This window comes from Cololabis saira, chromosome 13, assembly GCF_033807715.1.
Source record: "Cololabis saira isolate AMF1-May2022 chromosome 13, fColSai1.1, whole genome shotgun sequence".
Classification (NCBI taxonomy): domain Eukaryota; kingdom Metazoa; phylum Chordata; class Actinopteri; order Beloniformes; family Belonidae; genus Cololabis; species Cololabis saira.
Genome location: NC_084599.1, coordinates 36,190,716 through 36,262,804, shown reverse-complemented (window position 1 = coordinate 36,262,804; position 72,089 = coordinate 36,190,716). Strand labels below are relative to the sequence as shown.

Sequence of the window (72,089 nt, the reverse complement as noted above, 5' to 3'; positions counted from 1 at the left end):
CCAAAAGTTCACACACACACACTGCTAATTACCGAGCAGGGAAGTTACCAGACTTCCTCAATTCTGTTCAGAGGAAACGGACTAAAAATGAAAAAGACTTGCATGATATCAAGTTCTCGGTACGCGAGCCAGTCCGGCCAAATCAAAACGGGTGGAACAAAAGAGTAAGACAGAGAGGTTTAGAGATAAACAAAGTGTGAGACCCTGGAGTCCTCGCAGGAGTGCGAGCGAAGGAGCCGGGCCTCTCTAATGACCAATCAACACCCTCCTTGCTGCCATGGCATGTGCTCGTACTCCTGTGGCCCCACGTCTGAGTGTGAACCCACTGTGAACTCAGCACACAACTGGCATCCAATCAGAGTTCAGAGCCGAACACGCTCGGGTCAAAAAGCAGGGTTTTTTTTGACATTTTGCAGAGTGCCCTCACTTTTTAAAGCCTTTATAAAAAAAACTAAAAAAAAAAAACAAGCGGTTTTGCTTCACAGATAAGACAAGTGGAAAAGGAAAGAGGTGAAAGCCAAAGAAATGGAGAAAAAAATAAATATATCACAGAACCGCTTCAGGGCGCCGCAGCTCAGACGGAAGCAGACTTAACAAACGAGCGAGCAGAAGGTGACATTGCAAAACCACTGGGTCTCGACAAGAATATACCGAGGATTCAAGAGAAAATTAACTTTTTATAGCTGGAAAAAAGTATGCAGCATGGAACAAAAAGTGAACTATGTCTCCTCGTACTTCTGCGTGCTTGTAGAGGCAATTTCGCTGTTAACCCGTGCAGCTCATGGAGTTAGGTCCGTGCAAATTAAGCGAAAGAGCCTAGATTTATAGTCAAGACCACCTAAACCGAGACCAAAACCAAGACTAGTTCAGCTCGAGACCGAGACCAAAAGAACCTAGTTATTTCCTGATCCTGCGTGATTGTAGAACATCAGCTCCATCCTGGTTCAGCTAGTTTCCATATGAGCTTGTATTCAACTGCAGCTCAATAACACAGAGAAGTGGATGATGATGTTGAACTCACTAGAAATGTTTTCATCCATCAGCTGAGATCAGATATGTGTGGCGACTGCACTACCGCTATTTCTACACTATTGGAGGATTGACTCAAGTACTTTTGAGGATTGACACGACTACTAACTAGTCCCAAAGTCCTCTAGCAGAATAACCAGCTCCAACACCCCCCTCCACCTCAGAAAAGGAATGAATAGTAAATGTTACTGATTTAAATTTGACTTAATTTGGAGATGAAATGAGAATTTTAAATGTTAAAGAAGATACAATTATCAACTTGAAATTGCATTACTTACCATTATAGTAATCAGATTACACCGTATATCAGCATCACTGAAATGGATCTAATGCTTAATCAATCACAACGATATGCAAATATTATTCAAAGGACAATGATGCCATATATTTGTTCAAACAAGACCGTTATAACCACAAAACTGTAATTAAATGTGTGTAATACACACATGCAGATGCAACAAAACATTAAATCAAATGCAAAATACAAATAGTTTACAAAACTGTACATTAACAAGAGGAAGAACTGCTGATCACCAGATTCTGTCACCTTGGTGTGCAACGGCATCTCAATGACGCGAGTCCAAGACCAAGACCACAAAAAGTGGTCCCAAGTCCAAGACCGGTCTTGAGAACTACAAATCTACAAGAGCCACGGCCCAGATAAACCCAGTGGTGGCTGTAACTCAGGAGGATTTAAAGTTAGACCATGCTGCAAATTCCTTCCCCATCTGCACTGTGGACGCTTTTGCTGATGGAGCTTATTGCTTTGTTAGCGGGGGACAATGTGGCTGTAGGAAGTGAGCGAGGACAGGTAGCATCTGTCCCCACCTCCTGCCTTGGCAGCGTCAGCGTCATCTGCGAGCTTTGGCAGCATCTTGGAAGCACATCAATATGACTTCATGTAGCCGGGGCCGCTAGTGGCTAGCATGCCAGTCACGCTCTCGGGCAACGCGCTCGCAGCCCCAGCATCCGCCGAGCACCGAGCCAACAGAGCTAAGTGGAACTGAGCGCAGGCTGAACAGGGAGGCCAGGTCTCCATGGACCTGCAGGGGAGGGGGGGGGGGGGTGTCTGTCATCTATCCACACATCCATGGTTAGAAGTGTGGGGCCAAAACATGAACACAGCCACAATTGTAGCTGCAAGCTTTATTTTCTTGTTATTTCCCTCCCTCTCGAATCCCTCGTGTTGAGGAATGCTGATCCTCGTTAAAATTACAGGAACATTTTTCTTTTAAAACGGACCACAACATGGAGAAGTCCAGTAGAAACAGACTTTAAAATATCATTTTAACCCCCCCCCCCTCCCTGCTTCATGTATGTGTTTCAATCTGTGGACTTCCTCCAACACTGAGGTGAAGCTTTGTTTGCCAGAAAAATAAATGAATAAAAATAGTCCCCCACCCCCACGGGAGCAGGACTGGAGCTCTTCCAGCGGGAACGCTGGCAGAGATGTTGGATGAGATGCGTTTACCTTCACTGCTCAGCTACAGCAGAACACCGACTTGATCTGGGGTCCAGGTCCAAGTTGATTTCAGATAAAAGGCAATCAAGGTAAGCTAGAACAACCAGGGTGTCTACAACTCTGACCAAGTTAAATTTAAGACTTTTTAATACCGTTTTCAAACAAAATTTAAGACCAAAAAGACAGTCACACACTTTGAACCCAAATTTACATTTATCCATATTTGCTTGCGTCGTCTCGAGACTACGCCGACTAATAAATCCATTGCTGAGGTCAAGGTTGCCAGATCTGGCTGACAGTTTCCAGCCCAAACACGACGTAAAACCCGCCAAAATAATGAAAAACCATCTCAAATCATACATTCTTTATGTTAAAACTGTCAATTATTAAATGCGTAATAGATTTCAAGTCATAAGCAAATGAAGCTTCACAACACCACTAAAAGTTCAGACTCCAAACAAAGACTACAATTAAATTGAGTAGATTAAAGCAAATAAAATATCAGTGAGTTTATTGTGTAAGTTTCTACCTTTCTTTGCCATAACGGAAACTTTTTCGTTAATAATTTCTCCTAAATATTTTGTAAAAACCAGGAAAAGCAGCCCAAATTTTATCAACCCGCCCAGTCCTATATCTTTCAGCCCAATTGGGCGGGAAACCAGCTCAACCTGGCAACACTGACTGAGGCGTCTAACAACCGGTAAAAAGATTTAGAACCTCTGCAGGAGATTCTCCTCAAAACGATTAAATAAACTTTTCCTCTTCAAAGTGTAAGAAAACTTTTTAATGATGACCGGATAAATTCCCTCAAAAATTAAGATTCAAAAGTTAAGACCCTTGGATTGAGATTTAAGACAAATTAAGACATTTAAAGGCTTTATTTTAGGAAAATGGGATTTAAAACTTTTTAAGACTTTTTAAGGACCCACGGTCACCCTGACAACAGACCCGATCCTGCTCGTCACCATGGATAAAGTGTCAATCAATCATCATTTACACAGTGTGGTCACTCGTTACTCGCTGATTAGTTCAAGCTTGTCACATTTAGAAGTATTGAATAATTAATTAAATCACTTAAGAGACACCTTCTCCAATTCACGAAGGTCAACCTGAATACAGGTCTGTTTCTGAACATGTGTGGGGGGGGAAGTCTGCACACTGAAGGTGTGAAAACACAGGAAATCAAGGGGCTAACCATCAACTAAGGCCTGAGCTATTTTTGTTTGAGTCGAAGTTTCAGTTACTTGAAGTTTAATCATAACGGGCGTACAGGACAGGAACAGCGGGTCTGAGCTGCAGTAGTATCACTTCAGGATGGACCTAGTTTCCAGTGTGCAGGACCCGGATGTGGTGAGAGAGTGGCAAACAACCCTGCACACACCCAGCTCTGTCTGCAGTCACACAAAAGACGATGCCTCTTAAATCACTAAAAAGCTTTTTCAGGGCAAACCTCCGTCACGGCTGGCGAGAGGTGTGCATGACAACTGCGACGCAGCCAAAGTCAATATAAAAAAAATAGTTAAACTCTCATTCCCCTTAACACTCTGAAAGAGGAGAAGCGAGAATCACGAGCGCAAAAGGGCTCCCACCACTTCTCCAATTGCTGCAAAATGTCCTAAATCGCGTTGCCGTGACAACGTAATTACAGACATCCACGGCTGCCTTATCATTTGTTTACCTCTCTTGAGGTGACGGGAAGATGGATGTGAAAAAATGTTAAGTTGCAGCTTTTGGCAAAGAAAGTACACGTCTGACGGCGTAGTGAGCCACTCTGTTGAGGCTTCATAGTATGTTTACAAACACACACATATGCATGTATACGTTTGTGTATATACATACATACACACACATTTATATAATATACATGCACGCACGCACGCACACACACACACAAATATATATATATATACACATACATACACACATATATATATATATATATATATATATATATATATATATATATATATATATACACACACACACACACATATATACTGTACATACACACACACACACGCGCATACATACATATACACACACACATAAATATATATATATATATATATATATATATATATATACACACACACACACACACATATACTGATATATATATATATATATATATATATATATATATATATATACACACACACATATATACTGTACATACACACACACACACACACGCATACATACATATACACACACATATATATATATATATATATATATATATATATATATATATATATATATACACACACACACACACACACATACATACATACATATATATGTGTATGTGTATGTATATATATATATATATATATATATATACACACACACACACACACACACACACACACACACACACACACACACACACACACACACACACACACACACACACACACACACACACACACACACACATATATATATATATGTATATATATATATATATATACATACACACACACACACACACACACACACACACACATATATATATATATATATATATACACACACACACACACACACACACACACATACATATATATACACACACACATACATACATATATATACACATACACACACATACACACATACATATATATATATATATATATATATATATATACATATACACACACACACACACACACACACATACATACACACTGAAGATGCATTTCATTTCAAAGAGACTTCCGCTGAAGCCAAGTAAACAGAAAGGGAACTGATCCGATTCAGGGAGAAGTGATTCATTCCTGATTGGACTAAATGAAACTGCTTCTTTGAAAAACAGCCCACCAAGACCGTAAGCAGAGCGAGCGTCTCCCGTATATGACATCAGCTTCCTCAACAGCGGGTTTTTAAATCAAACGAGAGCTCTGGACAGACTGGAGCACTTTGAGCAGAACACGTATGTTCCACCTGACCGGGGGCGTGCAAACATCGCCTGCAGCCTCACTCCGGGGACCGGCCGGCCGGATATGAGTCTGACCCCGGATCATACGCCGAGGAAGTCAGTTATTACTGTGCAAGCCGGCAGCTTATGAGTTTAGTTTGAATTCCAGTACGAGAACTCGGTTCAAGGACGACCTTCGGTCTGCTCCCGACATCCCAGCAGCTGCACCGAGCAGCGAGCCCTCAGACGGCACCTCTTTACACTCACCACCGAATGCACCAAATAAGACCCCAGTCTCATATGCAGGGAATGCTTTTGCCCGATATCTGATTTATGGGAAACGCTGGTTACATTATTGCCCGTGTTCACAGAAGTTAAGAGCAGGTTGTTGCACAATCGAGGCAGTTACCACCACGAGAATGTTGGACCGCTGAAAACAGTGCAGTAACTAATGCAGCGCTCTGACCCCAGCAGGACCTTTCAGAAACAATCTCAGTGGAGTCGCAGTTACAATATTAAAAAAATGCACACATTGGTGGACTTCTAGTCGGGCAAATCTGTCAAAAAGATCAAGAATATACGTAGCGTGTAGTGCAAACAATGAGATCTTAGAGCAGCTAACTTGGGTGAAATTGAAATGTTACCGCTGAACTCGGAGTCGACTTATCTTTACGGATATTTACAGAGTAAAAGCTGAATCACGTATTAATAAAGACACACCATAGTGACTGATGACTGTGCAAGACTGGCTGAGTCGTGCAACGCGTATCTGTGACACTCACTGACTTTAAGTAACGTGCATGAATGCTCAGAGCAACGATGAGCAGGATTACAGGACTCGGGAGGAACAACATTTGTCGTTAAAGACAACAGGCGACAGAACATGAATATCTCCATCAAATTACATGTATAGACTATAAATAGTGGCTATTATGTTACCATTTATACCTTAATCAAGTTACTGTTTAAAACTGTAAATAGAATAAATTGCTAAATGGACTGAGACCTTTATTACAATTTAATTAGTCTGCCATGAAATGTAATTAACTGATATTAACAGGTGTTGAGGCAAATTAATCTACAGGGAGTGGTAAAGGAAGTATTTATGTCCTAAACTTACAAAAAAGCATCAATGAAGCAAAGTTAAAATAAAATTTCTTTGAAAAAAAGCTACTCAACTAAAGGCAGGCCTACATTTCTGATCTTAAATTGGGGCTATCACTATTATGACAAGTAAATGTAAATATGTTCACCCTCGTTCACATGTACACACTGGAAGCGAACTCAACGTCTGTCCATGGACTTTGAATGCTGGGGTGGGGGGGCATCAAACTAAAGTGAATTGCAAGCTCTGTGAAGCATTTTTTTTCCAGTATAAAGTTGGAAAATATTTAACTTTTCATGCCTTATGAGCATCAGCCAATCAAACTACAGCTCAGACCTGGTCCCTGCCTATAAAACCACACTGGGACTGTTCCAATGTTTCAAAGCGCTCAGCTTACTTAAGTAAAACAGGAATAAATGGGATTGATTGTTCACATCATGACAACGTAAACAGTGCCCTGACACAGAAGCGTTGCAGTACTGATTAAAAGCCTGATTTGACCTCACTACACATGTACACAGGTAAGCCCAGTGCTCCGACACAGCCTCGTAAAGGCACCAACTACCCAAGCAGAACCACTGGATGACATCTTAATCAGTTTGAGCTACACGTTTTCATCCAAGTGAGAGAAAAAACAAAAAAAAACAATCATTATAGTTGATGCATACAAGTCAAAAAGCAATTTTTAGTTGATCAAAAAGTTATCAGCTTCATCACCCTCGATGCGTCACTGAGAGGCATCGCAGGTCCTTCCTCCCCGCTGCAATAACAACAAGATGTGCAATATCTCCCTACCTCCAGCACATTCTATCTGCTTTTTTTCATTTTTTCATTTTCATTTAATTATTTATTCAAACAGGTTAAAACAAAAACAAAAAAACAATCAGTATACATAATATGTATATACCGAAAAAACAAAACAAAAACATAAGCAAAACAAAGGAAATTCGAGAGACAAATCTATATATAGATAAATATTTCCTGTTTGAAAGGGTGTAGGATGAAGTTTCAAAAAACTTTTCTAGTCCTACCCCTTCTAATGTTCTGTTTTTACAATTTCTTCATTTCACAGAACTTCTAAAAGAAAAGCATAAAAGAACTGTTTCTCTTTCTTTCTGATACTGCACTACTTTTATTTTCATTCCAATGTATATACTGTTTATATTTTGTAATTATATATTTTTTACTTTTTTACCCTTTCGCTATATGTGTGTTTTGTGTGTGTTGATGCTGCACAAAGCGAATTTCCCCACTGAGGGAGGAATAAAGGACAATCTAATCTAATGTTATCAGGTGGGGAAATATCGGAAATGTGACATCCCCCATTTTTTTAAGACATTAGGAGTATGACATAAAATAAAAAAAATAGTATAATATTGTGGAAGTCGTGAAAATAGATGAGCCGACAATTTATCACGGTGCAGACGCAGAAGCGTTTGTCCCTTTATTAAATCCACCAGTTAACTAAAACTAAACGTTAAGAAGCTTGCGCTTCCCATCACAGAACTAACTGACTCCAAAAACGTCACCGTACTTAGAGGGACCGTAACACATTAAACACATAGACCAAAACACTAGTAACAACATAAATTATAACCTGAATAAACGCTGTATGGTAATGCTGTGACTAACATCTCTATGCAGGTAAATTATGTACACATCACTAATAATGATAAAGGCACTACAATATCCACCATTGTGTGACCCATACCACCATCCAAATATAATATATATATATATATATATATATATATATATATATATATATATATATATATATATATATATAAATATAAACTAAGCAGTCCAGCACTAAACGTGACAGACAGAAATAGCACCTACCTGCATGTTCGGACGTGGGGCATGCCACCTGGACCACCAGATCAAATGATCTTTCTGGATTCTCCCTGAAAACAACCAGACACTGTTTACACGTGGGAAGAAGCTGCAGGTGTCGTTACAGGAGCACAGGAAAGCTTTCAGCATTAGGAAACACGGATAAGCTCCTGTTTAGGTGCGTTTATGCATGTAAATAAAGTGTTATCTGGTCCTACTTTACAGCTCAGACTCTGTCAAACATCAGAGGTGTCACTGATACCTGGAGTGAACATTCAGGGGGAAGTTTTCTCATCTTGGACGTGGGGTTATTGGAGTAACTGGGGTCACCCACGCTGGGTATTTGCGGCCGCCTGCAGCGAGCTGGTGGGCAGCTCAGCTCCAGACTGAAGGCTGATTCATGGTCCCGCGTTACACCGACGCAGAGCCTACGCCGTAGGGTACGGCGTAAGGTACGAGGCGACGCACGCCGTGTAACGCGGAACCATAAATCCGCCTTGACCCGAGCCAGCTGGTCAGGCGGCTCGACCCGCTGCTGCTGCAGGCGGCTCCAGTTACAGCACCGCATTCCTTCACGTTTCACACCCCAAAAACCAAAAACACCACCAGAAATCCCCTTACTTTATCCTGGTGTCCATGGTGTAGTCACCGCATCGCTCCAGCTCCGTCCCAGCAGCTTTTTCCCCTCGTCCTCGCTCGGTGTCGGCGTCACGTCTCCCGTCTCATCTGATCCCGCTTCAAAGCTGCCGCGACCACGTGACTGCAGGAGCTCTCGCTCGTCTTTGCTCCTCGTCTTCTCTGTTTTTTTTATTTTATTATTTTTATTATTTATTTTATTTTCTAATTCCTCCGCTCGGCTGCTCGAGACTATTTCCCGCAACAAAACGGCAGTCCAGGAAGTGCTGTCAAAAGATTTGGTGACGTCAGCGCGTCAGACGAGCACCTTTTTCTGGACCTGGAGCACGTGACCCGCGCTGGTGATGGAGGGGAGTTTGTCTGCTGCAGGGGCTCCTGAAAATGCGTTTAGAGGCAGATAAAGAGTGCATTTTGGGGAAATGATGAACAGACCTCTACGATGGAGTATTAGGGCCAAACTAAGACAAAAAAAAGGAAATTACGAGAATAAAGTTGTAATATTACGACTTTAATCTCACAACATTATGACTTTATTCTCGTAATTTCCAATTTTTTTTATTCTCGCAACATTATGACTTTATTTTTGTAATTTTACGACTTTATTCTCATATTATTATGACTTTATTCTCGTAATTTCCTTTTCCCTAATACTAAATGTTGAGAAAAAAGTTGAAATGTCGAGAAAAAAGACGAAATGTCGAGAAAAAAGTTGAAATGTCGATATTAATGTTGAAGTACAATTACGAGAAAAAAGTCGAAATGTCGAGAAAAAAGTCGAAATGTCGAGAAAAGAGTCGAAATGTCGAGATTAATGTTGAAGTACAATTTCGAGAAAAAACTCGAAATGTCCAGAAAAAAGTCGAAATGTCCAGAAAAAAGTTGAAATGACGAGAATAATGTTGAAGTACAATTTCGAGAAAAAACTCGAAATGTCGAGAAAAAAGTTGAAATGACGAGACTAATGTTGAAGTACAATTTCGAGAAAAAACTGGAAATATCGAGAAAACACTTGAAATGTTGATAAAAAACTCGAAATGTCGAGAAAAAAGTCGAAATATCAAGATTAATGTTGAAGTACAATTTCGAGAAAAAAGTCGAAATGTCGAGAAAAAAGTCGAAATGTTGAGAAAAAAGTCGAAATATCAAGATTAATGTTGAAGTACAATTTCGAGAAAAAAGTCGAAATGTCGCTCGGCTGCTCGAGACTATTTCCCGCAACAAAACGGCAGTCCAGGAAGTGCTGTCAAAAGATTTGGTGACGTCAGCGCGTCAGACGAGCACCTTTTTCTGGACCTGGAGCACGTGACCCGCGCTGGTGATGGAGGGGTGTTTGTCTGCTGCAGGGGCTCCTGAAAATGCTTTTGGAGGCAGATGAAGAGTGCATTTTGGTGAAATGATGAACAAACCTCTACGATGGAGTATTAGGGCCAAACTAAGACAAAAAAAATGGAAATTGTGAGGATAAAGTCATAATGTTGTGAGAATAAAGTCGTAATATTACCACTAAAGTCGTATTATTACGACTTTATTCTCACAAAATTATGACTTTATTCTCGTAATTTCCAATTTTTGTATTCTCGCAACATTATGACTTTTTTGTAGTTTTATGACTTTATTGTCATATTATTATGACTTTATTCTCGTAATTTCCGATTTTTTTTCGTCTTAGTTTGGCCCTAATACTAAATGTCAAGAAAAAAGTCGAAATGTCGAGAAAAAAGTCGAAACGTCGAGAAGAAAGTCGAAATGTCGAGAAAAAAGTTGAAATGACGATAAAAAAGTTGAAATATCGAGAATAATGTTGAAGTACAATTTCAAGAAAAAAGTCGAAATGTCCAGAAAAAAGTCGAAATGTCCAGAAAAAAGTTGAAATGACGAGAATAATGTTGAAGTACAATTTCGAGAAAAAACTCGAAATGTCGAGAAAAAAGTTGAAATGACGAGACTAATGTTGAAGTACAATTTCGAGAAAAAACTGGAAATATCGAGAAAACACTTGAAATGTTGATAAAAAACTCGAAATGTCGAGAAAAAAGTCGAAATATCAAGATTAATGTTGAAGTACAATTTCGAGAAAAAAGTCGAAATGTCGAGAAAAAAGTCGAAATGTTGAGAAAAAAGTCGAAATATCAAGATTAATGTTGAAGTACAATTTCGAGAAAAAAATCGAAATGTCGAGAAAAAAGTTGAAATGACGAGATTAATGTTGAAGTACAATTTCGAGAAAAAAGTCGAAATGTCGCTCGGCTGCTCGAGACTATTTCCCGCAACAAAACGGCAGTCCAGGAAGTGCTGTCAAAAGATTTGGTGACGTCAGCGCGTCAGACGAGCACCTTTTTCTGGACCTGGAGCACGTGACCCGCGCTGGTGATGGAGGGGTGTTTGTCTGCTGCAGGGGCTCCTAAACATGCGTTTAGAGGCAGATAAAGAGTGCATTTTGGTGAAATGATGAACAAACCTCTACGATGGAGTATTAGGGCCAAACTAAGACAAAAAAAATGGAAATTGTGAGGATAAAGTCATAATGTTGTGAGAATAAAGTCGTAATATTACCACTAAAGTCGTATTATTACGACTTTATTCTCACAAAATTATGACTTTATTCTCGTAATTTCCAATTTTTGTATTCTCGCAACATTATGACTTTTTTGTAGTTTTATGACTTTATTGTCATATTATTATGACTTTATTCTCGTAATTTCCGATTTTTTTTCGTCTTAGTTTGGCCCTAATACTAAATGTCAAGAAAAAAGTCGAAATGTCGAGAAAAAAGTCGAAACGTCGAGAAAAAAGTCGAAATGTCGAGAAAAAAGTTGAAATGACGATAAAAAAGTTGAAATATCGAGAATAATGTTGAAGTACAATTTCAAGAAAAAAGTCGAAATGTATTTCAACTTTATCCTTGAAATTGTATTTCAACATTAATCTCGACATTTCAACTTTTTTCTCAAAGTGCACAATAAAAAAAAATCTTCCCCTGTCAAATATTTTTTCTCCTGCATGGCCCTAATACTCTTCCTTAAAACTCCACAGCTGTGGTCGAATTCCTGTTATAATTACAATTTTAGTACTTGTGTACCTTTAACTTTCAATTTCCCTACCTGTCAGAGGAAGATACTGCAGTATTTAAAACGTTATGGCAGTCAAGAGCTTGGATTCATCCACCTACTGAGTTTGAATGAACAGCTGAGGTGTTTTTGTTTGGCAGTGATTATATAATGTATAAAGAACCAATGAAATATGCAAGTAGTTGATGTTTTATGTCCTCCATGAAACATTAGTTTAACCAATACTACGTTCATTTTTAAAAAACTGAGCAAAATCTCCTCAGTAATAGTTTTTAGGAGTAGGCTGGAGGGTTTTATGCGCTTTCTCACAGGAGATCGTACCACAGTGATAATCTGAGCTCATCAGCCACGCTCTTTTGTATTTATTTATTTATTTATTTATTCATAAATTATATAAACATTTACTCTGTACTTTAATCTGTATCTATATATATTTCAGATGTCAATAAAAGCAGAATGCTATGATTTGCAAATCACATAAACCTTTACTTTATTCACAATAGGAAACATACAACATACCAGATGGTGAAACTGAGACTATTTGCCATTTCATGGAGAATATTGCATCATTTTAAATTATATGGAACAGATCTAAAAAAGTTGGAACTGGGGCAACGGAAGACTGGAAAAGTAATTGGCACAAATTAAAGATGGTAAAATAGAGGACTGTCCCTCTCCTATGAGCACTTAGTTCCAAAGCCTGCACCCCTGATGGTTTAGCGATGCATTAGTGTCTATGGCATGGGCATCATCCAGTATTCGAGTTGTAAAAAAAAATCAGGGGGGATGGTGGATTTTATCATATGGGGACAGATAATTTGTGCTGATTACAAATAATATAATATATTACAAATAGTAGTACTGACCAAAACACCTGCAGAAATACTGCAGGAATGACATAGCAGCAGTTAAATGCAGCCTTCTGTAAGCTTTAAATATCCACTGGGCTTACATTTCACCTGTTTCAAGTAGATTTTCACTCGAAATAAGTAGAAAAATCTGCCAGTGGAACAAGATTATTTTGCTTGTAATAAGAAGATAAATCTTGTCCCAATGGCAGATTTTCCTACTTATTACAAATGAAAATTTACTTGAAACAGGTGAAAATTGTCAAATAAGTTATTTTTCTGGTGATGACTCTAAATGTTGAAATAGCAGTAAAACCACATTCATTGATGAAATGACATAAGGGATGGAAAGGGGGGATGGCAGTTTTACAGGGGGGATGATTTGGACCGTTTTTATTTCAGGGGGGATGCCATCCCCCCTCATCCCCCCTCAACTCGAGTACTGGCATCATCACATCTGGAAAGGCACCATCAATACCGAAAAAGTATACAGAGGTTCTTACAGCAACTTATTCTCAGACAGTGTCTCTTTCAGGCCAAAGAATCAAATGTCCTGGTTGAGTCTCATGGCAGAACTAAGAGATTGACTGCAGTTTCTCGACTGGCTGCTGGAGGCTGGCTCCAAAAAACAGTCAATGACCTTTGACTCCAGTGTTAAAATGTCAAACTTTGGAGCAGAAATAACCACATTTACAGCATGGTTAAATATAAAAAAAAAAAAAAAAAAATATATATATATATATATATAGATATATATATATATATATATAGATATATATATATATATATATATATATATATATATATATATATATATATATATATATATATATATATATATATATATATATACTATAGCACCAGGTCAGGAGAGTGAGAACATAAGACAATTCCAGTCACTGAATCACAGTTTCACAGTTAACATTTTTCTGTTAAACCTATACAAAACTTCAAATACAAAAAAGCAAGTATAATAGTAAATAATACAGTTAAATTGTAAAAAAATTAACAACAAATAAACTACCTTCCCTCCCACCCGCCCACCCACCACTCCCATTCCTCCCGCCCCCCACGGCTCAAGATGACAACAGATAATAGTGGTTACTCATACATTCCAAAGTACAACAACAACAGACACACACTCAGTTGGGCAGTACCTCTACATTTGTAAAATAAGAAATAAAGGGTTGCCATTTGTGAAAAAACTTCTCCGTACATCCTCTCAATGTATACTTGATTTTCTCCAGTTTTAAGAAGAACATGGTGTCTTTAAGCCACCGGGTGATTGAAGGATATTTAACAGATTTCCAGTGCAACAGTAAACAACGTCTTGCTAGTAAGGATGTATAAGATATAATGTCCTTTTGTAAAGAATTTAGTGCAAGTGAGGCATCAGGAATTCCAAAAATAGCAATCAACGGGCAAGGCTGCAGATTTACTTGAAGAACAGCGGACATAATGGAAAAATAGCCAGTCCAAAAACGATTCAGTTCAGGGCAAAGAAAAAACATATGGCTGAGGTGACAGGGAGAGCCATGGCACTTATCACACGTTTCTTCCACTTCCGGATATATTTCAGAGAGTCTTGACTTGGAAAAAATGCACCCTGTGTAGAACTTTGAATTGGATAAGTCCAAGACGAGCACAAGAAGTCGTAGACTGTATCGTACCTACAGCGCATTCCCAAACCTCCTCCGTCAGTAGAATCCCCAGTTCCCTTTCCCATGCATTCTTAATCCTTTCATTTGACTGACTGTTCAGTACCAGAATGAAGTTATATACAATTATATATAATATATATATTGATTTTGAGTACGTGAAAGCGAGCTTTCCCAAGGTTGCTCTGGAGGTACAGAGGGAAAATTAGGGAAAGACTTGGAGGCAAAATTACGAATCTGAAAATAGCGAAACAAATGAGTAACAGGGAGGCCATAATTAGATGACAAATTGGCAAAACTATCAAAGACACCATCTACATATAAATGTTTGAATTGTTTGATACCCTTGTCATACCATACCGAGAATGTTGAGTCCAAAAGTGAAGAAGGAAACAAGTGGTTATTGATTAAAGGACCCAAAGAAGATAAAGCTATGAATTTAAAGTGCCGTCTAAATTGATACCAGATCTTTAATGTACTAAGAACCACTTGGTTATCAGTGTATGAAGAGAGTTTTGTAGGTAAAGAAGAATAAAGTAAAGCCGCCATCGCCGACTTTGACCGACGTACAGTGGGCGTGTTCCCAGTTTTGGGATGAAAGGATGGATGGATGGATGGATGGATGGATGGATGGATGGATGGATGGATGGATGGATGGATGGATGATGGATGGATGGATGGATGGATGGATGGATGGATGGATGGATGGATGGATGGATGGATGGAGGATGGATGGATGGATGGATGGATGGATGGAGGATGGATGGATGGATGGATGGATGGATGGATGGATGGATGGATGGATGGATGGATGGATGGATGGATGGATGGATGGATGGATGGATGGCCGATGACACTCAGATTTATATCTCCTCCAACCCCACCGCTGCCATTCCTCCCGCTTCCCTCACCACCTGCCTACACGACATCAATACCTGGATGAGCAATAACTTCCTAAAACTCAACGGCAATAAAACTGAGGCTCTTCTCATCGGCTCCAAATCCACCCTCACCAAGTCACAACCCTCTCCCGCCCCTCCCATCATCATCGACGGCTTCCCAGTACCCTTTTCCCCCCACGTCAAGAGCCTCGGCGTCATTCTGGACAATACACTCTCATTTGCACCTCACATCCACAACATCACCCGGACTGCATTCTTCCACCTCCGCAACATCTCCAGACTCCGTCCAGCACTGTCCCAATCCAGCACCGAAATCCTGGTCCACTCATTCGTCACATCCCGTATCGATTACTGTAATGCTCTCCTCACTGGCCTCCCAACCAAACTCACCAACAAACTACAACTCATTCAGAACTCGGCCGCCCGGATCATCACCCGCATCAAGTCATCTGACCACATCACCCCCGTTCGTATCCAACTCCACTGGCTCCCAGTCCAATACCGCATCATCTACAAAATCCTCCTCCTCACCCACAAAGCCCTTCATAACCTAGCCCCCACTTACCTCTGTGACCTACTGAAAGAATACACCCCCTCCCGTACCCTCCGCTCAACCTCTGCTGGACTTCTTTTCACTCCCACCTCACACCTTAGCAGCATGGGTGCCCGAGCATTCAGTTGCACGGCACCAAGACTCTGGAACTCCCTCCCCCCACACATAAGACAAATAGACTCCATCACCACCTTCAAAACGCAACTCAAGACTCACCTGTTTAAACTTGCCCATTCACTTTGACCGGTCACCACACACTACCTCCCACCATACTGTTATCTGTACTGTTGCTCCTTGGTTGTCTATTCAATTGTATGTATTGTGTATGTGTGTATGTATTTTATTTTCTATTGTATTTCTATTGTATTTTCCGGATTTGTATTGTTTTGTTTTTATTCTGTAAGGTGACCTTGGGTGACGTGAAAGGCGCCGCTAAATAAAATGAATTATTATTATTATTATTATGGATGGATGGATGGATGGATGGATGGATGGATGGATGGATGGATGGATGGATGGATGGATGGACGGACGGACGGACGGACGGATGATGGATGGATGGATGGATGGATGGATGGATGGATGGATGGATGGATGATGGATGGATGGATGGATGGATGGATGGATGGATGGATGGATGGATGGATGGATGGATGGATGGATGGATGGATGGATGGAAGCATGCACACACATAAAGATTTTTTTCTAAAAAAAGTTAATTAAACCATTATTTTTTCTTGCGTTGAGCTTTAAAATCCCTCAAACCTACTGGTTTTACAAGTTCAACGCTGACTAGAAGACAACAATTATTTCTGGTCATTTTGAACAACAAAAAGTTAAATTTGTTCCATTAGAAGTCAATATGACTAAATCTGCCTCCTCCACTCACCAATTTAGCCCATAATTTCTCTTAATAATCTCAAGATCCGTGGCGTTTAATATCACGCTGTGCGCTTTAATGTCGGCCGTGAACATTAAAATACAGACGATGCCATAAACTTCCACACAACAAACCTCCGAAACAGGCCAGCCCTAATTCTTTCAGCATAGTGCTCAAGCTTCGTGTCAAAGAGGCCAAAGCACGTTGCGCGTAGACAAAAACCCAGAGAACTGCAGGTGGGATCGCAGCTGATTGGAGGCAAACTGCAGATTTATGGTGATAGCGGGTCAGTCCAAATAAAACCCTAATGGAGTCTGGAAATGAGCGTATTTGGAAGGTGTTCTCATTTCTTAATTAGCCTCAAGCTGCACTTAAGCAAGGTGCTTCACCTTGAAGTGGTAAACAGTCCATAACATTTTAATAGCAGTAAAGAAAAGAAAAAAAGAAAGAAAGAAAAAGGCCATCAGATCAATGTAAGTGGTTTAAATCAAAGAGCGCTGTTGGGCCCTCCCTCTCTACCGGCACTGGGGAGACTTTACCCTCGGCAGCAGAGCTCTCAGTGGGGAACGTGTCCATCTGCACAAAAGAAGTGTGGGAAAAGCTTGATTTTCCAGCCCATAATGATTGTATGCAGTGGTGGACAGTAACGGAGTAAATTTACTTGAGTACTGTACTTAACTTAAGTACATATCCAGAGGATTTGTACTTTACTTGAGTATTAGATTTCTTTGGTACTTATTACTCTTACTTGAATACATTTTCAAGACAAATATTTTTACTTTTACTCGAGTAAATTTCTAGGAAGGCTGAAAAGTACTCTTTACTTTCAGGTCTGCTCTATTTTCTTCTTCCCTAAAATCCTATTGGACACAAGCTGTTTTTGTCAAAGGAGGAGACAAGACAGACATGAGGAGACAAGACAGTTTGTTATGCTCTATATTGCTATATTGTACTGGTACATGTCCTTCCTGTAAAGTTAAGTGACTTCAACATTGAGTTATTGAAAGCAGAGATGTAGTTTTTTGTAAAGCAGTGGTCTTTGAGGGGGATCCAGGCTTAGTTGGATGGTGCAGGTTCATTTGGTTTCAGTTCATGATTGTTAATAAACTCTGCATCATCTGCTGTCCTCTTATGATCCCATTCATTTGATTTGTTTTTGGTGTTTCTGCAGGTTTTATATAACATTGTGGTTCTAAAAGCAGCACATCAGTGCAGCTGGTTTCAAAGAGTTCTCAGAAACAATAGTTAAAAGATCCTTAAATTAATTTAGAAAAAATATAGTAATTTACTGATGTGGAAAATAAGAAATGTACTCTTACTCTTAATCTTACTTTTACTTAAAATAAATGTAAAAGCATTTACTTTTGGATACTGAAGTACCTTTAAAAGCAAGTACTTTTCTACTCTTACTCGAGTAATATTTTGACTGAGCTACTTTTACTTGTAACGGAGTAAATTTTGACAAGTAGTATTTGTACTCTTACTCAAGTACTGGAGTCGAGTACTCTGTCCACCTCTGATTGTATGTTATAAGTGTATGCCATCTATACAGTAACTATAACATCAGCTAGGTGGGAAGTATCTGCAGAAGTTCCAGCCCACTGACGGAGCTGTTAAATGGCAAAACTGTATGTGCACCACTATTAAAGATCCCCTTAATCACATCATATATAAATATATATAAATATAAATATAAATATAAATATAAATACATCTCCAAATTTAACCGTAAATGGAAAAGTACTCTGATTCAGTTCGTTCAACTTCTTCTTGTGAGTTAAAACCAGTTAGAGTGCACTAAAGTTCAGTCTGTCTGTAACTTATTATCCAACTAACTTGTTGTTTTTTTCTGTTGTTGTCTTTTTTCCCCCGTTGACTCTCATTTTATTGCAATATTTGTTCATTTTGTAAATTGAAAGCAATGGCATATTCCTCGCTGCTCTCCAGAGAGCGCGTCTGGATCAGAGCCAGACTTCTCCGGGCTCACTGGAAGGTAATTAAGTGGCAGCAGACTGGGACCTGCTGTTTCAGGCATTCATATGAAATCATAATGGTAGGGTTGTTTTCTTGACATGGGGGAAAAAAAAGAAAAAAAGGCACATGATGCAAACATTGAGATGGATAAAACTACTATGAATTATGGGTAAAATGAACCAGCGATGTTTCATGTCCTTAGGACTGTGACAAGTAAAGAGGTCTGGTCACTCATTGCATGTGGTTCAGAGGCCAAAAAATATATTAAAGACAGGATTTAAACATATAATCCATCGTGCTGAAGTGAAAATGCCTCTTAAAGTAAAATATTACGGAATGGTTCTCATTGAGAAAATTCAGCGAGGATGATAGCAGCCTGTGAAACAGAATCAGCATAAAGTTTATTGTGGCGTAAATTATTAAAACATCGATTTTAATACACATTAACCAGTTAAGACATTTATATCCAAAGGAGAATAACTGGGTTTGTCAAATTTACCATCATGTCTTCTGCACTAATGCTCATGCAAATATTTTTCCAAGTGACGTGGAATTTGTCTCAGGGTGAATTGACCCCAGAATGTCAGTCAAAAGACACTTGTCAGGTTTCATTACCCGTAGTTCTGGAGCCAAATCGTCATCAGTGGTGGCTTACAGCGGTGGATAACCTCGAGAGGACTCATTACTGTCCACTCATCAACCTTGGCGTGCCCAGTCCAAGTCACTGTTGCTTGGATATTATTGGAAGAAGAGGCCTTGGTGCCATTTGAAGAATAGAGATGGGGCTTTCAAGCTAGTGGACCTTAACCTGCCTTCACGTAGGGTTAACAAAATGTCCTAAAACATGATCTCAAAGTTGCGTAGAAAAGCCAGTCTGCTGCGTTCATGGAAATTGCCTCTTGATTAGAGAGGTCTTCCAGTGAAAACTGCTTGAGAGTGGAATGCTTTTATTTTGAAAATATGAGCACCTGAGATGAAATTATCTCTAGCTGTGATGCCCAAAGACTCTCAAATATTTGTTTTAAACTAGCCACAATATTATGATATGCTGGTTGACCATGTTTTCCAAAGCCACCTGTCCCAGTACAGGGGACGTCCTTGAGATAACATTTTTACTGCAATCTTAATTACCAGGAGTTAGTAAACTGTTCAGGCTCTTCCCTCTCGGTGGACAAAGACTCTCAAAGATATAAAAAAAGATATAATAATAATAAAAAGATAATATAAATAATAATAATAATAATAATAATAATAATAATAATAATAATAATAATAATTATTATAATAATAATAATAATACGGAGCCCCTCTGATGACATTTGAAAAAAATAAAATAATGCGTGGCCACGCATTAATAACTCGTGGCCACGTGTTAATATCTTGTGGCCACGAGATAATCAATGCGTGGCCACGAGATAATTAACTCGTGGCCACGAGTTATTAATGCGTGGCCATGCATTATTTTATTTTTTTCAAATGTCACCAGAGGGACTCCGTATAATAATAATAATAATAATAATAATAATAATAATAATAATAATAATAATAATAATAATAATAATAATAATAATAATAATAATAAAATAGAAATAATAATAATAATGATGATGATGATGACAATAATAATAATAATAATAATAATAATAATAATAATAATATTAATAATAATAATAATTAGAAATAATAATAATAATAATACGGATGATAATAATAATAATAATAATAATAATAATAATAATAATAATAATAATAATAATAATAATAATAATAATAATATATCAGAGACAGATTTTATAACAGTTTACGTGACACATCGTGAGACATTATGTGATCATCACTCCCCTCATCATTTTGGAGACAGATCCAGACTATGACAGTAGCAGTTGTGCGGCAGCAGAGGCGCTGTGTGATCTGGTGCAGCAGAGTTTGTGCAGGAGCTGATCACATGTCACCGCTGTGACGAGAGAGAGGGGCAGAGGAGGAAGTGAAACACCAAACCCAGCCAAAACACCGAGAAGGACACCCAAAGTTTAAGCATGCAGCATAAACCATCTCTGTTGCAGGAAAATAACCGCAGTCTCGACGTGCGTTTTCTCGATCCGAACTGCGCCTGAGTTGGTTTTATTGGAGCATGTTTCACAAAAACTACCCGTGTAAAGCATTTTGCAGCAGATTGATGATCACCATTCTCCAGCTCAATAAACGACTTATAACAATGTCAGTACGGAAGTGCTTAGAGGAGAGGAACCCGAAGCGGCTGAGCAACGAGCTGCGGACCGGCGGGGGCACAGCCGCGCTCCGTGACGCGGAGCCGGAGACCTGCGGGGCGCACCGGGTCACGGAGGAGGAGATGGCCATCCACGTGGCCCACAGGCGGGCGTGCGAGGTAACACAGCTCTGCACCTCAATCTGATCACCTCAATCTGATCACCTCAATCTGATCACCTCTGCACCTCAATCTGATCACCTCTGCACCTCAATCTGATCACCTCTGCACCTCATTCTGATCACCTCAATCTGATCACCTCTGCACCTCATTCTGACCACCTCTGCACCTCAATCTGATCATTCTCACCTCAGATCTGATCACCTCTGCACCTCAATCTGATCACCTCAATCTGATCATTCTCACCTCAGATCTGATCACCTCTGCACCTCAATCTGATCACCTCTGCACCTCATTCTGATCACCTCAATCTGATCATTCTCACCTCAGATCTGATCACCTCTGCACCTCATTCTGATCACCTCTGCACCTCATTCTGATCACCTCAATCTGATCATTCTCACCTCAATCTGATCACCTCTGAACCTCAATCCGATCACCTCTGCACCTCAATCTGATCATTTTCACGTCACATCTCCACGACTGTGCAGCACTTACTGTACCGGCAAATCACAGTGATTCCCTCCATATCACCTGTAACCTTGTTGTTTCCTGTTGATATTCTGTGATAAGGAATTGGCCAAGTTAAAGGCAGCATTTGAGTACCGTCATGTGCTTATTTTATGGCTTCAAATTACTATGATTGCCAAGAACACCATTGTTACAATCAAAGTAGACTATGTGATATATTAAGGATGATCAAGACAATGCTTTACATATGTATGTATATACATGCACACATATATATACATGCACATGCACACATATTTATATATACATGTGTATATATATATGTGTGCATCTATATATATATATATGTATATGTATATATGTATGTATTTACATACATACATATATACATACATATATGTATATATATATGTATATGTATATATGTATATATGTATGTATATATGTATATATATGTATACATATATGTATGTACATACATACATATATGTATATATGTATGTTATGAACAACCAATAAAAAACCTACACAAATCAAATCCCTGACTCCACGAAATGAACAAAATGCATGTAAAAAAAACAAAAACCGTTGATCCAATATTGGTTGTATTAAAGCTTTATTTATATTTGTTTTAAACTAGCCACAATATTATGATATGCTGGTTGACCATGTTTTCCAAAGCCACCTGTCCCCGGGGACGTCCTTGAGATAAAATTTTACTGCAATCTTAATTACCAGGAGTTAGTAAACTGTTCAGGCTCTTCCCTCTTGGTGGACAACGTGCTTTTCTTCCCACTCCGTTAATGTGCCCGACATCCTGAATCCCACTGAATCCTCCCTCAGAGTTGTTCTGTGCCAGATTTACACCTTTTTGCTCCGAGTCGTGTCGCCGGAGCGGCTCCGAAGCAGCTCTTGTTGTTTGGTGAGCTGCGGTGTCTTGCTGAGCGAAGCCACTGCTGTTGGTGAGCGTTGCCATGAGGGGATGTGCCTAGTCAGCAACAACATTTAGGTGGGTGGTTTGAATCAAAGAAACCTTCTCATTAGTGCCAGAACGCCACGTTTTCCTGCTGAACACAGAGAGAGAGGCACCGAGATGATCAACATCACTTCCACTGTCTCTGGTTTCCCTAATATAGATCCCTTTCTACATCATTTAAATGGGATTTCATGCACTGGTTTTACAGTATGTGATGCAAAATCCTCTAAAAATAAAGATTTATGATTCCTGTTTTTACAGAATTGTTCCATTTAACCATTTTTATGCATTGCATGTGTTTTAAAGAATTTACAGCATATGTTTAGAAAAACAGCATAAAGATTTAACTTTTTGTGATAGCTTTACAGATAATTCTCACCCAGTTCATGTCATGGAGTTACGATAATTGTTTCTGTCACATCCATCATATTCACTAACTCTTACTCGCTCCTCCATCAAACAGAGCCAGTGAGCTCCGTGCCGATGACAGTGGTGAAAAGGTGTCGTTCACATGCCTCCGGGCCTCTCTGTTGTAAACATTGTGCTTCAGAGTCACGCTGAAGTTGAGGCAAGTTGGCCGCGACCTGAGGAGAGCGGTAGGGCCTGGGTGGGAAAAAGCACAATACAGAGGGGGCCCGGCACTGCCAGCTCGGCCGCGTGGCCCTGTAATGCCATGTGAAATGACAGGCCGTGTCGCCAAAAAGGCCTGGGGCCCATTTCCTTTCGTGGGCTGTCAAAGCTCACCAACTAGAGCGCTTTCAGTTTGAAACAGACTGAGAGGTGACGTTTCCTAACTTTCTGTGGCAGAGGAGTTGAATGTTTTTCACCTACAGAAGGTGTTTGCGTGTTTGGCCCTGCAAGACGAACGACGGATCCAAATAAAATGAACATTGTCTCAATTCTTTTGTGTTTTAAATTCGTTTGCAGGGCTCACACTCGATAAACCGATGCAAGACCAAGCTGCACACAAAAAGGAGAGACCACATTAATTAGCAACATCATGAGAATTATACTATCTTACATCTGTTTCTATGTGAAGAGGTCACCGACTCCCTCTTTACCTTGCCCCCATGCAAGCTGTCTCGTGTATATGTTCACGCCGAGTATCTGTATTTTCAAGATGCTGACGTACTGTATACCTTTGAATGAGTAGATGTACTGTATATGGTTATGCATGCCGGGGGTCACACACCAGCATGCGTGTTTGTTTGTCATCCTAATTAAATAGTAATATCTTTGTTATGTTCAGGCAAAGCAGCAGATGTATCGCGACCCCTCCACCGGGTATAAGGTGTTTACAGAGTATGCCCACCTTCAGAGAGGGAGATGCTGTGGCAGCGCGTGCAGACATGTGAGCTCCTTTGTCTTCCTCTTCACCAGCTTGTGTCGTCCTCCATGTCTCTTGTTTTTCCAGTGCACACTTTTTTTCTCTCTCTTTAATCTCAGTGTTTTTGTGCTCTGTTCTGTTTCTCCTCCATACCTGCTAGTTGTGATCATTTGAATTCCTAATGATTGTTAACCTCGGATGTAAACTGCATTTCCTACGTATGTTTTAATGAAAAGCTTGCCTTTATTTATTTATTTATTTTACCTTATGTCAAACAAGTCGCAGCGTTTTGATCGACTCAACGTCGACTGCCCACGGCGTTAAAAAGAATACATTAATTTGATTATGAACAATAACGCAAAATTTTGAGTGAAAAGTATGACGGAGCTGCCAACGCTTTGAACTTCCAGCTTGTTCTGTTTTATATGCAGTTAAGTCCAGTGATGTTTAGAGACTGAACAGTTTTATTATTTTAGCTGTTTACCCAAACATATTCAATTATTTAAAGACCATAATCTTAAAGGAGACATATCAGTTTGTGTCAATAAAATCACTTTCTCGTGCTTGTGAGCATTTATTTTGTAGTCTGAGTTCTCTACAAAACTGAAAAATGGAAAGTGTTTTTCAGTGAGCAGTTTAGATTTGCACGGTAATGTTACATCACAGAATCAGTTCAAATTTCCCAGCATTCCCATCTTTATCTCCAACTCTGATCGATCCAGCCTCAACTCTAAATCATGTTGCTGTACCGCGAATGGTTGGTTAAAGCTCCTGCTCTTGCGTTTTGCTTTACTATTAAAGACAGATCCTCATCTGCACTTGTGTTGTTCAGCTAATTGTTGTTGGTATTTCTTTTTATTTCTGTGTGCAAATCTGAGTGTATCAGTAGACTTATGCTGGAAAATGCCATTACAAAACAAAACAAGACGATTTTTTTAAATGTTAACCCCTGAAACTTGAATAAAATACAAAATAATGAACCAACAGCAAAGCCTGGCTCCACTAACTTCACACAGTTGGTGATGAAGGAGCTATCATGTGATTTTGACTTGGGGGTCGCCTCACTTCAGCATTCCTATTTGTAATTATCTGCAATCCAATTCTTCAAAAGGTCACCTTATGCCCTTTCATTAAAAATTGACAGAATTAACTTTGGTTTTAATGAAATATCCACAATATCTGTTGGTTAAATAAGCACATTGATGCAGCAAAACAGCTCCCTTCTCAACCACGTCTTTTCAGCTCTGCGTGTGGTATAACTGGTGTATGCTGGTGGAGTTAGCAGTTTAACCAACCATAACACCCGGTTCTGCAGTGTGCTTCTTTTGAAGTTGTCGGTACAGTTTTATGCTTTCGGAGTTGCAGAAAGGTCAGCGAACTTCTACACTGACCAGGATCTCTGATGTCACAGTACCTTTCAGAGGTACTTCCTTTCCCTTTGACATCCCTGTCCTAGTCAGTGCCTCTTGATGAGACTGTCCAAACGTGGGTCAGCACCAGCTATCTGTGGCCGTACAGCGGACGAGGGAAATTGAAGTATTTAGAATTTATTTGACTGTTCAAGTATTTTAACAGAGGTGTCAAAAGTATTCACATTCATTACTCAGGTAGAAGTATAGATACTAGAGTTTAAAAATACTCCTGTAGAAGTTGAAGTATCAACTCAAGTTTTTTACTCAAGTAAAAGTATAAAAGTACGGGTTTCAAAACTACTTAAAGTGTAAAAGTAAAAGTAATGTAAGGGGGAAAAAGCCATTAAGGACAAAAGCCCTTGAAAATGAATGCATCTTAGTATAATGCAAATATATTAAAGAACCATATATGTGTACTATTGAGCATTAGCATGTGTTTCTGAGAGCAGAAGATTTTTTTTTTTTTTTTTTTTATTTATTTTTGTTTGCACTTACAAACATACAAGCATCGAAAAAAGAACAGAAAAAAAAACAAAGATAAAATGTGCAGAAGATATGATGACTAGTTGCCTATAAGTATTGTAATGGTGAAAAAAGTCAAACTTCAGAGGCATGTTATCATTTATCCTAACCTTTATTGGAATGTACATCCAAGTTTAGTTGCAGGAATCTGAGGGAACGGATGTAAGAACAAAACTGGACAAGAACATCTGAAACAACCACAACCAAATTCACTCTATCCGGATGGAGCAATTTAACTGGATAGTTTTTTTTTTAAGGCCAAAATGAAATAGAGTAACGAGGCTATTTTTAAAATGTAAGGAGTAAAAAGTACAGATAATTGCGTGAAAATGTAAGGAGTAAAAGTACAAAGTCGTCTGAAAAATAATTACTCCAGTGAAGTATAGATAGCCAAAATTTCGACTTAAGTAAGGTAACAAAGTATTTGTACTTCTGTATTTTAATTTACTGGGATTGTAGTAGTGTGAACTGGCGGTACTGTATGGTCTTCCATATGATAAAATGTGGTTTAATTGTAATAAGCATCCAAATGTACACTTGCGTGGGCACGCAAAGTTGTACTGCAGATCTTAAAATAAGTGCATGTCACTAAGGAGAGGATGGGAGAGTAGTTGAGTGCCTGACTACCACTAAAACTACTAAAACCGGCTGCTATGAGCAAATTCATGCTTGAAAAGGGACATGATGTAGCATTTTAACCAAAGCATATCACATTTGATTAAGATTAATTTATAAGTTGTATATGGTTGTTGAGAATAAGGCGTCTCCTTTAAAGTGCACATTATCAGCCTTAAATCGAGGGTCTTCACCACGCCCGCCGATAGGGGGGGACAAACGGGTCTGTTGTCCCGGGCCCAGGGTAGGGGGGGGGCCCAGAACTGGAAAAATAAAAATAAAAAAAATATTTTTATTTTTTATTTTCATTAAATTATGGAATTATTTTTCAAAATGTTTCAAAATATGCTTATTTGTGGAAAAAAAATATGTAGTATTTGAGTTACATAGAAGCTTGTTATTTGTTTTCTTCCCAATCTTCCTTGTGGTCAAGAACCCCCAACACAAAAATGGTTTGGCCGCTGATCAAAATTTGATGTTATCATTTAATTCAACCATTAGAATGGTCAAAATGTCCGGTCAGCACAAGTCCGGTGCTCAGAAAAGAAGAGAAAAGAGAAGAAGAGAAGAAGAAAATAGAGGCCTCATAGATTCTCTACACAAATATTTTAAAAAGGTGGTGACGGTGAAGCTGGAATTAATAAAGTCAGCGTAGAGCAAGGTAAGAAACAGCAGAGCCAACGTTTACCAACCTTGTAACTTAACCTAACTGGCTAGCTCCAATGTTAACGTCCATTAGCTTGTATAAAAACCTGAAGAGCAGAGGGAGAGGAGAGGAAGAGGAGAAGGAGAGATCCGGGTGCAGGGGGGCCCATCTTAGATCATTTTGTCCGGGGCCCCGGCAAGACTGTCAGCTGGCCTGGTCTTCACATCCAAATTGGTGAATAGGAATTGCTGCTCTGGGATGAGCGCTAAAATGAAAAGTGGTTGGATATTTAACTCAAAAGTTGCTTTAATGAAAGATGTGGCTTTTACTCTATATTACTTAATTGATTAAGAAGATTAATAACTCTGGAGCTGATTCCAAGTGTGGGATTTGCAGTCTGAAGCTGTTTATCTCAATGCACAAGTGGTTAAGTTCTCAGTGCAACGGAAACAGGACATCCCTGTGGGCTGCAAAAACCAAAACAAATCCTGATAGTGATAGGATTAATAACATGTGAAATGACAGATTTGTGCTCCCACCACCAGTCGTGTGTTGTCCCCTCCAGAGAGCTGCAGTCTTCGTCTTCGTGACTCTCGTCTAGTCCTTCCTCTTCATCCTCACACGTTCTTTTCCAGTCATGCTCCACAGAATTCATTTAGTCTGTGATGGCTTGCCATGTTTCCTTTTTTGTGTGCTTGTATTTCTAAACATTGAAAAAAAGATTGGCATTATTTTAGTCGATTTTTCTCAACAACTATAGTGATTTTGCTTGGTGTAAATTACAACTTATTATCTATATTTTCAGGATATTTTGCCAGTAGGATGACTTACCACTAGTTCAAGGGGCTTAAATAGTACAGAGGTACAAGGAGCAGGTGTTTCCTCGCACATTTCCCAGCTGCTTAAACTCACCTAATTTCTTGTAGGAGCCACTGGGAGATAAAAGGAGTTTTAAAAAATGATGAAAAGGGCTAAGTTTGTATCTTCCCTTTATGTTTATGTGTATGCATTAAAGGGCCTGGGAAGAAGATTCGATGAACTCAATAGTCTTTGCTAAAAAAAAACATGAAAACACAACAGATGGATCTTTCAAGCACTAGTGAAAAAAGCTGCTAAATGGGTTTCAGCACCGGTCCGTACGGAGAGCTCCCGGTGTGATGAGCTGATGAGAGACTGGACAGGTCATAAAAAAATGTTAATAGCATTAAACCCTTGATGCTTGATGTTTCATATTTATTACATACATGCAGTACTCGAGTTGTAAAAAAAAAAAATCAGGGGGGATGGTGGATTTTATCATATGGGGACAGATAATTTGTGCTGATTACAAATAATATAATATATTATAAATAATAGCACTGACCAAAACACCTGCAGAAATTAAGTTAAATGCAGCCTTCTTTAAGCTTTAAATATCCACTGGGCTTACATCAAATACATCAAAACACAAAAATAAAAAACAGTTTTCTGAACTTATCAATATGACTCTGTCCTTCACAGGATAAGTAAAATGGAGTAGTAGATTTTCACTTGAAATAAGTAGAAAAATCTGCCAGTGGAACAAGATTTTTTTTTGCTTGTAATGAGAAGATAAATGTTGTCCCACTGGCAGATTTTTCTACTTATTTCAAGTGAAAATTTACTTGAAACAGGTGTAAATTGTCAAATAAGTTATTTTTCTGGTGTTATTTTTCTGGTGATGACTCTAAATGTTGAAATAGCAGTAAAACCACATTCATTGATGAAATTACATAAGGGATGGAGAGGGAGGATGGCAGTTTTACAGGGGGGGATTATTTGGACCGTTTTTATTTCAGGGGGGATGCCATCTCCCCTTATCCCCCCTCAACTCCAGTACTGCATACACGTCTGACACCTCCGAACCGCCCCCAGAATCAAAACAACAATAATAAAAAACATGTATACGGTTAAAAAAGATTCTAAAAAAAATAGATACAAGAAGTAGGAAGATAAATATACTTCCTAATGTCGAGGTACAAATAATAGGAATTGGAAAACTAGTGTGTTTTTAATTTCATACACTCTAAATTAAAAAAATATATAATTTTCCTGTGTATTATTTCATATATCGGACATCAAAGGGTTAATAAAACAAAATTATTTCAGTAACATTACTATTGACAGTAAATTCATTTTTTAAGTAAATAAACCCCTCTCTTGACTCTTGGCTGTTATTCTCAATATCAATATTGTTATTGTGTTTGTTGTGTAATTGTAATATGAGTGACTTAAAAATCATCCGTCAAGACCGTCATATTTACACAAAACTTTACAAGGTTTCAAAGTTTCAGCGAATTTCCTGCTGTTGAAGTCAGATCACTGCATTTGTAGTAATTGTCGTTTGAACTGGTGGCTCAAACCTGCGTAGCAGTTTACGGAAAACAGTCGTACTTCAGATGTCCGTTAGTTTAACTATGTCGAGTCAATGTCAGTCATCGTACGGGAAAATTGAATATCTTGTGATTGTGGACTGTTTGTTTGTATAAAAATAAGACATTTGAGGATGTATTCTTGGGCTTTGGGGAACAGTGATCAACATTTTTCACAATTTATCACCATTTTATAGACCAAAATCCAAATAGATTGTTTATTTTTATTAACTTTTGTATCAGTAGCAGCTAAATATCAGCAGCAAAGTTGATTAAAATCTTTTATTCATATTCAAGGTCGGACTTATCTTTTTAAGTTGAGTAACTGACTCTGAGCCTAACCCTATCTTTCCATTTGGAATAAAATCAAAGTCTGATTTTTCAGTCAAACTGAGGGGTGATGATGCCGGACCCACAGAGTTTATATTGTTAGATTTAGTCATACTGCAGCATCTCAACCCGTCCAAAAACCTTCTTATCTTCTCCTGCATTTCACTTGCTCGTCATCCTGGTCTGCTTTCTACGACGGAGTATTAGGGCCAAACTAAGACTAAGACAAAAAAAATTGGAAATTACGAGAATAAAGTCATAATATAATGAGAATAAAGTCGTAAAATTACAAAAATAAAGTCACAATGTTGCGAGAATAAAGTCGTAATAGAATAAAGTCGTAATATTATAAGAATAAAGTCGTCATATTACGAGAATAAAATCGTAACTTTACGAAAATAAAGTCGTAACATTACGAGAATAAAGTCGTAACATTACGAGAATAAAGTCGTAACATTACGAGAATAAAGTCATAATATTACGAGAATAAAGTCGTAACATTACGAGAATAAAGTCGTAACATTACGAGAATAAAGTCGTAATTTATGAGAATAAAGTCGTAATATTACAAGAATACAAAAATAATTTATGAGAACTCTAACAGGAAGAGCAGTCTTCTCCCTGTGTTAAAATGTTAAATATTGAGTATCTTGTGAAGTTATATTTATATATTTATAATATATTTAATATTACGACTTTATTCTCATAATATTACAACTTTATTCTCAAAATATTACGACTTTATTCTCGTAATATTACGACTTTATTCTTGCAACATTATGACTTTATTCTTGTAATTTTACGACTTTATTCTCATATTATTATGACTTTATTTTCTTAATTTCAATTTTTTTTTCTTAGTTTGTCCCTAATACTCCGTCGTAGCTTTCAACCTCCATTACATCCTGTTTGTCGTTTTTTTTAAACATATTTCAGTATAAGTAGAGCTGCTCCACATGTACTCATTCAACATCTTTTTTATTTTCTTCTTCTGTCTTCCAGTGTCCACATGGCCAAGTCAACGTGAAGGACCCTGCCATGAAGAAGCGGTTTAATTCTCTATTTTATGTGTAGGCCTAACAAAGGTAAACCGCAAGACATAGTTGAAATGGAGCCCAAATACACTTTGTGTGCCTTCTGCCTGTCATTATTTTGACTACTTTAGAGTCATTTTTTTCCAGCTGTGTAATAAATGATGAAATATGGGTAGTGTCTGTGCAATACCTACTGTTATGAATCACAGCTATTCTTAGGATGGTTTTTATTGTCAGGATACAGGGATTCGGGATAAAGGATTTGTTCACTAGACCCTCATGTGAAATAGTCTTTTATCACATTTTTGTTGTGTTACATTTTCCACATATTTTACTCAAATGTCCACCGAAAACGCCTCGAGCTTCATTTTTCATGTCTCTTCAAGAGTATTTAATATTTTGTAGCGTTCTGCTCTTCAGATGCATTTACAAGGGTTGTGGGAGTATGGAGATGAAAACTAAGAGAGCATTTCAAATCTTCGCCCTCCAGATAAAGGGCATATAAGCAAAAGCAACTGCAGATAGTCAGATGGAGTCTTGTGCTCTTTCGCTTTGCATGTCTTGTTATTTTCTCTCCCAAATGTACGACTGCATGAATATTAGCATCATTTGCACTCCACAAGTGCTTAACTGAACTGTCTACCTTTGTCTGATACAGTGTGTTGTTAAAAATAGGAAGGGGCCAAGGGGTCAGCCCTCGCACTTGGCTGAGCTGCTTTTACACCACTTGATCGAATCAGGCTGTTAGCAAACATGCCATGGACATCAACAGCAGCCCTCCCCACCGGACTCGCAGCTCAGCCTCCTGGCAACACTCGGCTACAGCGCGGATCCCCGCGGCGGCTCTCCCGAGCCGCAGCCTTAATGAACTCCTGGGCCTTTCTTATCCCAGGACTGCAGTAGATCAGCTCATGCTCACCAGCCTGCTTAGACGCACACATGCGTAGTCCGTCGGAGCGCCTTGTGGCTCCTAATAGGCCAATATAGAAGAAAGGTTGCGCTTAACGCCGCACTTTGTAGCCCAGAGAAACGCTGCCTGGTAAGGTCAAGTGCTCCAACAGCTACCTGTGCGTGCAGGACACGTTAAGGGAAGATGTGCCGCTTGATTTGTGAGTGCATGTGGGAAGGCATGCGAGATGCCTCCAGGGCAGGCGCTCTCTCTCTCTGAAGCAGCCACACACACTCGCTCAGTTCTCCGCCTGATTGGGCAAACGGGGTCTCCGTGAGAGGATGTGTCTGCTCGCCAAATCCTGTCGCAGCCACCTACAGTACTGGCGTGGCCACAATTTCCCTCGGCAGGTGGGTCCCAAAGGCAAGTGCTTAGCGATCGGAGCAGAGCCCTGTGAGCGGCTACAAGGAGATGGGTGATCCCAACAGTGCTGGGGAGGACAGGTTCTGGGGACGCCTCGTCAGGCGGGATGAGAGGCGAGTTTATTTGCTGTTATTCTAAACCGAGGCAGCGGAGCGTGCGGCAGCGACGTTCCTACAGCGGGATGGTGAAGGTGTCACACTCATCAAGTACCTGGGCCCCGCTCGCTGGCTGCGGCTCCGCGGGTTTTGCCTAGGGACTTGTCTGTCACATTAAAGTAGATGCGTTGCCATTCAGGGCCTCGGCAGTGCCGCAGTCTGACCATGAAATAGGCCAACTTTCATGTCCTCCTCATCCAGCGGTGGCTCAGCCTCAACCCCCCCCAACACGTCATCCTCTAACTTGGTTATTGGTGACTGACACAAACAAAACGAAACCCCTCCACAGATTTCTGAAGGACTGTATACATCGTGTTAATGATTTACACATAACCTATGTTTGTTAGTCTTATTTTGCTGCATTTTCTTGATATCTGCCTGGATTAATTTAGCATTGAGTAGAGATGGGAATTGATACGATTTTTACGAATCCAATTCCATTTTCGATTTTCGACCGATTCGGTTCTTTAACAATTCCCTTATCGCTTCGCTTTTGGACAAAAAGGACAACAATGACTGCGTTTACATGCACTCAATAACCCTTTTAAAACCCGAATATTGGCAATAACCCGAATTTCGCAGCCATGTAAACACCAATAACCCCTTTGAATAACCCGAATTTGCTCATATTCATATTTTTATTTTTAAAAACCCGAATATGACCCCTGGGTTACTCCTTTTAAAACCCGAATATTCGGTCATATAAACGCCAAACAGAATATCCCCATCAAACGGAACAGGAATTTGTTTTCTGGGCATGCTCTGTTCACAAGGATTCCTGGTCTTTTGGGTCCAGGAAGTTCTTATAAACACAGAGAAACGCAAGACCAGGAGGAGACTAATCACTTCATAAATGTAATGAAGGATATGAACATTTTTGGCATTTGTAGACGGTAGAAAGTACCAGGATAGCCAGATTTACAAGAAGGTGAGCGAAAAGTTGCGCGAAGCAGCATTTGTTTTGAATTTGGATACAAGAAGAAGAAGCAGAAATGACAGGAATTGCGTCATCACGTTCTCCACGCATTGCTGGTTTGATCCAGATATCCCAAATGATTAATTACCATGTAAACGGAATATTCCGAATGTCTCAGTAACCGGAATATTAGCAATAACCCGAATTTTGACTGCATGTAAACGTAGTCAATGAGGCAAATGGCGCTACATGATAGGGAGTGTTCATTTGTTGTTAATTAGTTACCTGCAGTATTATTAGCCAAGGACATGCTAACGTTGCAGATGCTGCTGGAAAAAGCAACATTCCTTGATCATTATTGCTGCTGTGTGTGCAAATATGTATGCATGTTGGTAGTATTTCCTCCCTTTGACGAAATATTCACTTAGCGAGTATTGCAAGTTAAGGCTGAATTAGGGTTCTGCGTCACACCAACACAGAGCACACGCCGCAGTCGTGACGCCGTGCTGAACCCTTCGGACTTCTCCGTCACTCCATTTCGCCGCTGTGCAGTATCCCCCGCGGCCGCTAGTTAGCGATCTTTTTCTGAATGGTTTATCCGACTTTTTCCAGTCACAGTAAATCAAAGAAATAAGGACAACTATTGTGCAAAAAACAAAAACAAAAAAAATCACACATAAACGAAGAAAAGAGCCCTGAAAGTTTACTACTGATTCAAACTGGAAACCTGGAAATGCTTCGCTTCCAAGCGAACCAATCACAGCCCTCTCCGTCTGCGTGTGGTCTGCGTCTCCTCGACGCGTAGTTACAATTTTCGGTGGGTACGCGTCAGTGACGCCGCAGGTGACGGCGTGTCGTCTGCGTCGACCCAAACCACATGCCGTAGGCACGGCGCCATTTTGACGCAGAAGCATAACTGAGCCTTTAGCCTGTTGTCGTCTTTTTTACTGAAATATATCCATACTTTCGTACATCTGTATCGCTTGGGCGCCATGTCTACTATCGACTGCTGGCTTACGCACATTACGCCACATGCGTGATGACGTCATTCATGCTCACTGGAATCGAAAAGGGAATCATTTGAAAAATATGCAAACGATTCCAAGAAATTGAAACACTAGGAACGACTCCCATCCCTAATTGTGAGGGTATTTAACTGTTTTTTGCAAATATAAGTCATTTATATTAGCAATCTTAAATTGAAGCTGCATGTAAGTGACACAGTTTTAGGGTTAAATAGTGTAACTGAATTGAAACTGAATGATATGATGCGTCTCAGTTGCAGCTTAGACATGTGAGGGTTTTTATTCCAGGCCGTTTGGACTGAATGTCTGTGGCCTTCAGCCGCAGCATATGCTGCTACGGAGCGCGGTGGCAACCACACACCGCCGTGCCTTTCCACGGGATGATGGCAGTAGCCGCCGAGAAAGACAGAGCTGTCCAGCTTGGATCTGAGACCAGACAGGCTCTAGTCACAACCAGTTGACAGGCCAAGCAGCCCCCGCCGTCTCAAGCAGCCGCGGCAGCCCCGCGGCCAAGGGCCCCGACCGCAGTCAGCGGCAGTGACTCCATCACTGCCGGCCACACCAGCCAGGAACTGACACGGGCTTGGCGGGGAGAAGAAAACACACACAACAACTTGAGTGTCAGCTGTATGATGGCTGAAAGGAACATCAGTCTCGGTGATTGGCCAGACACGGCGTTGCACGCTCGTGTGTGCGCGTGCATATGTCTTGATATCCAAGCAGCATTTGAGCAGCTCCTGCACGGACGTCTGGTCCTCGGCCCTCGGGGCAGCAGCGTCCGCAGTGGTCATATGGACAACCACATCCCTGTGGTAGAATTAGTGATAAAAAAACACACATGGCCACGAAGTGACAGTCAGAGCATCAGATTCCTTTGGACAGACGTGGCTGCAAATAGCACAGAGGGGCAGCTTCTCTCCCTTCGACCGCAACTGGTGGTCAGGCTCACGCCAGGAGAAGTGGTGGCTGCCAGATGAGCCCAGATGAAAGTCAGGGGCAGTCAAAGGCACCTAAGTGCCCGAGGAGAGCTTTCAGAGCTTCTTTCTTCCCCCGGTTGTACATTGAATCAGTCATATGTGTGATTTCTTGTCCGCACTTAACCAGACAATTTCATCGCCATCTTCCGCTTTTACTCCCGTCTAACCTCTAATGTATTTCCCATCATGTTGACTTCCCTTTTTCTGTCTTGAATGAATGGCTGGAAGCAGACTGAGGCAGCCCTGGCTGACAAAATCAAAAAAGCATCACCTAAACCGGCGCATCTACTCAGACAAGCCACCTCGCCCTATGAGATGTTACGATAGAGAACATCCATCTATTATGTTTCCATGTCCTTTCTAGTGTAGCCAGATATGGACTAATACACGCACCAGTCCCCAGGAGGGTAGCCTGTCCCCAGAGGAGCCGGAGGAGCGTGTGTGTGTGTGTGTGTGTGTGTGTGTGTGTGTGTGTGTGTGTGTGTGCGGGTGGCGGCGTGCTGCTGGAGCTGCTCTGGAGGCAGGGAGGGGAGGCAGGCAGCAGTTGGTGTGCAGAGAGCAGAGGCTCAGGCTGGCTAGTTAAGAGCTCCTCTCTCCCATCCTCCATCTGCCAGGGACTGGGGCTGAATTTGAGCTCCAGCAGAGCAGAGCAGGGAGGAGATCGAAGGAGGGGGTGGTGGAGGGTGGAGGGAGGTGGGGATGGATGGATGGATTGGGGGGGGGGGGGGTGAGTAGTGAGAGGAGTAGTGGAAGGGGGAAGCGCTCAAGAAAAAGTGGAGGAAGCAGGGAGTTTGGAGAGGAAGGAGGGTGAAGGGGAGTGATGGAGATGACAAACAGGATAAATGAGAATTTAGACGTATACTTGCAAGTTCACACACACACACACACATAAACATATTTGATTTGATTTGATTTGATCTTTATTCATCTTGAACAAAACAATTTTAAAAAAAACACACCATACATCAACAACAATAATAAAGCAGTTTTGTTCAAGAAGGGACAGGAAGAAGCAAATGCTTATCTAGTCCGGCCCCTTCTTGCAATATAAGAGTATCCGATATATAAAAGAATAATAGTAGCAATAACAATAATAATAATAACAACAACAATACATATATACAGTGTATACCCTTCTTCTTGACATATAAAAATGTGTCAATATAAAAGTAATTAAAAGACAAGTGAGTCAATAATAAAAGTAGCTAAAACGAAAGGCATCAAGCACAGTAGAGAAGAAAAAAAAAGTCAATGAAAAACAACAAAAACAATCACCATAATAAAAGTAGCTAAAAAAGAAAGCAAAGCATCATGCACAGAAGAAAAAAAGACAATGAAAAACAAAAATCATGGTCATTATAACATCAAATGTTGGTAGTTCAGTATGAGAATCTTCTTATAGCAGCGTTTGAATAGCCTGATGTTCTTGCAGACCTTCACACTTTCATATATATGGTGCAAGGATGTTGCTCACTGTATTTCCACTTCATTGTCCCTTTTTATATTTATTTTCCTTTAATAATCACAAAGCCGTGTCCAGGGTGTGTTTGTAAATATTTCCAGGATGTTTCACCATCCTCCCTCCCTCCCTCCCACCCCGGCTCATGTGACTGGGATACATGTGACTGTAGCCTCACAGTGCTTCACTCCTCCCTCTGTTCCTCCTCCTCCTCCTCCAACACCCCTCTCTCCTTCCCCTTCCCACCCTCTTCCTTCATTCTGTCAGTGTGTAGCCCGTAGTTCCCTGCACCACAGCGGATCCTGGGAGAGCCTTCCCATCTTCTCATCCTCCTCCTCCTCCTCCTCCTCCTCTTCAGCTTCCTCCCTCCACCTCTCCTCCACTCCTTCTCTGGCCATGCTTTGGGAACGACTGAGCGCTCCCTCTGCGAGGCTGAGTGTCACTTGAGCTGACCCAGAAATGATAACTCCAGATGAACCCTGGATGTGTGGTAATCTAACCAACCATCATGCCCTACAGCAGAGAGGAGCCAGGGATCCGGGGGATCCAGCCGGGGCGTCAGGGGTCGGTGCCGGATCCCCTGGTTCCACTGTGGAACCCAGCACCTTTGCAAGCGCCTTGTCTGGGTATCACCACTCAAAGAACGCCGTGTGCACGTTACGTTTTGTGGTACACAGTGAAATGGATCTCAGCGTTGCTGCATTATTGATGAGATACACTGTGATGTCAACCCAGGCTGAAGGAGCGAAGCAAAATGACTGTTAGCAGTATGGCACACGATCATTTATGCAGGCAGTACAGAGAAAGTAATTAATTGTCCCCCTTTGCTCCCAGCACCAGTGCTCACTAACACCGCTTTCCCTTCACTTGTTGTCAGCTGAAATCTGTCCATCTCTGCCTCAGTTTCTCCACATGAGCTTGAAGTTAAGGACAGACACCTTCTTCTGTGGATCACTCATCCATCCTCATGTTACTAATAAATGCACAGTTTATATTGTTCAATGTAATCATTTTTTTTTACCCTGCCTGCCTGCAAGGGCAGTGATTTAATATGTCTTGTATTGAAAGAAAAAAATCCCCCTCTTGTGGAGATTCATGCACAATTAAAGCTTTTTTTTCTACAACATTAACTGTCGTCATCTTTAATAAAGTCCTGAGATTTTTGAATAATGCTGAATTTTGCATGATCATTTCTTTCATTTCTGAATGATGCTGCAGGAGGCCACATGTGTGCAGAATAATTCCTGTCTCAGAGCCTCATTACTGCTTTGAATTTGTATGAAGAATGTCAGCTCAGTTTCTGCGGGAGGATGGACAGACACTTCAGGGGGAAACGAGGATGAGAAATGTAAATATGGGCTCAACTGTGTGGAGGATTTGTTTGGTGCAAAAGGTGCTTTCACAAATGCTAATTATTTGAGGACTACATTTCATCCTTTCTTTGTCATCCTGAAAAAAAAGAAGGGAAAAATAAAGAAATAGGGAAGACAACAATAAAGATTAGTAAGAATTATCCCACTAGGATTTAATTTGGGATTTGGAGTGATTCCTATACATATAACTCATAAATTAAACACTTTCATTTAAAAAAATGATTTGGCATCTGGTCATTGAGTCGCGACGCGTTCACGTGCGGCTGTGCTCCACATCTTTGTCAGACTGATTGATCCAGTTTGACTGTACACCCATTTAATTAGGCTACTTATTCACACAAACCTCCGCCGCCAGTGAAACTTAGACTGTGACTGTTCTCATTTGACTTGAATCTCATACTGTAAACACGTCCGTCCACGGTGCGAGATGCTGCATTTGTGGCCATTATTGATGCGTTTTCAGATCAGGAATAATTTTGAATGTTAGAAGGAAGGGGGGTGGGGTTGGGGTAAAATAAAAATGTCAGAGCTCCATTCATGCTCCCTAAAAAGAGAAAGGTACACCTTATTGCTCACATATTCTAACAGCTTATCAAGAGTATATATATATGAGGATAATGTTCCCACATTTTGCAGGCACCGACCTGAGAATTTTCCTTTTGCAACACATCACAGGTTATAAACTACATGCTGAGTAGGCCATTGGCTCTCGTGGCTTCCCATTTTTCCCTGTGTGTTGTGCAGTGTTGAGGGCTGTCTGCATACGAGAGAGGAATATTTAAATGTCTCGTGTTTTAATTGACGCCCGAGCTCGACTGTAAGCTCAGAAACGTGGAACAGCCCCCATCTACCGGCAGCGTCTCCTCCGTCTCTGCAGCTCCGCAGTATTGCAGCTCCGCCGCCTGCGCTGCACAGGGATCTCACACCCCGCAACAGCCCCAGGTAAGACCTTTTCTTTTGCTGTTTAGTCTTGGGGCGATAATAATACAGAGCAGGCTTTGTTTTGACACAAAAACTGAGTAAAGTAGACAGAGGAGTGCGCGGGAAGCGGTTGCGCGACACATCTGATGAAAAATCCAGTGACGTGGTTAATATTTCTTTCTCCAACGAGGATGTGGTGGAAGCTGAGGCCATCTAAAGTCGCACGATTTTAGCTTTTTTTTGCTTTTTGTCCGTTCTTGTTTTTAATCAAATGATTTAAAAAAAAAAAAAAAGTTTATTGGCTTGAGCATCGTTATTTATTCAAATATAGCCTATACCTCAAACTGGACTTTGCACATTTAAGCGGAAATAAAGGCACATTGAAAGGTAAAATATAGAAATTAGCTTTTGATGTAAAATAAACCAAGTCAAATTCCTTGTGACAGGAAAATTTGACTCTTCACAATTATGATTTATTTGACAAAAAGCAGTGGCCCTCGTGAGTTTTCACAACGTATTAGACACGCTTGTTAACACCCTTTTTATTCATACTATACCCGTCTTCCTTTCTTTTCTTTTCTTTTTGGAGATGAAGGGAGGGGGTGTCAAGGTTTTAAATAACAAAGCCTTAATCACCTTTTATTTTCTAAGCTTTTATTTTGATAAACAAGATCATAAATCTTAAAATAGGTCAAGACATTCTAAGTAAAATAAAAAATGGCACAGGGTGGCTGTTTCCAATCCCAGTGATGCAATTTGGTTTGTAATATTACTTGTATAAATGATTTATTCATGGGTCAAATAAAATAATTGTTTCAAAATTAAAATGTTACCAATTAGATGTATTTATTTATTTTGACATCAGGCTTTTATTTCATTATCTTTATTATATATATTTTACAAAATCAACGTTTTGGTTTGGATTAAATGCACATTACAGAGCAGGGAGGGAAAAAAGATTAAAAACACACACACAGAAAGTTTGGTATATTTAGTGGCTGATTTGATATTCTGGATGCACGCAGAGAAAAGGAAAAGAAAGCAAACAAAACGACAGCACAAAGACACGACTGCCTCGTCCCCTCGGAGTTCTCTGAGACTCTGTTAAACCCTCTTCAGTCAAATGAAATGTCACCGCTGGAGGCAACGGGTCAAAACGGCATTTTTATCGACATTAACGGGAGGCTTTACTTAATAACAAAAACAAACGAACAAACAAAAACAAAACATTATCCTAATGACGCCCTGGTTTGTAAAAAAGGTGCAAATATTTCCCGTAGCCTAGAATAAAGAAACAATTAAAAAAAAAACAGTAATCCTCACAGAGAGGTGCTTTATTTAATTTTTTATTTTATTTTTTTATCTCTGGGTGTCTTTGTCCAGGTGAAATATAATCCGTTTGTCTTTTTTTTTTTTTTTGCCTTTCTTTTTTTGGATTCACTTCCATATATTTGTGACAGCCTTTTCGCCGCTGTGCGGCTGCTGCGGAGACACTGACAGAGGGCAAATTACCGCCGCGCTTTGCAGAACAGCTGCAGGTCCAGCCCGTCCAGGAGGGTTCAAGCTCGACTTATAGCTCTGTTATCAAGGGAGCTCCAATTAAAGCCAACACAACTTCACGGTGCGCGTGTGAGAGAGAGTGTGTGTGAGTGTGTGTGTTAATGTGTGTGTGTGTGTGTGCAGGGTGGGGGGTGAAGAGGAGGAGGAGGAGGAGGAGGCTTGGGGGGGTTTTGCTCACATGATAATGTTACACGTCTTGAGATGAAGCATCCACACGTGCACCCCCCTCCTCCCGAGCCGGTGTAAATCTGTTATTGGAGCTAAAGCCGCGCGGTGTATTTCTCTTCATGGGGACGTTAATCTGTCGGAGAACAGAGTTCATCCTCCTGATGTCGGCCGTGAAGGCCTCCGATGTGTTTTCTCTGCGTGCAAAAAAAAACCTTGATCCGCCTCATTCCTGGTTAGTTGTCACTATGTCTGGCCTTTTATACTGGACAGTAAAACCGTTCCCTTTCTGCCTTTTTTTTTTTTTAGTCGCTTAACAGAGTTTTCACACCCTTTAAAAGTGACACTGAGCTTTATTGTAGCCCGCTCGGCGCCCTGCAAGAGAGGTGAACGCGGAGTCTCGCTAAAATATGCAAAAATCTGGCTGTAGTTTGTCTGTGATGACCAGGCTCAAATCCTTGCAAGACAAATAAATGGACGCAGATCAGCTGTGCTGCGGGTGGACGAGCTTCTGGCCTGATTCTGGAGGCAGAGAGGAGACGAAGGTCGCGTCAGTGCGTCGTTTTCTGCAAATAATTCCTGTTGCAAAACAGCATTTAGAGCTGATTTTTTTCCCTCCTGCATTGCAAAATATTTTTACACAAAAAAAATGTCTAATAATACCCGTTTTCTTCATCGCGCTCAGAAAAGACACGTGACGACTTTTTTTTATTTTTAAACCAAATCTCAGTCTTTTGTGTTTTGAAAAATAAATAAATAAATAAAATAATTCCTTCATATTGTTTAATGCAATCAGTCCCCGCCTTGTGGCCTGTCACTGATCACTGCCCCGCCCCAGACAACACACGCACAGGGATACCCAAACACCTGATCCATCTTAAACTGTTATATTTAAATAAACCAAACCGGCTGTGATCTATCAGTGAGACGTATTTTATTCTGTTTCAACTATTTTGAAAGCTTCCCAAAATAAAATGTAATGACATTTCACACGTATAGGCTATATTATGTCCTTAGAATAAATAAATAAATAAATAATATATATATTAGTCCACGCGAGAAAGAAAAAAAACTCCAAGTCTCCTCCGGTTTGTGCACTTTCCAACTTCCTTTCCTTTAAATGGGGGAATAAAAGTACTTAAAATGTCAGAAGCATGAAGCGGCGGTCCTGAGCGCGGCCAGGATCGGGGGTTTGGAGGGGGAGAGTGACAGCTCTTTGTTGGTGAGGAGAAAATCCGAGGCGATGCTCGGGAGAGAGGGAGAGAGGGAGAGAGAGAGAGAGTGAGAGGAACTCCTCCTACCAAATTATTCAGACTGGGCCGGCTCTGCTCTCTTCACAAATAGGACACGGTTCTCCAAATCCAGGCAGTCCCAACCTGACCTCCGAGCACAGAGGAGCCTCCTCACTGGGAACTCGGGAGAGAGAGAGAAAAAAAAGAGAAAGAGAGAGAGAGAAACACAAAAAAGAAAAGAAAAAAGAGAAAAGAAGCGACAAAAACTTTGTGTCATAATTTTTTGGCGGGTGTTTTTACACTGTAGCCCCCACCCCCCTTCCCCTCCTCCCTCCCCATCATCATCACTTCCACACCGGTTTTGTCGCATCATTTGGACTATACTTTTTTTTTTTTTTTTTTTTTCTCTTGGACTTTCACGGGAAGCAGAAGGGAGAAAAAAGTGGTGCACCACGACCACTTTTCCTGTCCCACCCATGCTGTAGTTTTTCTTCCATTTTTTTTTCTTCCTTCCTCCTCCTTGCAGTTGTGTTTGCACCGAGGACGGTGGTGTGCAGCTCCGGGACCCCCAGCCTCTGCCTGCAGAGCCCCCACTCGGATGCGCTGAGGGGCGGCGGGCGCGGCGCTGCGGTAGTGTACGGTATATGGAAGTTGTGGGCTGCAAGACTGAGGCAGGCACTTGCACGTTGCGTCCAGGACCTCCGGGAGCCATGCTTTTCCACGGGATCTCCGGGGATCACATCCAGGGGATCATGGAGGAGATGGAGAGGAGGTCGAAGACGGAGTCGCGCCTGTCGAAGGGCATGCAGCTCAACGGGAGAGAGTCGGTAAGAGCCGTGCAAGGCCCACGTGTGTTTGAATTCAGAGTCAAAAATGCCCCGTTTTTCTGCCTGCACCGTGTCTCACTTCACCGAGGACGGCTAAGCCTATACGCTGGAGGAGGTGAGTGCGTGGATGTGTTTTTAGGCGAAGCAGCAGCAGCCAGGAGGATTTATCTTGATCCACAAATATTTTGTTTTCTTGGATAGGCGATTTCCTGTGGTATTTAACTGCCCAGTTATTTTAAAACCTACTTAAACAATTACAAAAACATCCTCCCTGCAGTGCATGCAGTAGTGTGACTGTACCCTCAAATAAAACACGGCAAATTATGACTATTATTACTACTATTATACTTTATTTTCTAGCCAGTGTATTGTTTTTGTTTCTCTGACGATTATTTTATTTGCATATCTTGTTTTTTTTTAAATCCATAACTAAAGGAAGGATTAAACCAGCACATAGTTTGGAGGAGGACACATTTATCTCCCATATACTCTTCGATATTTAGTGAATTTTAAAACTTGATATCCTCACTGAGGCCTACAAGCTCATCCACCCTGTTCTCGTGCAGCGACATCTGGACAGATGCAGCAAAACCAGTCAGTTTGCGATCAGAAAAGCCTCTGAACGCCAGATATCTGCCTTTGTTTCTCCACATTTATTCCCCAATATTTATTTATTGATCCTTTTCTTTTCCATAAGCGGTATTTTGAAGGCAGTAGCTTGAATGGGAGCCTGATCTGTCCCCTCCCTCCCACCAGACCATGCCCTCCATGAGCCCGGAGAAGCCTGCTCTGTGCGCCGGCTGCGGCGGCAAGATCTCGGACAGATACTACCTGCTGGCCGTGGACAAGCAGTGGCACCTGCGCTGCCTCAAATGCTGTGAATGTAAACTCGCGCTGGAGTCGGAGCTAACGTGTTTTGCCAAGGATGGGAGTATCTACTGCAAGGAGGATTACTACAGGTAAGAATATTCAGGGTCGGGTCTTGCAGCTGCATCATTTGACGTTTTTTATTTAAAAAAAAAATAAGTGGGGTTCAGCCTGGTGCGTATGTGCAAGGGGGTCCATGTCTGCGTGTGTTTTCTGTCTGAATTCGTCCAGACGCAGACTGTATGTTACACTGCATCTTGATGGGATAAGTTTTCACGTTAAAAGAGGAAAAGTGTCCCTAATGCAGTTAGCCCCGACTCAACAGGCTGTGCAGGCCTCGTCTGCGCCTGGATGGCATCACAACTGTCACCCTGGGGCCCTGCACGGCGTTATTGGAAATAAGCTATAATACCCAAATTGCAGTTTATTCAATAGTGGCTGAGCTGGAGAGCTCTGTGGCTCTTACTGTAACATAAACCACATGAAGTGAGTCACTTTCTGTCATGCTTCTTTGTTTTTCGATCCTTTTGTTCAAAAGCATGTTTTCATTTTAAAAGCAAATAAAAAAAATGCTATTTGCTGCATTTATAACATTGTGGGGGGATATCTTATTTTACATTAAGAAAAATGCGTGGAGCTGAACTCCTTTAGAATTTATTCATAAAACAAAAAAAGGTTTTATAGCATTTTTTTAAAATGTGGAGGCTTCAGTTTACTTGACTTTTTGTTTCATATCATAAATGAGAATTGTTGATTTTATTACTGGGGTGGAGAGTTGTTTTTTTTATTTATTTAAAAGTGAAAACATTTCTACACACTCGTTTTTTAGAGGATATTAGGAGGATCCAGTGCCATTTTTAAGCTTAACTGGATATAATCTATATTAAAGGCTGAGTGACAAATGCGCAAATGACGAAAGGCGCATTTGCCAGAAGATGTTCACTTTAGTCTCGAGGCGAACGCATCGCTGCGTGCCATTTTGGTCAACTTGTGTTTTGTCCATGAAATGATTTTCATATACGAGGAGTCTTGACGATGTGTCTGTTCCAGAAGGTTCTCCGTGCAGAGGTGCGCACGCTGCCACCTCGGGATTTCGGCCTCGGAGATGGTGATGCGGGCGCGCGACTCCGTGTACCACCTGAGCTGCTTCACCTGCACCACCTGCAACAAGACCCTGACCACGGGGGACCACTTCGGCATGAAGGACAGCCTGGTGTACTGCCGGCTGCACTTCGAGACGCTGGTGCAGGGCCCGGACTACCACCCGCAGATCAACTTCGCCGAGCTGGCGGCCAAGGGCGGCGGCCTCAGCCTGCCCTACTTCAACGGCACCGGCACGGCGCAGAAGGGCCGGCCGAGGAAGAGGAAGAGCCCGGCCATGGGAATAGATATACCCAGCTACAACACAGGTGAGGCGGCGACCTGCTCAGGGGACACCGAGGAACGATGAAAACACTCACATCTGGACATTTATTGTAACGTGTCTGGCTTGGCGCAAATCATCTTGACCATTATAGTGTAGCCCGTCTGTGGACAGGAGCGGAGTAGGACCAGTATAGGGGACACGTCGAGGTTTAAAGACTTATTATCTAAAAAAAAAAAAAAAAAATCAAGAACAAAACTCCAATATATATATAATTATAACTTTTACGCATTTGGCCTAAACCAGGATCTATTGGACGTGCAATCTTTTGCAGCGTTGTGATTTACAGATTGCTCACTCGGACATTGCTGCTTAAAAGCCCATCGTGTTAATTTAATTTCTATTTTTTAACGCACCTGCAAAAAATAGTAAAATTAATAATAATTACAGAGAATAATAAAAATAAAATGTGATGCTTTTTTTCTGTTATTGTGCTCGGAGTTTTTTTTTTCTTTTTCTTTTTCGTAATCCTTCAGTACAGCACTGCCATGCACGTCTGAGATGAATGCATGTGTAATGTAGGTCTTTTGAAATGTAGGTGAACGCGCAGCTCTGCCACCGCCGCGGGCCAATTGATCTGCAGCTTTCCGTCCACGCGTCTTTAACGCACCGTTTCCACGGTTGCGTGTTGGGCGGATTATGATCTAAATCTGACCTCGCCGCCAACCTCCCCATCGACTTTTATAATTGTGAGAAATGTAAGGTCACAATAAGTGCGTAGAACGGTGAGTAATTCGGCCCAATGTGTTCAGAGATAGCTGCGTAAAAACAGTCTGTGTATAGTGTTTGGTTGTGTTTTATTGCTGGGAGAACAAAAATAATAATAATACAAATAAATAAATAAATTATGCAGCGTGCACAAAGCTAGTGTTAAATGTGGGCTTCATCTAAAAATCTTGCACTGAATGGCTGAATGTTACAAGCCGACCCCCCTCGACCTTCCCTGCAGCGTCCCCATTTTGTTTTCGCTTTTTGTGAATTAGTGTGCGGTTGAGGAAGTTTGTCATTGTGGGCCAAGTTTCCCTCTGTTCCTGCTGAATAGGGACGAATAGGGGTAATCTGCGCGTTAATTGTTCTCCGTTAATTGGAGGTGACGTTGGAATCCCTGGCCTTCGGCGCGGCGGTCAGCGCGGTTCTCAGGGACGCAGCCCCGCGCCCGCTCCTTAAGGCTGATTCATGGTCCCGCGTTACACCAACGCAGGGCTTACGGTGTAGGGTACGCGTACCCTACGGCGTAGGCTACGCCGTAGGTTCTGCGTCGATTTAACGCCAAAACCATAATTCAGGCTTTATCCGGAAACATGCAAATCCTGCTCTTCTTACTGATGCCTTCTTACGAAAAAACACAGTCCCGTGACTTTTCTCGCTCCCACATCGGAGGGATATGCCCACCCAAGCGAAACAAAACAATATTCACCCCACAGACGATGTAAAATCCCACAGAAAGGGGAAAAATACAACAAAATGATGCCCATCATTTCGCACAACGGACACATTTAATCTTCATGTGAGAATGTTGCATTTGTATTTATCACATTTTAATAAATTCGAACAAAGATGGGTTTCTTTGTTGTTTTAAAACGAGATAACTATCGGATTTGATCTTTAAGGTTCAAATTAGGCCATAAACCGAACCAATGAATTGTAAAAGAAGATTTTAAAGAACTTGAATTGGTATAAGTGAAGTATTTCCCCCCTCCTAATTTACCAAAGTGGCTCCTTTCTCTCAGAAGCTGGGCCCTCATGAACACATTTAGCCTGCTGAACGTTCCCATTACGCGCTCAGACTGTTCATGTTAATATGTCGCGCTGTCAGATCAGGAGGCTCATATTCATGTCAGATTGGAAGGTTTTGTTTGAGGTTTTGTTTCTGCTTTAGTTAGAACACTCGTGTTTGTTTTCACCAGGGAAGGCTGTGGGTCTACTGTGTATTCCCCGCCACTCAGTGAAGTGCGCTCTTGCATGGGTATGGAGACCCCTAGTGGGTGATGCCGAGAGAAACACAACCCAGCCAGGACGTAACCGGGCGTCCTAGTCAAAATGGATTAAAGAGAAACAAAAGAAATTGAATGCATCATTTGCAGATCATGAGAGATTAAAGGAATATCTGCTTTCTTTATTATGTAAACTATTTACCCCCATAGCCCATTAATGAACTCAATGTTCTCAATTCATCCTTATGATGAGGCTTTTTGATATTCTACGAAACCATTCAGAAAAACAAGCAAACAGAGGTTTAATTATAAGAAGAGGAAATCCTCCTTAGTTGTCTTTTGTTTGAAATCATAGAGGGAGGCTCCTCTGTCACTTGTTAGTTAAAGATTATGAAAACAGTGTCACCAAGATTGTGCTCTGAGACTCTTTCCTTTTCAGTGATAAATGTTGAAGCATCACTGTATCGCTTAACCCCACTTGCATTTAATTTTCGCAGATTCATTTTAAGTGTTTTACACACAAAGCCAGAGACAAATGAGAGCCATTAGTCCTCTTAGTGTTTGCAAACGTAAGCAGAAACAATTAAAGCCTGTTCACAGCGGTTGGTTAGGATTCATCAGGTTGCTTTTTTTATTCATACAAATGTAGATGATGGAGAGAAAAAAAACAATTGCTGTTCATTTCTTGCTAACAGAATAATTTCATCTCATTTCTTTCTGACTGTTAGGAAGCTACCAATTATTTCAGACTTTCGTGAATCTTTAAGAGGACATAAAATAAAATGTTAACATTGCTGGTCAGTGGGAACGTTTCCAAAAACCTACTAACAATTGTATTCCAGCACACTTTCTTTTTTTTTTAAATATATAATTGGATTTCAGCAGTGTTTTGACTTCTTGGCACTGACTGCTTAAATATATCTCCAAGCTTTTGACCTCTTCTCTTGAGGAATTTCTTCAGTCTGCAGTGGAAACATGTTTTCTTTCATTTTTTTTTTTCTTCCAAACTTTGAGCCCACCCGATATTTTCCTCTCTCCTCTCCCCGCAGGCTGCAACGAGAACGACACTGACCACTTGGACCGGGACCAGCAGTCCTACCCTCCAACGCAGAAGACCAAACGCATGCGCACGTCCTTTAAGCACCATCAGCTGCGGACAATGAAATCCTATTTTGCCATCAACCACAACCCAGACGCCAAGGACTTAAAGCAGCTGGCCCAGAAAACAGGTCTCACTAAGAGAGTGCTACAGGTAAGCAGAGAGCCATTCCTTTTACTAAAATGATCACCGCCCCCCCAGCATTTGTGTCTGCGCCTCAGTCTTCCTCCATGCCCCCCTCATTTTAAACCATTATCGTCATCTTTTTAGTTTGGGTTGGTTTTGTTGGTCCATGTAGTCATTAGATGTATATCCAGGGGTTTTTATATTCTCACAGTAAATGTTAGAGAAACGTACACGTAGCTTAAAACTGTTGCTAATATTATTAGTGATGAGAGTGCACATCTTCTTTTTACCATTAGGACAGAAAAAGGTGTCATTCAACTCTCGCATTTATATATATATATATATTTATATATATTAAAAAAAAGGTTGATGATACAGTTTTTGATTTGCTTTACTAGTAAAATCCTCATTTATGTCTTCAGTGTTCAGGAGCTAGAATGATTTGTGTCCCTTGCTCTCAAAACAGTGTTTAAAAGTGACCGTATGATAAAGAGTTAACATTCTTATACGATGAGGGCAACAGTAAAAGCTGAGATAATCTGATTATGTAATCTACTGTGCAAGTGAGTTGATACTTTCTTTTTTTTTTTTTTTAATAAATTAATCCTACTTAAACACAAAAAGTAAAAGCCACATTGGGATTGGTTTGCAGGTTTGGTTCCAAAACGCAAGAGCCAAATTCAGAAGGAACGTTTTGCGACAGGAGAATGGAGGTGTTGATAAGGCTGATGGCACCTCACTCCCTGCGCCCTCGTCCGACAGTGGGGCCCTGACCCCCCCCTCCAGCGCGGCCACACTAACAGACCTGACAAACCCCTCTATCACTGTAGTGACCTCCGTCACCTCTAGTTTGGACAGCCATGATTCGGGGAGCCCTTCGCAAACTACCTTGACAAACCTTTTCTAACAAGCTATCTCTAGAAAAAGACTGATTGTTATTTGATCTGATTTCATTTGCCTCTTTTTTTTTCTTTTTTTTCCCCCCTCTTTTATGTTCTTTCCTCAATTGACATTTTTATTTTTTTAAGTGACACCTTTAAAATCAACCAGAGACAGCTCCTTGGAACAGAAAGTGCTGTACTGTGTACACAAACAGAAACAAGAACAAGAGCAGCAACAGCAGCAACCACTTTTTAAAAAACACGAGGAAATCCTTCTAATGTGTAGCATCTGAAACTGCACGGCACGTGCAGAGATTGAATTTTTCTTCTTTTTTTTTTTTTGGATTCTTGGACATTCTTGGATTCGAAGAGAAAAGAAAATTAACGTGGATTTGACCTTTCATTGGAAAGAACAAAACGTAACTTAAAAAAACTTGTGGGAAAACTAGACATTTGTTCCTGATTTGACTTTATTTGTACATTTGTATGGAAATATGATTAAAAAAAAAGAAAAAAAAAGGAAAAAGAAATAAGAGCCCTTCTTAATTTGTGGTTAATTGGTTAAAATTTTTAAAATAATATCAGAAACCTGTGTATGTCTGCACTGTGTTCGCACTATCCGATTTAAAGACTTTGTTTTTTCCGGCTTTGGAATAATTTGGGAAATAAAACGTGTCGAATGTTCTGTACATGGGTAACTCCAGAAAAAAACAGGCTTTAATTATCTCCGAATGTTTGGTGGAATCAGACGTTGAGCTACATGTAAAACCTCCAAAATGACGTTGTTTAGTCGCCGCTGCAGCTTATAGAGAAGCTAAAACCGCCAACAACCTAACTGTGATGTAGAGAAAGAATTAAACCCAAAACTCTGTACAGTGGTAACTGTTTTAACATGTCACACATTGATAGACATTGATTTATAATTAGAAACTAGCATTAAAAAATTCAGATCAGAGAGCAGTTTATGGGCACTGTTGTAATCGATTGTCGCCATGACAGAGCACCTTTTTTTTGTGTCGTTTTTTGTTTATTTTGTAGGCCTCATAGATGAACCACAGTCAAATAGACGAACCTAGTACACATATCCATAGATCCACAGCAAAATTCAATTGCACAGTGACAATATACTGCCCAGAGAAAAGTGCATTATTGTTCTTATCATGTTGCTCAGGGTAATGATGTGATTTTAAAAAAACAAGAAAAAAAAGAGAAAAAAGGGAAGTAAAAGTAGAGGGGAGAGAAATGAAGTGGTTGCGACGCTGCAGACTAGATGTGTAGAGCCGACACCGACAGTCAGATGACCTCAGATGGGTGGAGACGCGAGAGGCAGCCAGTGGGAAATCATCGTCCATGTGTTCTCCTGTTTGACCATACTTACACTTTCTTTACTGACACTTGCCACTGAACAGACCAAAAACATGTTTCTTCTGGCTGAAAGATAGAGAGATAGGGAGATAGAGAGAGAGAGAGAGGAAAAAAAAGACAGAGCGAGGAAATCTTCAATGGAGTCGATACGTTTCATTGTGAGCGTCACAATTTGTTCTACTGTAGAACAAAGTGGTTCTCTCGATCTACTTAGTGAAGTAGACGCCTAAACTCAGTTCTACGACGTGCCTTATGCTATAACTTGGGAGAAAGTTTGTGAAATTCAGGATATTATGTGTTCTTTGTTAACTGATTCACATCCTTTTTGGCGCCTCACTAGTTTTGTACTGTTTTGCATCTTATTTCCGAAGATCTTTTTATGGTGTATTCTGTTAAAATGGGGGCAGCGATGTCATAGAAAGCATTTGTGCACTCTTTCAGATATAGTTGGGTAATCCAAGAACCTTATATATTGATCTTCGTGTTAATAGTTGAGTACAGTAAGTGTTCTATCAAGATTGTCCATGTTTCCCTGTTTCTTGATAAAGATGGTGTATAGAAACTATTTCCCCTTAAATATTTATGGACCAAACGGTTGTTATATATCTTATTAAATTTGTGTGAATAAAAAAATACTTTGCTTTAAATGGGTTTTATATTTTCATTACACTTGCCATTTTATGTTCTTTCTCGAATACAGTTTTTCGTTTATCACATCAACAGACAAGAGAGCATCCAGTTATCAATGACCAGTTAAACGTCTTCATTTTTGCCTCCATTTTTAATTTCTATTTCCTAATTTATACTGTTTATGGTTTTTAGCGTAATGCCCCATGGATTTGCATCTAAACCCTGCAGTCAAAAACATGAAATTGCTTTTAATGCATGAACATGGCTTTAAATTTTAAATAAAAGGAATGCTGCAAAGCATATATTGATTTATATCCATATACGTATATAGTATATATTTATGCATAACATATTGGTAAACCTAAAAAGTAAGAGAAAATGCAGACCCCATAAAGCCCGGTTGCTCTGTAGTTAATATATTCTTACTCTATCGTTTCTTTCAGGGTGAACAATTCTTGGGGCATTACAGCCATACATCCCGCCGTTTGAAAATTCCCTAAAGTATTAAGAGAAGGGGAAAACTTTGATGGGAAATCCTCACCATTGAAGACAAAGACAATATTAGGATAAGATGATAGCATATTGAGAACAAATAAACAACCAACTTAAAACCTTTTTCTGTTCCAAATGTTCCACAGATGAATTTTCTTTTTTTTCTTTTTTTTAAAAAACAAAAGCTTGTTCTCCGTAAATCCATCAGCGGAAGAGATCCACAATGTATGATATCCATGCTATCATTGTAAAAATAAAATATATTTCTGTATTGGAGTAGTAAATGGGCAAAAATAGAATTAGATGTGCTGTAACATAGTTAAAGAAACCTGACGGAAAGACAGGATGTGATTTAAAGACTCAGCATCCAGCATGATAACAGTGTGAAACCGACATGATATGGATGTTATTGGTATGAACACACACACTACTAACAGACACAAATCCACATGCACACACACACACACACACACACACACACTTCGCTGCCCCCCTGCACCCCCACCCAAGAATCAGCTTGCTAAGTAGAAGTTTTCTTTTGTCACAAGTGTCATTTCATAAACACATGGCCTCCTTGAAACTCGGCAGCAGGATGCCCATCAGATATGATGAGTGTATGAAGAGGACTGCAGAGCTGGAGCTTTGCCATCTGGCTGCACCGAGTGAAGGAAGTGGGAAAAGAAAAAGAAAGAGAAAAAGACAAAGCGGATAAAGAAGAGATTCTCATTTTGCATGCGGCTCGTCATCTTGTTAACATTTTCCTTGAGATGTATATTATTTCCTTTGATCCACTGTATGATTTATTGTCAGCTGCAAAATAAAGCACATGAATTATGTCCCTCATGCGCAGAGTACCTCACATGGAAGAAAAGACTACACACACACACACTCACACACACATATATACTGTGTATATATATATATATATATATATATATATATATATATATATATATATATATATATATATATATATATATATATATATATATGCATGCATATATATGAAGCCACTGTGAAGATATAGGTAGCACAGCTTCGGGCTTATTTGTTCCTGACATTCAGCTTACTGTAAAGGGTAACACATTATTGATTTCTTAGCTCATTAATGTGGATATCTATCTAAAAACAGTATATCTGTGAGTTTCAACACATATGAACATATGAGTTCAACCGGCTTCAACGCCTAAGAATTTCTGAGCCTACATAGTAAGCTATATCGTATTTCATTTGATTTCTTTTTTTTTTTGTTTGGCTCTATTTCATTTACAAGTCAAAAAGGTAATAAAAAAAAAAGATTCATGCACTTGCAAACATATTTTTTTCTTTTTCAAATAAAAGGTCAAAAAACAATGAAATTACCCTTTTTAGTGGAGCAAGCAAGACAAGAAACATTTATATATGATAGCCAGTATGTGTGGCGTGAGTAATGAGAATTTATAGAAAGAAAGAAAGAAGGAAAGAAAGAGAAAAAAGAAGGAGGGAGACTGAAGCCACATGGGAGCCAGTAAGGAAGGAGCTGGTGTTGAATTCCAACAATGTGGGAAACAGCAAACACTTGGGTCGGTCCAAGAGGAAACCTCAGTCGCCGGGGTGCCTGCACGCTGTGGCAGCGGGGCCGTGTTCACGGCTCTGACGGGAGGAAGGTGGGCAGGTTGACACCACAGAACTCCAGGAAGTCCGGCCCGAGCAAGGAACACAAACACAAACAGCCAGCGCGGCTCGATTCTCAGAGCTGCCGTGGAGGAAAATTCTGGACAACATCACGGCCCACGTTGACAAGAACTTCAGGGGTTTGCTGTTGAGCTGCTGGTGACTGGGATGCATCTCATCTGTAACTCCTGTGTGTGTGTGTGTGCGTGTGTGTGTGTGTGTGTGTGCGTGTGTGTGTGTGTGTGTGTGCGTGTGTGTGTGCATGTGTGTGTGTGTGTTAGTATAAGCTGTGTCTGATCCTCCTTGCCTTGATACGCCTGAAGTAAAAGAAAATCTCTAAACTGCACCTGGCTTCATTGCATTCAGAGCATTCGTGCTTCCAAATGTTTCGATCCACTAACTGAAATGAGGAAATCATTTCAGATGCGTTGACTGACACGAGCCACGTTAAATGGAAGTGAATTAAAAACAAGGACGGCATTGTGTCTGCAACAACAGGTAAGAAAAGGAGGCCTTCTGCCAACTGACAACCTCCTCTAGCTCTCTTATCTCTCCCTCCTGCTACAGTAAATGACAGCTGTGTACTCTGACTAAAACAATGTTGACAACGCGGCATACTTTCTGTCACATGAAGAGTTTGTTCATAAAACTTGGGCCAAACCCGGCATATGTGGCGCTAAGAAGAAGAAGAAGAAAAAAAGAAAAGGAAAGAGAATCATAAATACCATTCCAGTTGAAATAAGTTTGGACTTAAAGCAGAAGCTACACGGTGCTGCATTAACATATGAAGCAGGTGGGGATTTAACTGGAGTTACAGCTCATTTGAAATATATAAACACACACATATGCTCAAAATTCAAAATTCATCCACAAGGACAAAACAGTTTAGGCTCACTCAAGATTTAAAATGGTGCGGTTTAAGCTTCAGAAGCATTTAACGCCACCAAGTCCATCAGAACTTTAACTGCAAGGGCAGCCGGTTTGTTGAAGGTGATCAAATCCAGTTTTTAATGTTGATGCATCGCGGTTGTGTCTCACAGCGGCTCAGAACTGCAGAGGTGTCAAAAGTATTCTCACCCATTACTCAGGTAGAAGTATAGATACTAGAGTTTAAAAATACTCCTGTAGAAGTTGAAGTATCAACTCAAGTTTTTTACTCAAGTAAAAGTACAAAAGTACTGGTTTCAAAACTACTTAAAGTATAAAAGTAAAAGTAATGTAAGGGGGAAAAAAGCCATTAAGGACAAAAGCCATTGAAAATGAATGTATCTTAGTATAATGCAAATATATTAAAGAAGCATATATGTGTACTATTGAGCATTAACATGTGTTTCAGAGAGCAGGAGATATGATGACTAGTTGCCTATAAGTATTGTAATGGTGCAAAAAGTCAAACTTCAGAGGCATGTTATCATTTATCCTAACCTTTATTGGAATGTACATCCAAGTTTAGTTGCAGGAATCTGAGGGAACGGATGTAAGAACAAAACTGGACAAGAACATCTGAAACAACCACAACCAAATTCACTCTATCCGGATGGAGCAATTTAAATGGATAGTTTTTTTTTTAAGGCCAAAATGAAATAGAGTAACGAGGCTGTTTTTAAAATGTAAGGAATAAAAAGTACAGATAATTGCGTGAAAATGTAAGGAGTAAAAGTAAAAAGTCGTCTGAAAAATAATTACTCCAGTGAAGTATAGATAACCAAAATTTCTACTTAAGTAAGGTAACGAAGTATTTGTACTTCGTTACTTGACACCTCTGCAGAACTGCGACATTCAGAGCTGCAGCCTGGTGTTTGGTGGGAGACGTTTCACACAGCTACACGTAAAGGTCACGTAAGACCCACTCTGCTTGTTATGATACGAAATAACGAGATTGTCAGGGAACCGTTTTGCATGCTTCAGATTCCCTTCCTCACGTGCAGAAAAGTTGTACAAAGTGAAGTGACTGCAAGGCAACACGCGTGTGAAAACACAACACCTGTAATTCACACCACTTTTGACAACGAAATGTGAAATAAATCCCTTCCCTCCATCCTGAGCGAATAAACACCAAAATAGTGCGTCTCTGCACACGTAGAAGGTCACACGTGCATTTCCACGTATCATACATACACGCGGTGACAGGGGACAGGGTCAAAACAGAGTATGGAATAATCACCGAGGCACAGGGCACATCTGGAGTTTACACGTTGCTGTGATACTGGTTGTTGTTTTTTTTAAAATCTTTTTTATCCATTTTCACTGGTGGCGTGTGTGTGTGAGTGTGATATTCTGCCAGTTCCGCCTCAGTTCCCATCTCTCTCTGCCAGGCACCTATTTAACCTCACCTCGCACACCAACCGCCCTGCTAACTCAAATACACACCGGCACCGGGACAATAACACACACACATGCACAGACAGATGTCAGAGAGGTGACAATTTGAACGAGACACTACATTTCGTGTGTGTGTGTGTGTGTCTGCGACTGACGCCTGCCCCTCTTGTTGATGCGGAGCAGGTGGAGAGAGATCCACTGTGCTGGGTGTTTGCCAAGACACGAAGCAAACACCAACAGATACATTTGTGCACATGAAAGTACAACACACAGATTTTATAAAGCGATCCAGACAAAAAATAATATGCCAGTTTTGTCCTTCACATTATCACCGACTATCTCTCCTGTGTCTCATTTGTGCAGTGCTCTCCACATGCCATAAATCCTTCATTTCTCTGTTGTGCTGTTATTCTATATTTACATCAATTTGTTATTTGACAGATCTCATCTAGACAACCTTGGAAATGCTGCGATCAAGGTTGATAACTACAGGTTGCAATTGCACTTTGAAGACAAAACAACATTAATTAGTGAATAAAATGGAAATGCAGGCATCACACGCATGCTGCCTCGGAGCCGGGCTGGGTATATGCAGAGAGTGAGAGAAGGAGACACAACATTTCATACATATTTCCATCTGTAATCCCCCTCTCTATGCCTGTGATAGCTTTGGTCTGTGAGGTACATAAACAGGAAGCTCGTCTGCATTGATACAGCATCTTTCAGTGTGTGACAGGTCATCTTTGTACTGGCGGAGTGTAACCTCTCAGTTCCTGCTAAACCTTCAGGATGCATGCAGCTCCTCTCCCCTCCATCTGCTGGTCTCTATGAAGTCTGCGCCTGATCACAGGGGCTTTGACTGGAGCTTCTGTCTCTACCACATTGCAGACGTACCTAACCCCTGAGCCAGATCAACAACACACAGGAAAATAAAATTATATGAGTGGAACACCAGCATCTTTTTGCTTTTTAAGTGTTTAAAAAAATGTGCTTCTGGCTGCAAAATCTCTCTGTTTATTTACCAATAAAAAGCCAGAGAGAATCGCACTGAGGCTGGAATATAGAAGAGAATATTCTTTAATTTAACTTGGGGAAGATTTTTGGCCCAAAGTTGTCATATATGCTCATATTCACTTTCAAAAGAAAGACACTGTTCGCCAAATTGTGGCATGAGGTTTGATTTATGGAAAACTTTAAGCCCCCCTCCAACAAATAAAGAACAAGAGTTTGGTTTAAGAATTAAATGTCACATTTACGGTATAATCAGTACTCGAGTTGAGGGGGGATGAGGGGGGATGGCATCCCCCCTGAAATAAAAACAGTCCAAATCATCCCCCCTGTAAAACTGCCATCCCCCCTTTCAATCCCTTATGTCATTTCAACAATGAATGTGGTTTTACTGCTATTTCAACATTTAGAGTCAACACCAGAAAAATAACACCAGAAAAATAACTTATTTGACTATTTTCACCTGTTTCAAGTAAATTTTCACTTGAAATAAGTAGGAAAATCTGCCAATGGGACAAGATTTATCTTCTCATTACAAGCAAAAAAATCGTCCACTGACAGATTTTTCTACTTATTTCAAGTGAAAATCTACTTTAATTGTTGTTTTTTCCAGTGATGAGTCTTGTTTTAAGTGTAATGAGATTTTTTTTTACTAAAATGAGACATTTTAACTAGAAATAAGACAAATATTCTTGTTAAGATTTTGAGTTTTTGCAGTTATCCATTTTACTCATCCTGTGAAGGACAGAGTCATATTGATAAGTTCAGAAAACTGTTTTTTATTGTTGTGTTTTGATGTATTTGATGTAAGCCCAGTGGATATTTAAAGCTTACAGAAGGCTGCATTTAACTGCTGCTATGTCATTCCTGCAGTATTTCTGCAGGTGTTTTGGTCAGTGCTATTATTTGTAATATATTATATTATTTGTAATCAGCACAAATTATCTGTCCCCATATGATAAAATCCACCATCCCCCCTGATTTTCTTTTACAACTCGAGTACTGGGTATAATATCTATAAACTCGTCAATTCAGCTGCCTTCCTTTCCCCTGGAGGAATAACCTTTCCCTTCCTGTTTACCTGCAAGCGACAGAAGAAAAGCCTGAAAAGGAACAGTGGGAAATAGATGACAATGCTTTTCATGCCAAAAACTATCCCCAAAACCTGAGAGAAATCCTCCTGTTAAGCAAACAACATGTGCAAAAAGTTTGCCATTGGCTTAAAGCGCCAGATCAGTGCAGACAGCCACTTTTAGAACAATAGAAATCCAACACGATTATTAAACAGTTTCCCCCCAAAAAGGCGTGGAAGCATGCATGTAGAAGTGGAGGATTTCTGGGGTGCAGCTCCTCTTGCAGACTGATGCATTACTTTTCATCCATCCATCTAATTATTCCCTTAGAAACCTGAAATTTGAAGATACAAAAGGCCGTCCCTATCTGTCACTGAGCGGCATTGATCTTATTGAAAGAAAATGTGGGTGTAAAGGAAACTCAACATAACTCATGCCATTAAATTCCACGCAGCATTATTCACATACAGAATTGACAGATTTCTGTGAGACGTTTCTTTTAATCTTCAGCTGTTGTTGTAGGAAAAAGGGGCGGGGGGGAGAAAATCCCAGACTCCAGGCATCTCTCCCTTTTCCATATTTGCAGTGAGGTTAACAAAAACCCCTCCTGAAGTGGGGGCAAAAGAAAGAAAAAACACAACCCCACGTAACTTGTTGATTATTAACAATGGGGGATGGAAAGAAGGCAGATGTGTCTGAATTCTCGGTTTGAAATCTCCACCACAGGTTTGTTTCTTTCGGAGCGAAATAAACGTATCAATCCCAGTTGCTCTCACTGGTCATGCCATCCAGTCTGCAAGACATTATTATTTATTTATCTGTCAATAAATGCTCTTAATATTCCCAATTAGAGACTCTGCACATGGCACATGATGCGTGGAAATCTTACACGAGGGTGCTTTACAGTAGCAAGCAAGACAGGAGGATCCATAAAGTCTGTCCTCGTCTCTTCCAACTATATACTCACACAGTCGACTACTATAATGATGAATCTTCAATGTGTCTACATATATTTGCTAAACGATATGGGAATATAAAATGTGCTTGGTTAAATTCCAATGAAGGATTTGAACGTAAAGCTGTTTACTCAAATCACAGCCAAAACTATGACGTTCAGTCAGGTGAAAAAGAAAATCTACTCTCTTTCAGTTCAAAGGTTTAACGTACCTCAACATAAAAAATGGATTTGGCATTTACCAGGTGAACAACAACATGCTGCATATGACAGCAGGTCATTATTCATTTATTAGAAACTAACTCAAAATGGAAAAAAAGCATGTGGAAAATTTGAGGAGACTAGTTTTCGGAATCAGCGTTTGCAGAAATAACTTTAGGTAATCGTTTGGCATGTGAGATGATTGATATGTCGTATCATCGTGAAGGAATGTTTGTCCACTTTTTCTTCAAAATGCTTCTTCAGTTCATGAAGGTTTATGAGCATTTGCTCATGCAAAGATCTATGAATATGCCACCACATCTTTTTAATAAGTCTGAGGTCTGAACTTGGACTCTTCGATTTCTTTGGATGCATTTTTTTTTGTAGACTTGTCGGTGTTCTCGAGATCACTGTCTTTATCTGGCAGTCAAGTGCTGAAAAAACAAAAATGACCCTTCCATCAACGTGCTTGACAGGTGGTAGGCTGTGTTTGGTTTTTGCCCCACGGTCGCACTCTTCCCTGGGCCGTTTCTCCTTCCAGGTTGCTGCTGCCGACAGCTGGAATCAACTCCAAAAATCCTTACAGTTACAAACTCTTACCTCTGTCAACTCCTTCAAAAATGTCATAACTAAATCCATGAAATATACCTGCAGCTGTCCCAGCCAAAGCTCTCTCTGATCCTGTCACCTCATTAACCTGACTAGCTGCTGTTGTTTTGTTACAGTCTCATTTATTCCTTTTCTGTTGTGTCACTGTTGTTGTATGTGCTTCTATTGTCTACTGTATATCTTAATGTTACTCCCCTTCTCCCTTCCCCTTAGGAGATCTTTCACCTCCTACCAGGCCATTGCCTTAAATAAGAATGTATTCTTAGCAATTCTTGCCTGGTAAAATAAAGGTTTACTACTACTACTACTTTTGCCAAACGTGCCACTGTGCATTAAGACCACAGATCTCCACTTTGGAGAGTCAAGATTCATAACTGATAACTAAAAGTTTAGGATTGGACATGCATGTTCTGGCATGTTAAGGAGCTCATGGATAAACTATACGGATAAACATGTAAAATGCAAATAAAATCAAAATACAAACCTTTAAATATTGTATTAAGAAGAAAATAATACACTGTGTATGAAATGTCGACATTTTACCTCACTGACATGCTGGGTTATCAAGCGTTATCGCACTTCAAAGGCAGACCTCTCCAGGTTGGAGAAACTGATCAGGATCAATATTTTCCTCATATAATTCTATTTATTGCATCTTTTATATGGGTGTTGGTTTTTAGGGTGTTTTTATTTCTCCTTTCTTGGTTCTTGTATACGACAGTGCTGAGTGAGTGTGATGGAGATGTACATTTCCCTGAGGGAACCTCCCAAAGGGATTAATAAAGTCATCTGAATCAGAATCGCTGTTTTATTGATAAATTTATTTTACCTTTATTTAAACAGGTAAGTCAATTGAGAACAGTTTCTCATTTACAATGACGACCTGGGCAAGAGGCAGCACAAAGATTCAAACACATACAATCACAGGGGAACAAACAATCAAACATGATATATAAAAAACATGTAAAAACATGTAAGGTTCTCCAAAATGCTGGAATGGCTAAACCTTCAAATTCCATCTAAACACCTTTTTCTAAAATAGTTATAATAAGATAAAATAGTGACATTGCTTTATAATTCCCAGGAATTGACAGGTTAGAGCTTCGGCCCTGTTTGCTCAGTCTCGCGATATTTGCTACTCCAGTAAACATAGCAATGAGCTATGTCTTTGATCTTGCATACATATTCATATTTTCAATCGAAAACCTTTAAAGTTAGGTTTAGGTCTCGTTGATTGTTAAGCTAAAAGAACTTTATCCACTGATGAAGTCTATAAATGATGATAGAAAACTTAGAAAAATCTTGTAAGTGGTGATTTTATCAAGATTTATAACTGATAACTAAAAGATTAGGATTGGACATGCATGTTTCAGCACATTAAGGAGCTCATGTTTCAATATGGATAAACATGTAAAATGAAAATAAAAGGAAGACAACACAAACTTTTAAGTATATAGAAGAATATAGTGTGTATAAAAAGTTGACATGTAAGTAAGTAAGTAAGTAAGTAAAGTTTATTTATATAGCGCTTTTCACAGACATTTGAATGAATGAATGAATGAATGAATGAATGTAAGCTTTATTCCGAACATGAAAAAACATAAAAACAACACACAAGTCAAAATAGTCAAAACAACAAAAAAAATAAAAGAATGTTACCTCTTTATTGATTTTACAAAAAAACAAGGCACATTATACATTCCAGAAGAACATTTGCATCAAAGAACACTGAGCGACCGATGAGTAAAACAAAACAAAGAAGATACAGAGCGAAAAGGAAAGAAAAGGAATAAACAATAAAAATAAAATAAAAAAAAAAAAAACGCAAGTGATCAGTCAGGAATTAGGGTACAAAGATATTTATGAAGATGCTGGGCTTTTTGAATCATGCACATTTTAAATATTTTTTATTTCGTTTACATATGCAATAAAGATTGGATTAATTTTCAAAAAGCGACATTTATGAATAAAAAAATTAGCCAATATAATTAAATTATTGATTCCAAAGTCTATTTTTTTGTCCTCCACTTGTAAACCAAATTTAATGCTTTCAAATGTAAGAATGGGGAATGGTTTGATCATTATAGGTTATCCAGTATTGGAAAGCATCCCAAAAGGTCCTAGTTAGGCTACAAGATAAAAAAAAAGATGCTCTATGGTTTCGATGTCTGCGTTACAAAAAGTACAAATATTCAAATCTAAATGAAACCTTTTATGTACAAAATCATTACAGACCTCATTCATTATTTTAAAATGAACTTCTTTAGCCTTAGGTGGAAGTGGAAAGGAGAGGTAACTGGTTCTCATCTTAATTAAAAAACTAATAGTGTAATGTTGAAACACATGTTTCCTCTTCAAAGGTGAAGAGAAACACATCAAAGTAAAATTAGTTCTCAAGAATTTATTATTGCATTTTTTATCTAAAAAAATACAACCATCTATAACTAAAGAAGGCATTTGTGGACTAACAACAGAATAAGTCATCATGCCTTTAAGCTGGAGAATCAACTATTTTAGAGAAAGTAGTTTAGAAAACTGATTCTGACTCTGACTCTGACTCTGACTCTGATTCTGATTCTGACTCTGACTCTGACTCTGACTCTGACTCTGACTCTGACTCTGACTCTGACTCTGATTCTGACTCTGACTCTGACTCTGATTCTGATTCTGATTCTGATTCTGACTCTGACTCTGATTCTGACTCTGATTCTGATTCTGACTAGGGTTGTCACCCGTCCGTTAAAATACGGAATCTTTACGTAATTGGGAATTAAAAGTTGCGTTCCGTATTGAACCAATACGGACATATGTTATGCTCTTATTTATTGATGTCATAATATACAGGCGAAGGTCTGAAAATTTGAATATATTGCAAAACTTCATTCGTAGTAAATTCAACTAAAGGTGAAACAAATATATTATTTCCCACTACATGCAAAGTGAGATATTTCAAGGCTTTATTTGTTATAATGTTCATGATTATGACTCACATTTTATGAAAACCCCAAATAAGAAATCTCAAAAAATTAGAATATTGTATGAAATCAATAAACAATTCAATCATCAAAATTATAACAAATAAAGGTTTAACATATTTAGCTTTGCATGTAATGAGTCTATGTAATATATCAGTTTCACCTTTTAAATTGAATTATTGAAATAAATGAACTTTTACACCATATTCTTCACCTGTAGCTTTATTCTACATCTGGGTTGATGTGGACGTACGTAGAATAGTAGGCTATTTCAGTTGTACTGTATGTTTGTCTGTCTGTACAGTCATGCAAGTTCAATGCTATTAAAGCACTTTAAACTTTAAATCAAAGCGTTTTGTTTGTTCATATAAAATAAACACATTTCTATGCAGTTTAGAAGTTTTGGGGATGTCCCTTTTTTTTGGCGGCTGCGCTGCTGAAATTGGGGTGTCCCTTATTTCTATTTGTGAAAGGTGGCAACCCTAATTCTGACTCTGACTCTGACTCTCACTCTGATTCTGATTTTGACTCTCACTATGATTCTGACTCTGACTCAGATAGAGGCTCTGGTCCCGTCTGCCAAGTCTCGCGGTATTTGTCTCCGCGGGATCTGGGCTTGTTTACATTTGGGGTCAGACCGCGGAGCAGCGAGGCCTTCCAGCGGAAAACACGTCCACGTCTCGACTGACACCGCGGCCCAGGCGCTCTCCTCGGGGGGAAAAGTGCCACGCAGGACGACAGGTCCTCTCAGTCCACTCCTGGCCGCGACCTTGACAGGAAAAGTCAAAACAAAGACACAGAGTCCACTTCCTGGTGAGTCCTCGCTTATAACCTCGTGTTTGCGACCCCCGCCTCTGATAATCCACCTCAGGGGAGCCTAGTCCTGACAGGACTCGAACCTGCAACCTGCAGCTGCTTACACTCAAGTCTGGACCAAACTTGGAGAAGTTTCTCCAAACTTCGCTACTTAGCTTAGCCCGCTAGCCATAAAATGCCAACTTGCTGTCTTTAAAACTCTTTTAATTACGATCTGGACTCTGTCATTGATCGATACCGGCGGCATTGGGACAGTATTGATACATTATTCCTAACCACGGCTTTAGTGCAGCCTGGGTTTCTCCCTTTTAGACAAATCTGGGGTTGAAACTTGGCACAGTGATGCAACACTGCTGCAATTTTGTTAAAAGTTCAAATTAAACCTCACAAATTCATTAAAAGTTATCAGGCTTGTTCTTAAAAACGTGTTTCCATGTTTTGTCAAACATTCCTGTGTAAAAGCTGTCAAGAAATATACAGTATATGCAGTACTCGAGTTGTAAAAAAAAATCAGGGGGGATGGTGGATTTTATCATATGGGGACAGATAATTTGTGCTGATTACAAATAATATAATATATTACAAATAATAGCACTGACCAAAACACCTGCAGGAATGACATAGCAGCAGTTAAATGCAGCCTTCTGTAAGCTTTAAATATCCACTGGGCTTACATCAAATACATCAAAACACAACAATAAAAAACAGTCTTATGAACTTATCAATATGCCTCTGTCCTTCACAGGATAAGTAAAATGGATCACTGCAAAAACTCAAAATCTTAACAAGAATATTTGTCTTATTTCTAGTTAAAATTTCTTATTTTAGTAAACAAAATCTCATTACACTTAAAACAAGACTCATCACTAGAAAAAACAACAATTTTCACCTGTTTCAAGTAGATTTTCACTTGAAATAAGTAGAGAAATCTGCATGTGGAACACGTTTTTTTTGCTTGTAATAAGAAGATAAATCTTGTCCCATTGGCAGATTTTTCCTACTTATTTCAAGTGAAAATTAACTTGAAACAGGTGAAAATTGTCAAATAACAAGTTATTTTTCTGGTGATGACTCTAAATGTTGAAATAGCAGTAAAACCACATTCATTGATGAAATGACATAAGGGATGGAAAGGAGGGATGATTTTGACCGTTTTTATTTCAGGGGGGATGCCATCCCCCCTCATCCCCCCTCAACTCGAGTACTGAGTATATGTAAAACGAAACTTTCAAAATGCCTGCATGACTTTAACTATAAACTATTTAACTATAACTAACTATGAATCTGATTTTTATCCAAAACATGGTGCTAGGAAGTCAGTTTTATCACAATATACCAAAACTGTGTTATATATTTGTTGTGTAGATATGTATATGCAACCTGCTTATAAACTGTAAAAGCAACACACACTTTGTGTACTTTTATATGAAAGCAGGAAAAACTACTTTTTTATATGTTTAAATTACCCTTTCAATTTTATTTGAAGGAATATTTATACTTGTGAAACATGGCACAGTGACCACTTGTGATGCAACACTGCTGTGATCTTGTTAAAAGTTAAAATTAAACCTCACAAATTCATTCAAAGTTATCAGGCAAGTTCTTAAAAACGTGTTTCCATGCTTTGTCAAAAATTCCTGTGTAAAAGCTGTCAAGAAATATACAGTATATGTAAAACTAAACTTTCAAGATGCCTGCATGACTTTAACTATAAACTATTTAACTATAACTAACTATGAATCAGATTTTTATCCAAAACATGGTGCTAGAAAGTCAAAGCTTCATCACAATATACCAAACTATTATATATTTGTTCATGTGTAGATATGTAAATGCAACCTGCTTATAAACTGTAAAAGCAACACACACTTTGTGTACTTTTATATGAAAGCAGGAAAAACTACTTTTTTACTGTATATGTTTAAATAACCCTTTCAATTTTATTTGAAGGAATATTTATACTTATGAAACATGGCACAGTGACCACTTGTGATGCAACACTGCTGCGATCTTGTTAAAAGTTAAAATTAAACCTCACAAATTCATTGAAAGTTATCAGGCTTGTTCTTAAAAACGTGTTTCCATGTTTTGTCAAAAATTCCTGTGTAAAAGCTGTCAAGAAATATACAGTATATGTAAACCTCTTTCTTTTATGGCACTGCACTTTTTATTTTTATTTTGGTTTTTACCTTTTTTTTGTTAATCTTTTATATGTTTTTATCTTTTTATCTTTATATGGGGGTTTTGGGTTTTGGGGTGTTTGATTTGTAAATGACAGTGCTGTGTGTGTGAGATGGAGATGTCAATTTCCCCGAGGGAACCCCCAAAGGGATCAATAAAGTAATCTGAAATGAAACTTAAGTTAATTTCCAAATGCCTGCATAACTTTAACTATAAACTATTTAACTATAACTAACTATGAATCAGCCAAAACAGGATTCTAAAAAGTCAAAGCATCATCACAATAGACCAAAACTGTATTATATATTTGTTCATGTGTATACGTAAACGCAACCTGCTTATAAACTGTAAAAGCAACACTCACTTTGTGTACTTTAATAAGAAAGCAGGGCAAACTACTTTTTTATATGTTTAAATTACCCTTTCAATTTTATTTGAAGTAATATTTATACTTATACTTATAACATTATTTTGGGATGAGTTGTCTACCTGTATTCATCTTCCTACCCTGCTATCATCAAAAACCAGTTAAAGTAAAGTTGTAATCTCATCGTGGTGGGACGACTGCACATTGTTTTACGCCACTATGTCCAGGTATTGGTGCTGTTACCTAATTGAGTCATTATCGGAGTAATAATAATAATAAATAGGACCATTATCAGTATTTTTAGTGCTTTAATAGTGTTAGTCCAAAGGCTCTCTGGCCATGATTGCGGTTCACTTGGGACAGTGAACGCGGCAGGTGCCCTTTGGTGCACCAAAACATCTGTACCGGGACCATTTGAATAAGATGGACTTTGTGCCATCTTTTTGTAGTGTGAAAGCTCTGTGAATGAGGTGGATTCCTAATTCTTGAGCCAAGAAGACTTTTACTCATAGGCGTAGTGCATTGTGTGTGGTGAAGAACCACATAAACAAACATTGCTATAGAAAGTAATGTTAGTAGCCGTAGACAAATTACTTCTAGCTGCAATTGGGCTACATCAACAAATTTTATAGTTTGTGAATGAAGCTCAAATTTTGAATTTATTTTGCCTTCAGTACAAACAAAATATAAAAACAACCTGTGAACTTTGGGTTAAAATGCAGAGCTGTCGTGCTTCCTTCAGGCCAGTTGTCGAACATGACGGAAAACATGACGCTCTGCCAACACTGATAAAACCAGTGATGGCGCTGACCGCGTGCCACGCCACGTGGCGTTTAGACTGGAATGGAAACAACAATTATGAACAAGAACCGAACCAAGTGAAAAGTGAAACACCAGGAACATCAGGAAACATTGTAAAAGTGATTTAAACCCCATCAACATAGGGGGATCCAAGGAGCTAAGAAGAAAGAAAACAAACAAAATGAAAAAGAATGGCTCTTTTAATCGACAGCAATGTTGACTTTGTGGATCATTCATCTTAAAAAAGAGTTTTCAGTGTTGGAAACTTGTTTTGGAGTTAACTGAAAAGTATGAAAATAAATAGAGATTGACCTGGAATTTATTGAAGGATGGCGCTGAGAAGAGATTTTAAATGTAGCTGGGAAAAATATGTTTTTAGCTAAATGTATGAAATGACGTACGTTTAGATGACTTCAGGTGGAACGTTTCTGGAAATTTTCCACCTCTTTGCCACCCTAGTAACAAGTGAGTGTTTGTCCAGGGTCAATCCAAACATTGTTCCTGACCAGCTACACGGTGCACTGCTGACATATCTGCAGTCATTTTTCCTTCCCCTGTCTCATTCAATAATCAATGGTTGAGGTCATGCAGCAGTTGCTGATGCACTTTCTCTTTAAATGCCATATAAAAGACCCAGTTAAACTGTCTGCTGGTTCTGTCATTAGATCTAACATTAAATATAGCAGTTCAACACATGCAGATACAGTAGATGTAATCTACTAGGAGTGTATATCTCTCCATTATAAAGATAATTCAGTATGTTCTTATATACATGTGCTAAAATGAAAGGACAACACATTTTTAAACAGAATGGTTCAGTTTGATTTCATTTGATGCAGTCTGACACAGTTCCTAACATGTTTAACACGGATGTTATTTTCCAGTCGCTGATGAAAGAAGCCATCTCTACAAAGGGGGCATTAAGTGAGTGCCTTCAAATAGAAATATTTAATGAAAGACTAAGGAGTCACAAGTATTTACAGCACTTCAGTTGGAGAAGAAATGCAATTTAAAGTTCTTTATTGATTTCAGTTTGTACGTAGTTGTCCGTATCTGTCAAGCAGTTGTTGAAGAAATACTCCCCGGTACGTGTCTTTCACTGTGCCACCAAAGTGTCACTCTCAAGTATGCTGTAAGATCTTCAGTAACAGAGAATGAAAACTCGCTACAGTTTTGGAGAAAATGGAAATGTTGTTTACTAAAAAAAGGACAGATTTTGTCTGCAATTAATTGTAATACTTTTTCATAATTTGAATAAACGGGTCAGTACTTTAAGAAATGATGATCAGCATAAGTATTATCACAAGAAATTTAAGCACATTAATTAATGATGAATAAATAAATGCTACCAAAGTATTTAAAAAAAAAAAAAAAAGAAGTTGCACCTCGACAAATACACAGGTATGAAGGCAGTTTAGTCTGTAATAAGTCTAACAATTGTGTGTGTGTTTGCAGAGGGGGTGGGGGTGTGTGTGCAGCACATGTAGGCTGAAAGCCATGCAATGTTGCTGTCGCTGCCCATCACGGCTTAATATTTCAGGCGTCATACTATCACATTTGGCTACGCTACAGAGGGATGATTCAAACAAGAGTTAGTGGAAGCTGACATACCTTGTTGACCCAGTTATTACTCACTTCTCTGTTGCCACATTCGATCATTATCAGAGACAACAGGCTTGAGTCTGCCAGCATCATCAGGTGATTGAGATGAACACTGGCTGGCTCTGTGAAGTTGATAATCAAGGAATGTGTCATGAACCAGATAATCGGAAAATGGCTGACAAATGTTTGCGTCAGTCTCTGATGAAGGTTTTCTGCCAGTATGTCTCCCCTTGTTTGTCGGCTGATGGGAGGTTTGATCACTCTTGACAGGCTTTGGCAGTACTACATGATTAATGGCTTTGCTGTTGAATATAACTTGGTTGCCAGACAAGTGGTGATCATAATGTTTGGTTTGGTTAAGTGGTAACCCTTAAAGAGGTTTAGAGGTAAGTTGATTAGTATTATCACGGGAAGAGACACTATAGATGATAGATGTGTAAAACTACCAGAGGTAGTTTTACGGGGCCTGATGTGTCTCCATTACAATAAACCTCTCAACCGTAGGTTAGGGGCTCAGAGCAGCCGGAAAAATGCATTATTGGAAGTAGGGCTGGGGATCGATTCAAATGTCAAGAATCGATTCGATTCCGATTCTTAAGATTCAGAATCGATTATCAAGATTTGATTCGATTCGATTCCGATATTGATTTGGGTTAGTGTTATTAAAACTGTTTTTTGAGCTGTTGCATGAATTATATGACTGTCTAGTTATGCAAAATATTACTACTAGTATTATATTGAGATTAAACAGCAAGTATTGGCAGCTAATGATGCTGTAAGGACCAATCACCTCCCAGAATGCTGATAGAACTGCTTTCAGAAACATGTGGGTCAGAATTACCAAACAGATCCAGGGCAGCAAACGGAGACGGATGAAATCGGTTTTATTTTTTCCCACATTCCTTTTTTATTTGTTCCATTTTCGGTCTATTTTGGTTTTTAATTTTTGAGCATTTGGTTTTTAGCATTTTTTGCAAATGTAACCCCAAGACAGTATATAAAGTAATGAAATATAGATAATTTATGCAATTATAACCTAACACTTTAATGTTTTCATACCTTTAAACATATTTAAAGGCAAAAACATGGCACCAGTTATTCTCATGTCCAACAAAACATTCCTTTTTTGGGGATAAAGAAAAAAAATAACCACAAGTTGTAATGTAATGATGAAAAAAAAAAAAACATTAATAAATAGAAAAAAAAAAGATCTTTAGACATATGAATCGATTTTTAGGAATTAATATGAGAATCGATTTAGAATTGGGAAATCTATTTTTTCAACACAGGCCTAATGGGAAGTGATGAGTTGACTTGTTGATTGGATATGCCGTGGTCCGGAGATGACGCCGATCAGTCGTCACTTTTCATCTATCATCACTGTTGCCATGTATCCAAACAGAAACGCAGCAACCGTCTCACCTCCTTCAGTGCTGATCTCATTGTCCTGGTTTGTTTAATTTCGTCGTTGTTTTCTTTTGTTATTACTTGGTAAATGGGAGGTATGGCTTGTTAGTTTGCTAAGCAGCTTGTAGATCCTATTGGATCAGCCACAGTAAATGGAGACACCAAGGCTGAATGTCAGTGAGATTTTGTGTTTCTAAGAAATTATAACTCTTGAGCTAAAATGCCATTTATCGATGTTGAGAAATCTGCTGCAGTCAGAGCCGTGATTTAGCACTATGGAATTTACCAAATCACTCAGTCCTCAGAGAACTTCCTGTTTTAGCCCTACAGCCCCCCCCCCTCCTCTGGATTAAAGATCAGATGAGACATTTGTCATCTGACCACTTCAACAGTCATCTTGCCTTTGGGTTTTCACAAAGAACAAAAAAAAAACTGCCCCCCTCCCCTCTTGCAAAGCATATTTGAAGGAAGATGTTTCCCTAGGCCTTTTTGAGCTACATTAAACACTGTCTTTTGCATGATGTCAAAGCCCTTGGCTAGGCATTGTACTAAAATAATGCTGGAAAAGGTAGCTCAACACATCGGCTACTTGGGCATTGTTGATGCTTGGAGTGTAATGAGAGGATAAAAGCAAGAATTAACTAAAATAAACACAAATAAATGTAAAATTTAAATTAAAAAAAAAATATATATATATACAAAGAAGCTTAATACCTTTTACAATATTATGACATTAATTATTTCCTCAGTTTAGAGTACATTTAAGTTTAAATGCATGAAGCTTAAATCGTTTATTAATAAAAATCTAAATAAAATATTAGTTTTAAATTATGTAATCTATACACATTAAGTGAAGCCCATACAAATATCTTAAAGAAAAAAAATAGTCCTTACAGTCTTTATGATACTATATCCTCTTTGCGCAGTCGCAGACTGTGTGTCCAAGCTGGCAGGTGAATGTAGTTTTTTTTGTGCTCAATTGCTATATTTTTGGCCAGACGCTGGCAACGTGAGGAGACGCAGCAGGGGGCTCTTCGTCGCCACTGCTTCTTCACATCGTTTTGGTATTTAAGAGCCCCGTGGCAATGAGTGTGGGCTGTCTAAGCAGCGTCTTGCACTTCTCTCAAATAGCCAGCTTGTCAATATTTTCCATATCCATCTCGCCTCTATCATATGAAGGGTCACTGATGTTTCAAGCATTCAAATGTTCTTGGAGGATGCCTCGCAGCTCCCCGTGTCATGTGAATGTTGTTAATTTCGCTGTGGCATTGATGCTTTTTTATTGGACTGTAGTGCTTTGGGGGGAAACACACTACAAAGACGAGTAAAAAACGACTGACCAAGGACCTGTATTAATGTTTATGAAATGTTTTAGTATCTCGAGGTCAGCTCGTGACATGTCCACACAGTATTGGCTGTTTATTTTACACCAAGGAGTCATCAAGTATTAAAAACAAACCCCCAAAATAGTAATTACTGTATTTTTACACTACCATAATCTTGTATTTGGCTTTAAAATGTTTAATATGAAACAGCTCTGGGAGTATATTATTATTATTGTTCGTATGGTTGTTGGTATTGTTGATAAGAAGAATGAATTAATAATAATAATAATAATAATAATACATTTAATCATTTTTTCCAACTTGCGAAAGAGTCGTTAAGCCGATGAGGAATAATTATCTTATTAAAATTAAGCAATACCTAGCTCCCCCCTTGGAAGAGCTAATTATATTTGCATTTATGATAAACTGTTTATTATATTTATATTGTATTTACAAAACCAATTTCATACCTATTCCCTTATTATACAGAACATTTATTTTTTGGCCTTGCTTTGCTAATATTTGTGAAAGAATGAAGACTACCCTTTTGCTGAATTTGCAGGCAGAGGTGAGGATAGAACATTTGTACACACAGCAAGTCACATCTTGATAATCACAAGTATAACATAAATATCTGTTTCTTAATAGGCATCAAGCTTCAAGATGTTCTCGATAAATCACCACTGCTCTCAGAGATACACTTGTACAGCTGCAAGTCTGTCTGGAACAATTAACTTCTGTCGTTGACTGTCTGTAGTTGATTATCTCATTTCAGCGCAAAGATTGAAATTGCCATACGCAAGGAAGTTTGGCCTCAGTGTGAACCTGCTGAATGAGCTTGATGCTTTTGCTTGTTTATTGTGACCAAATACAGGTGGTGTTGCCTCATAATATATTGTTTTGTTGGCATCATATGATTAGATACGTGACAGCGGTGGCTTCAAGAGTACCTTGATCTTCTGCTCTGGCGTAAGGCTGGGCGATATGGCCTAAAAATAAAATCTCTATTAAGCAAAAAACAAAGTAAATTTTTGCAACTACAATCTTAAATTTAATTCTTAATTTATTCTAA

General features: G+C 39.5%; 3 protein-coding genes across 9 annotated transcripts in view; all 3 read left to right on the top strand.

The window, feature by feature from the left end:
- Positions 1-20,840: 20,840 nt before the first annotated feature.
- c13h1orf53 (chromosome 13 C1orf53 homolog) lies at positions 20,841-31,154 on the top strand. The gene is made up of 3 exons (XM_061738817.1): positions 20,841-21,260; positions 23,957-24,058; positions 30,952-31,154. Exons 1-3 carry the CDS (start codon positions 21,006-21,008, stop codon positions 31,021-31,023), a joined length of 429 nt encoding a protein of 142 aa, XP_061594801.1. The 5' UTR covers positions 20,841-21,005; the 3' UTR covers positions 31,024-31,154.
- Positions 31,155-39,046: 7,892 nt separating this feature from the next.
- lhx9 (LIM homeobox 9) lies at positions 39,047-52,543 on the top strand. Of its 7 annotated transcripts, XM_061738809.1 has the most exons (6): positions 39,047-39,142; positions 42,605-42,905; positions 43,662-43,864; positions 44,823-45,181; positions 48,179-48,381; positions 49,007-51,667. In XM_061738809.1, the coding sequence occupies exons 2-6, from the start codon at positions 42,723-42,725 to the stop codon at positions 49,259-49,261; spliced, it is 1,203 nt and encodes a 400-aa protein (XP_061594793.1). In that variant the 5' UTR covers positions 39,047-39,142; positions 42,605-42,722; the 3' UTR covers positions 49,262-51,667. The 7 variants fall into 7 exon arrangements, with proteins under 7 accessions (XP_061594793.1, XP_061594799.1, XP_061594797.1 ...); XM_061738815.1 differs by lacking the exons at positions 39,047-39,142; positions 49,007-51,667 and adding an exon at positions 52,311-52,543 and having other exon boundaries at positions 42,181-42,905; positions 44,826-45,181; XM_061738813.1 differs by lacking the exons at positions 39,047-39,142; positions 49,007-51,667 and adding an exon at positions 52,311-52,543 and having other exon boundaries at positions 42,183-42,905.
- A 10,589-nt stretch (positions 52,544-63,132) lies between these two features.
- The window catches only part of nek7 (NIMA-related kinase 7), an 84,510-nt gene continuing 75,553 nt past the window's right edge, over positions 63,133-72,089 (top strand). Inside the window, 1 exon segment of the mRNA XM_061738828.1 lies at positions 63,133-63,331. The gene's annotated coding sequence lies outside the window, so the exon portion shown is untranslated.

Excerpts from the sequence above, each read along its gene's own strand:
- c13h1orf53 (XM_061738817.1), top strand. The coding sequence starts at position 21,006 with ATGTTTCACAAAAACTACCCGTGTAAAGCATTTTGCAGCAGATTGATG. Across the intron at positions 21,261-23,956 it reads CCCACAGGCGGGCGTGCGAG|GCAAAGCAGCAGATGTATCG; the intron begins GTAACACAGCTC and ends TGTTATGTTCAG. Across the intron at positions 24,059-30,951 it reads GTGGCAGCGCGTGCAGACAT|TGTCCACATGGCCAAGTCAA; the intron begins GTGAGCTCCTTT and ends TCTGTCTTCCAG.
- lhx9 (XM_061738809.1), top strand. The coding sequence starts at position 42,723 with ATGGAAGTTGTGGGCTGCAAGACTGAGGCAGGCACTTGCACGTTGCGT. Across the intron at positions 43,865-44,822 it reads TGCAAGGAGGATTACTACAG|AAGGTTCTCCGTGCAGAGGT; the intron begins GTAAGAATATTC and ends TGTCTGTTCCAG. Across the intron at positions 45,182-48,178 it reads TATACCCAGCTACAACACAG|GCTGCAACGAGAACGACACT; the intron begins GTGAGGCGGCGA and ends CTCTCCCCGCAG.